General features: G+C 41.6%; 8 protein-coding genes across 11 annotated transcripts in view; 4 read left to right on the top strand and 4 right to left on the bottom strand.

The window, feature by feature from the left end:
- LOC106655500 (zinc finger protein 761-like) overlaps window positions 1–1332 on the top strand; it is a 7050-nt gene extending 5718 nt beyond the window's left edge. Inside the window, exons 5-6 of the mRNA XM_023459011.1 lie at window positions 1114–1222; window positions 1303–1332. Of these exons, the coding sequence (XP_023314779.1) occupies window positions 1114–1222; window positions 1303–1332 (139 nt within the window). The remainder of the gene's footprint in view (window positions 1–1113; window positions 1223–1302) is intronic.
- A 2807-nt stretch (window positions 1333–4139) lies between these two features.
- LOC106655515 (protein toll-like) lies at window positions 4140–11494 on the bottom strand. The gene is made up of 5 exons (XM_014375938.2): window positions 10276–11494; window positions 8408–9119; window positions 8017–8326; window positions 6386–7069; window positions 4140–5644 (listed from the first exon to the last, which is right to left on the bottom strand). Exons 1-5 carry the CDS (start codon window positions 10823–10825, stop codon window positions 4541–4543), a joined length of 3360 nt encoding a protein of 1119 aa, XP_014231424.1. The 5' UTR covers window positions 10826–11494; the 3' UTR covers window positions 4140–4540.
- A 5600-nt stretch (window positions 11495–17094) lies between these two features.
- LOC106655599 (zinc finger protein 585A-like) lies at window positions 17095–21488 on the top strand. 2 transcript variants are annotated; one of them, XM_023459006.1, is made up of 5 exons: window positions 17095–17470; window positions 17545–17620; window positions 17700–17888; window positions 18063–20622; window positions 20756–21488. In XM_023459006.1, the coding sequence occupies exons 1-4, from the start codon at window positions 17436–17438 to the stop codon at window positions 20580–20582; spliced, it is 2820 nt and encodes a 939-aa protein (XP_023314774.1). In that variant the 5' UTR covers window positions 17095–17435; the 3' UTR covers window positions 20583–20622; window positions 20756–21488. The 2 variants fall into 2 exon arrangements, with proteins under 2 accessions (XP_023314774.1, XP_014231560.2); XM_014376074.2 differs by having other exon boundaries at window positions 17700–20622.
- LOC106655601 (protein deltex-like) lies at window positions 21486–27451 on the bottom strand. 3 transcript variants are annotated; one of them, XM_014376075.2, is made up of 5 exons: window positions 26556–27451; window positions 24737–24944; window positions 24309–24641; window positions 22858–23762; window positions 21486–22721 (listed from the first exon to the last, which is right to left on the bottom strand). In XM_014376075.2, exons 1-5 carry the CDS (start codon window positions 26747–26749, stop codon window positions 22346–22348), a joined length of 2016 nt encoding a protein of 671 aa, XP_014231561.1. In that variant the 5' UTR covers window positions 26750–27451; the 3' UTR covers window positions 21486–22345. The 3 variants fall into 3 exon arrangements, with proteins under 3 accessions (XP_014231561.1, XP_014231562.1, XP_014231563.1); XM_014376076.2 differs by having other exon boundaries at window positions 24737–24929; XM_014376077.2 differs by having other exon boundaries at window positions 22495–22721; window positions 22883–23762; window positions 26556–27450.
- Window positions 27452–31218: 3767 nt separating this feature from the next.
- On the top strand, window positions 31219–34013 carry LOC106655524 (cytochrome b5-related protein-like). Its single transcript, XM_014375948.2, has 4 exons — window positions 31219–31784; window positions 31851–32118; window positions 32203–32710; window positions 32868–34013. The coding sequence occupies exons 1-4, from the start codon at window positions 31551–31553 to the stop codon at window positions 33163–33165; spliced, it is 1308 nt and encodes a 435-aa protein (XP_014231434.1). The 5' UTR covers window positions 31219–31550; the 3' UTR covers window positions 33166–34013.
- Window positions 34014–38422: 4409 nt separating this feature from the next.
- On the bottom strand, window positions 38423–41808 carry LOC111693666 (ankyrin-1-like). The gene is made up of 2 exons (XM_023459010.1): window positions 39108–41808; window positions 38423–38454 (listed from the first exon to the last, which is right to left on the bottom strand). Exons 1-2 carry the CDS (start codon window positions 41806–41808, stop codon window positions 38423–38425), a joined length of 2733 nt encoding a protein of 910 aa, XP_023314778.1.
- Window positions 41809–48137: 6329 nt separating this feature from the next.
- Window positions 48138–51077, bottom strand: LOC111693665 (ankyrin-3-like). The gene has a single exon (XM_023459009.1). It carries the CDS (start codon window positions 51075–51077, stop codon window positions 48138–48140), a length of 2940 nt encoding a protein of 979 aa, XP_023314777.1.
- Window positions 51078–67029: 15952 nt separating this feature from the next.
- Window positions 67030–69207, top strand: LOC106655497 (ankyrin-3-like). The gene is made up of 2 exons (XM_014375918.1): window positions 67030–67324; window positions 67439–69207. The coding sequence occupies exons 1-2, from the start codon at window positions 67030–67032 to the stop codon at window positions 69205–69207; spliced, it is 2064 nt and encodes a 687-aa protein (XP_014231404.1).
- Window positions 69208–70556: the final 1349 nt, after the last annotated feature.

Below are 70556 nucleotides of genomic sequence, written 5' to 3'. Positions count from 1 at the left end.
TTTATCTGTTCTTTCCACAGGGGGTATTAGTTTTTCAAAAAAAGTTAATTTTCATGGAGAAAATTGACTTTAAAGTTGACTCAATTTTTCGGCAAGTATACCACCTTCGATTTTATTCGTAGATATCTCAATCGATAGGAAATTTAATAACAAAGATTTAAAAAAAATTCAAGTTGAAGACTCAAACGGTTCAAAAGTTATGAACAATTAAGTAACAAAAAACAAGGTTTTACGGATGAATTCTAGCCTCGTGCGGCCGCTCTCTGCTTAACCGGTAGAAGAGGGGGTAACGGGAGTCGAAGAGAATAGATGCCCGCTGCCGTTAAACCACGTTTTTGCTACTTAATTTTTCATAACTTTTGAAACGTTTGAGTCTCCGACTTGAATTTTTTTAACTTTCGTATTAGATTACCTATCGATTGAAATATCTATGAATGATGCGAAGAGGGTATACTTGCCGAAAAATTGAGTTAACTTTAAAGTCAATTTTCTCCATGAAAATTAATATTTTTTGAAAAATTAATACCCCCATTGGAAAGAACAGACAAAAGTCTATAGGAATGCTTGTGCGCAATATTTTTTCAGACATAATTGCCCCAGCCACGGCGAGTTAGAAAAGTTGCGATACATTAAAAAATGCCCCGCTCGAGCGCACTGTCTGGTCGAGTGTAAAATACGTCATATTCTCATGTTCTTGTGGTAAAAAATGTAATTTATAATTATTGAGAAAAATTGGGAATATCTATACACAGCCGCTCTAATGCATAGTACACATTCCACCAAACTAACCATTGTTTCTCAATGTAAAGACCTTGAGGGCACGTTTTGTATATATTTTAACAACGATAAGTGATTGAAAATTTGAAATAAAAAAAATTGACTACAAAAACACGATTTTTGTGTGAATTTGCAATTTTTTATTATAAATTGTTAATTTACGCAATTTCAAATACCACCTTTGGAAAGAGCACTGTTATACCATAAGGTATTGTGATTTTTATAATTTTTCTCGTGTCGACTAAAAAAATTCGAGGCATTATAAGTGCGCAAAATCGAATGTCAAAAACGTGTCCTTTGAGCGTTAATGGATTAAACTGATTATAATAATTTCAGGGTGAAAGAGGAACCATCTGAAGTGTCGTTTGACGAATGTGGAGATGGAATAATGAACGAGCCCATTGATCATAAAAACGTCCAACTATTGCCGTTTCGAGATAATTTGGTGAGTATTATGAGCAACTGCTATCGTAATTTTTTTTAATGAAAATTTTAAATTAACTATAAATTTCAACAGGTCCTTAGGATTCCAAGATGCGACGATATGATGATTGAATTCGAATGTAAAGATGTGAAGCCCAATAAGAATTTATTACTAGGAAAGAAAATGAATTTGACCAAAATTAAAAAGGAATCGAAGAAAAAAATAAAAGAAGAAGTTGTTAACGACATGGCAGAAGAATCGAATTCGAATTTTGACGGTGAAGTCAATAACGAAATCGAAATCGAATTCGAATGTCACGACGAGAAGCCGAATAAGAATTTATTACTAGGAAAGAAAATGAATTTGACCAAAATTAAAAAGGAATCCAAGAAAAAAATAAAAGAAGAAGTTGTTAACGACGTGTCAGAAGAATCGAATTCGAATTTTGACGGTGAAGTCAATAACGATATGGAAATAGTTTTCGAATGCGTAGACGTCAAACCCAGGAGAGCGAAAAAAGAAAATTTTATTGACAGTGAAGAAGAAATGAATTTGAATTGTGAATCAGTCGAAAAAAATAAAAAAAGGAGAATCGCCAAAAAGTTTAACCATCAAAATAGACTCAGAGCACAGAGTGATACGGATCAAGGTGGTAGCATCCCCATGCGTGAAACTCGTGGAAAGAAATGTGCACGAAAACCTAAAGTAAAAGTTGACTCGTTGCATGATAAAACTAGTTTTGAATGTGATATATGCAAAAAGACATTTGCACAAAACGTGGGTCTCAAAAGGCACATGAGTCGAACACATAATGGAGCCATTCATGCATGCGATAGATGTGATAAGACATTTAAACGAACAGATGCCCTCAAAGACCACATTATTGCAATCCATAGTGGTATGAAATATAAATGCGGTAAATGTGGGAAGAGATTCATTTCGACAAGTGAACGCAAAGCTCACGTCGATGTAGCGCACAATGGTATCACTTTTCAATGCGATTTTTGCAAAAAGTCATTTGCACAAAAATTTAATCTCCAAATTCACATTGATGTAATCCACAATGGTAAGAAGCATCAATGCGGTATGTGTGGAAAGAGATTCTCTTCGACGGGTGAACGAGAAATTCACGTCAATGAGGCGCACGATGGTAAATATTTTGAATGCGATGTATGTAAAAAGACATTCATGCACAAAACCACCATCCGAATGCACATCGATTCAGTACATAAAGGTATTAAATATCCGTGTGACATGTGCGGAGAAAAATTGGCTACGAAGCAAGATCTCAGGATCCACATCGATTCGGTGCATAGTAAGATCACTTTTGAATGTGATATATGCAAAAAGACATTTGTCTGTAATAGTTCTCTCAAAACCCACATCAATGCAATACATTATGGTAAATTACATGGATGCGGTACATGCGGGAAAAAATTTAAAGCGTATAGTGCTCTCCAAATTCACATCAAAGCAGTGCATAGTAAAGCTACTTATGAATGTGATATATGCAAAAAAACATTCCCCTGTAAGAGTTATGTCAAAACCCACATTGTCGGGATGCATAGTGGTACCAAGTTTTCATGCGACACATGCGGGAAGAAATACTCCACGCGTGGTATGCTTAATAAGCACATCGATGCGACGCATAAAAAAATCTCTCATCCATGTGATATATGCGGAAAGTCATTCAAGCAAAAATATGGTCTCCAATTTCACATCAATACTGCACATAAAGGTATCAAACATAAATGCGGCAAATGCGGAAAGAAATACGCATCTAAAAGTAATCTCCGACTTCACATCGATGCGGCGCATAATGGTACCGGACCTAAATGTCAAATATGTGGAAAATTATTTTCACACCATTTAACTATGCAACGCCACATCGATTCGATTCATAAAGGTATCACTAAGTCATGCGAAATATGTGGAAAGGCATTTGCTCTTCAAACTAATCTCAAATCACACATAGATTCAGTGCATAAGGGTATTAAACATCCGTGTCATATATGCGGAAAGAAATTCTCTACGAAAGGTGAGATAAAATTCCACATCGAAGTAGTGCATTGTAAAACCAGTTTTGAATGTGATATATGCAAAAAGACATTCGCGTGTAAAAAATATGTCCAAAACCATATTGTTTTGACGCATTGTGATAAGAAATATAAATGCGGCTCGTGTGGGAAGAAATTCTTTACGGAGGGTAAACGCAAAAAACACATCGATTTGGTGCACGATGGTAAAAATTTTGAATGCGATATATGCAAAATGGTATACATGCACAAAACCAGTATCCGAAAGCACATCAAATTAATGCATAATGAAATTACTCATGTATGTAATATATGTGGAAAGAAACTCAAGACTAAGGATCATCTCAAAAAACACATCGATGTGGCACACGATGGTAAAAATTTTGAATGTAATATATGCAAAAAGACATTCACACGAATTGATTATTTCAGAGCCCACATGGAAAAGATGCATCGCTAGAGCATTGTATTATAGTCATTTACGGTCGATATAACTAATTTATAAAAATTCTTTATCATTGTAATATTATAAATGCCTTCTATGTCATGTCATGAAAAACGACCTAAATTTTAATAAAAGACAATAAACATTTTCGAAGAAAAATGCTTCACTGTATTATTTTTATTGTATGATAGATATAACTTAAAATTACCCAGAAGGCCTCGATCGAAGCCGAAGTAACGATATGATTATGCCTCGTTCGTATTTAATTGAAAACTCTTAAGTTTATGTTATTTGTTCAGTCGAATGATATTTTTTAAATACTACTTATATAACAATTGAAATAATCAACTCGAACTTCTGCATTCACAGTCGCTTACTTGAAGTCTCTCGGTATACATCGCGATATCCCTCGTTAACGCCCAAAATTGTATAAAAAAATAATAACGATCGAGCCTAATTCAGCTTGTAATTGTTTATTTTCCATACAAAAGGTTGAAGAGGATCGAAATCGTAAGCGGGTCGCGTCGCACCAACTAAAACCTTTATCGTCTCGACTATATAACGCAACGAACTGCTGACAAATCTTTTTTTTTCTTTATTCATTATTTTTTTTCAGCTTCTCTTATATATAAATATATACAAATTACAACTACGAATATACAATTGTTTCACTATACAAAATATCCATGCGTAAAAGTTACACACACACACACACGCGCGCGCACACACAAATACATTACAACACATCGTCGTCGTCTTCGTGGTCGTCATCATCGTACACGATACGAAACACATATGATAATAAATAAATAAATTTACATCGTGTAATACACCATATCGTCGTGGATTATTTTTTATCTACAAATTATTGTCCTTCCTGACCTCGTCCATCATGAGGATCCTCACCGCGTCGAGCTGCTTGTCGATCGCGCGACTGATGAAATTCGTCCCGCCGTTGCTCTTGTTCGTCGTCGTCGTCGTCGTCGTCGTCGTCGTGGTCGTGATCATCTCGTCCACGACGTCTTCGCCGGAACCACCGGCATTATTGGCTGCTCCACCATTGGTACCTCCACCAGCAGCACCAGCGCCTCGACTCGTTCGGCCGGCACGATGATGGGGCAGGGCGTAGCGCAGCTTCTGCCAGAACCACGGATCGCCCCACTTGACGTAGGTGTTGCTCTTCAGGTAGGCCCGTAGATCGTCGTCGAGCGCCTCGATCGGCCCGACGTCCTCCATGAGCACGATCACGAGACGCAGCCGCATCTTCTCGCTCAGTGCGAGCTTGTGGGCCGTCTGGAACTCCAGTCGGCCCCACTCGCTCTCGACGAAGCTGCGCGTCAGCACGATTATCGTGCGACAGGACTCCTGGACGCTGCGCTCGATCTGCTCGACGATCCACTCGCCGGCGCGCCAGTCGCGCACGTGTATGCAGAGCCGATAGGGCTCGGGGCCCGACTCGAGTTTGGCCACCAGCTCGTTCATCACGAAGTCCTCGTCGGCGTGCGAGTAACTGATGAAGGCGTCGTAGAGCTTGTCCTTGTCGATCTCCTCCTCGCTCACCAGGCCCAGGCAGAGATTCATGGAGTAGAGCCAGATCTGGATCTCGCGCTGGTAGCAGTAGTAGAGGGCCAGCGAGCAGCCGAGCACGAAGCCGAGGACGCCGACGCAGGAGCAGAGCCAGGCGAGCCACGTGGGTACACCGGCGCCGAGGAGGCTGGTGCAGAGCTGCTGGGCCGTGAGCGAGGCCAGGCTCGTGCCGTTCTCGTCGGCGCAACGGACATCGGCCAGATTCAGGACGTCGGAGGCGCGCTGCTGCACGAACAGCAGCAGCTCGTGGTTGGGGCAGTCGCAGGACCAGGGGTTGTCGTCGAGGCCGAGGCGCTCGAGCTGGGCCGACGAGCCGAGGACTCGAAGGGTGGCCGGGTCGATGGTCGTCAGATTGTTGCCTCGAAGATTCAGCGCCTGTATAGCAAAATTTCACCTCGGTCAAATTTTCTCCCTACGTAATGATACTACGGTACTCGACAAAATTATCGCAACACAAAATTTCACCGAAATTTTGTCAATTATCAAATGCTTCTACATTGGTTTATTTTCATCTTATCGGGTGAATATCGGGATTCAAGTCAATATCCAGTTACCAGTAGTGTTTAAGCGCAACTTTAAAAATTACTGAAAAAAATTCATTGTTTGAACGAGTTCATGAACTACGGTGAATTGTTTATCAAGATCTAACATACACTATCGCAAAGTGCTCTTTTCAATAAGTTATTAAAAAAAAAGAATAGATGAATATCTCGACTATAATTTTTGCGCTCTGTAGGTCATTTTGAAGGTACGATTTCTGTACGAAAAATACTCAAAAATATATTTGATTTTAGCTAAACAAGGTATTTTATGTACTCTAAATGGTACCTTCAAAATGACCTACACAGCGCAAAAATTATCGTAGAGATATTCATTCATTTTTTTTTTAATTACTCATTGAAAAGAGTACTTTGCGATGTTACTGTAATCCATGGACACGTTAAAATAATCAATTTTTTTCAATTGGTTTTTTCAATGGATTTCAATGAGACAAAATTTCCAAGAAATAAAAAAAAACAGCTCTAACAATGAATACAGAACAAGATAGAAGCATTTGAAAAATCGGTAAGTCGGCGATAGTTTTGTTGAGTAGCGTGTACAACGATCGTCATTTACCTTCAAGTTGGGCGCGGGCTTCGTCTGCTCGAACTCGCCGATGTCGTTGTCGGCGAGGTCCAGGGCGCAGAGTCGCTCGTAGCCGGCCTGCTCGAATCTCGGCGCTCGCCTCAGCGAGTTGTGGCTGAGATCGAGCTCGACGCAGTCGGCCTGGCCGTGATTGGCCAGTCTCGGCGGGGCCTCGGTCAGGTTGCGCTCCGAGCAGTCGAACAGCAGGGCCCGATCGGCCGGCCTCAGCCAGCAGTCGCACGGTCCCGTGGGTCCGCACGCCTCGTAATCGTCCGCGCCATCCTCCTCCTCCTTCTCCTCATCCTCCTCGTCCTCGTTCATCTTGTCGTACTCGACGTCGACGAGGCACTTGAAGCTCGATGCCTCGAAGCTGCTCAGCAGTCGGCCGGTTGCGTAGTCGGGCCCGTAGCAGCGTGCCTCGTCCAGATCGAAGCTCACGTAGGCCCGCGCCTGGGGCGTGGTGCTCTCGCCCGAGACGTGGCGCAGCAGCGGATACAGGCTGCAGTCGCACTGCACGGGATTGTGGCCGAGCTTGATGCTCAAACGTCGTTGCTGCTGCTGGAGCTGGTCGAGGTTCGCCGTGAGCAGCTCCAGCTGGTCGAGATTCACGACGGCTATGCGATTGTGGCGCAGATCGACGTCCAGCTGGGACGAGACGAATTGCAGATCGGTAGTCTGAGCGGAAAAAGATTAATCAATTGATGGAATAAAAATACGTATCTCGATGAAACTTCTTTCTTTTGATTTTTTTTTATGATTCAAAGAAAACTATTAATTTGATTATTATGAAATTTTAGTACGAAAATTTTACTACTACTTAGAATGAACTAAAATAAAAAATATCAACGTAATATTTTTGGAGTTGGGAGCGATTTTCGAAATAAAATCGATGCTCGTAAGACTTGAAATTTCAGAACGATCAATTGATTCCTTTGAATTTTTTTATTTCTTTTTACATTAGACACTGAGTCATAATAATTTAGGAAATAATCGTTTCAAGTAGCGCAAGGACAATTTTAGTCCAAGTGCTCACCGACACATAACATCATTTATCAATATCAATCTGTAAATTTTTCCGTATGTCATGATAATCGCTAAATATTTTTTCATCGAGAGAGGCTTTTGTCAATAATTAATGTCTAAATAATGACCTCAAAAAATTTATTAATATCAATCTAATTTTTATAATGAATGTTAAAAATAACATTTACAAAGATTATTTGACCTTGTCTGATAAAATTTATTTACCGATTTTTCTGTCTGACAAATAAATTGCATTTTTCACTATTTTTTTTGTCAGACTGAAAAATCTATAAATAAATAATCTTTGTAAATTTTATTCTTAACATTTACTGAAAAAATTAGATTGAAATTAATAAATGTTTTGTGGTCATTACTTTGGAAACATTTATTCGCAAAAAGTCGTGGTTGACATAAAACTTTTTAGCGAATATCTGTCAGACTGGGCTTTATAAATACATATAGAAATTTACAGATTGTTATTTATAAATGATCTTAAATTTTAGTGGGCACTCTATTAGACTATTTAGTATATGTAAAAAATTTTAGGGGAATATGTCAGATATATTGAGACGTATAAGGTCCTTTTAAAAATTACGTACCATCAGAGAGCTAAACTGATTGTCGGACAGGTCGAGCTTGCGCAGCTTGGCCATGTTCAGGGTCCAGTCGGCGTAGATCTCCGACACGTTGTTGTTGGCCAGATAGAGCTGCTCCAGCCGCGCGCACGGCCTCAGCGGCGACACCGAGCCGAAGTGATCCGTCAAACCGGTGGCGAGGCTCAGTCGATTGTTGGACAGCCGGGCGACTCGGAGCTCGACCAGATCGGCGAACGCGTCCAGGTGTATGTGCTCCAGCTGATTGCTCTCGAGGTTCAGCTCTTGGAGCGACTCGAGGCCGCGCAGGCTCAGTCTATGAGCATTTTTCATGAAATTATCATTGTACGATTTTCGGGGATGGTTGCTTTACGTTAAAAAAAAATAATAATCTCACTCGTTGATGGCGCTCAGTCGATTCATCGATAGGTTGAGCTTGGTCAGCTTTCTCGTCCTGGCGAACAGACCATCGGGTATCACCTTGAGATCGTTGAACACCGCGGAAAAGCTCCTCAGCTCCGACTGATCCTCCAACAAGCTCTCCGGCAGACTGGTCAGGAAGTTCTTGTCGAGATTCACGTCGCTGAGATTGCGACTCGCCCTGAACAGATCCGGGGGCAGCCGGTGTATCTTGCTGCGGCTCAGCACGACGCTCGTCAGGCCCGGCAGATCGGCCAGCAGTCGGCGCGGCAGCTCCGTGATATTCGCCCGGTTGTTCGGCATCTTCAGCACCTTGAGTCGCTGATTGGCCGAGAACAGACCGGGCGGCAGATAGGAGAAACGATTGCCGCCCATGCTGAGCACCTCGAGCTCCGTGAGCTCGGCGAACAGGTCCGCAGGCAGGGTGACCAGCTGATTCTGCTGGATGTCGAGGGTGTGCAGGCTGCGGCCGAGGCCGCGAAAGGCCGAGGCCTCGAGGTGCTCGAGCTCGTTGGACCAGAGATTGAGGAGCTCGATGCGTCGCAGACCGTCGAACAGGCCCGGCTTGACGCTGCGCAGCTCGTTCTTGCCGAGCTCGAGGGCGCGCAGCTGCGGCGACTTGAGGAAGAAGCCCGAGGGCGGATCGATCCGGGTGTTGCGTAGCTCCAGTACACGTAGATTCGGCACGCCTGCGAAAAAATCGAATCGATGTCGAGTTATATTGCTTTTGAATTCTTTGATTCTTGAATTAATTCAACACAAGAATTAATCATTTTTGGACATAGCTTTTATAATGACGAGTTATATCACTTAACAAGGAGACTACATGAGATGCGGGTCACGAAATGTCATGAAAATTTTTTTCTCATACAAAAATAATTTTCAAATTTATTGAAAAATCTTTGTGATTTTCTAACCCACAACAGGACATCTTAAACGAAAAATTGCAAAATGTACAAGTCTTAAAATTAGTCAAAGAATACATTTGAATTTTTTCAGAATTTTTGAAACCAACTATCACATATTTTCAAAGGTCTCTGAAATTCTTGAGAAAAAAGTGAAATCGCGTTAAATTTGGGCCTTTGAAAATAGGTGATAGCAGGTTTAGAGGATTCTGACAAAACTCAGACGCACTTTTTGACTAATTCTAAAACTTGTACATTGACCAATTTTCCGTTTAATATGTCCTATTACAAGTTAGAAAATCACAAAGATTTTCCAATAAACTAGAAAATGATTTTTAAAATGGGCCTTAAGGCCCATTGGATCAAACTAAGCATAGGTAGCTTTATTATTAAATACCAGGAGACCAGAAAAAAATTTTCAGGACATTTGGTGACCCGCATCTCATGTGGTCTCCTTGTATGAGGGGTTCGAAAAATTTTCGAGATGTCATTTCTTGCTCGGAGAAATTTATATATGTGACTTTTTTGACTTATGGCAAAATTTATTATGAATGTATCAAATTTTATTAGAAAATAAATATTATAAAAATACGATAATATAGTAGTAAATTTTGTCATACGTCAAAGATTTCACAATTTTACTATAAAGTATATTCATTTTTCCTATCAAAGTTTCTCAGTGTACGTAAAATTTCACACAATTATTTTAAAACTTTTATAAATACCCATGTTGTTGTTTTTGTTTTTAAATTACCCACATCTTTCTATTACAAGTTTTTTCGACTATTTTGACATCAGATTCCGAAAGTACGTGAAATCTCACGTAAGAAATGACATCCTAACAACTTTTTGAACCATTTTCTAGTCGAGCTATCAAAAAAAAAATGACAAATTCAGGTATCCAAATGCTCAACGGTATCAAAATCATCTCATATCGTACCTCTGAGCAGATCGAGCTTGATCTCGTGCTGGGACAGGTCGTTGTTGGACAGCGTGAGTCGCCTCAGGCCCGGGAACGCGGCCAGATCCTCGGGGCTCAGCTCGCCCTTGAGATTCTCGAGATTCAGCTGCTCGACGTCGCGCACCCCCAGTGCCTGCACGACGCGCTTGATCTCTCGGGCGCCCGGCATCGGACAGGCCGACCAGATGATCCTGGCCACGGGGCCGATGTCGAAGCGGACCTGGCGCAGCTGATCCGACCAGCGGGTCGTGTTGCCGGCGCGACACTGCAGCCGCAGATAGGCGCCGGGCCCGATCACCATGTCGAGCGAGGGCCTCGCGACGATTCTCTTGTTGTTGTCGTTGACTTTGTCGTCGTCGTCGTCCGGTGGGACGCAGTGGATCCTGTACTCGTTGATGTCGCTGGCGTAGCAGTGGCAGGGAGAGCCCGTGGGGCATTCCAGGGCCAGGGTGGGCCTCGTCGCGCACCAGAACACGAGCAGCAGCGACACGAGCAGGCCCACGGCCGACAGTCTACCGGCGAACGACATGACGTATAGCTCTCTCTGCTCGATGAGAACTTTACTTTAACTCTTGCTTCGAAATTCTTCGTCTACCCGATGTCGCGCGGATAACCCATATAAGTTATATATCTTTTATAATAAAAAAAAAGAGAGAGAGAGAGAGAGAAGAGAAAAAATTGTAACGACGATGCACCCTATCGAATAAACACAGCAGCAGCAGAAGCCGTATTAGACTGTGTACACACAACCGGTTAATTCGAACGCACGCACAGAGAGAGAGAGACACGGTAATTCGATATATCAATCGAACACACGCACGAGACACTTGTATACAACGGCAGCGACGAACAATTTTTCGGTGTATATCATATACACGCACTGAATTTTTGGACACTAATTGATAACTATATAACAATGATACACTCTCACTCGTTGCACAGCACAGAAAAACAACGACGAACAAAAAAAAAAAAGGACGCGCTGTATACAGTAGTAGCACGGAGCACAGAGTCAACGCGAGATTTATAAACATACAACACACAGACGGACGTGTAGAACTCACGTATTAGACACAGCGATCTCGCCTTTCGGAGCGAATCGTACGGGGCGGCATTTCATCAACGAGAGACTCTCGTTACTACTACTACTGCCGCTGCCGCTGCTGCTACCACTTCACGGCGAGGCCCGCGAAGAATTGAACGCGCAGGGACACGGGGGGCAGCCCCCAGCTCGTTGGCTGTATGACAGAGAGAAAGAGAGAGAGAGAGAGAGAGAGAGAGAGAGAAGCAGGAGATACACCGGTCGGAGCGCGCGACACACGACCCACGCGCGCGACGCAAATCGAGGAGAGAGCTTATGTTTCCTTTAAAAAATAGTTTCATTCGTGTTAGGATGTACGCGTGTGTTTTTTTTTTTTTAGATTTAAAATGAAAAAAAATAAGAGAAAGAGACCAGAAGAGAAGAAGGAAGTCCTTCTCGGGTACGCAGCGCGCGCGCGAGTGTTACCACTCGAGCGTGGCACACGTATACGGAACACTACCTAAAAAAGCAGTATAGTAGTAGTAGTGGTGGTGGTGTATGTATTATACAGGGTATATATAGGGAGACTCGAGCTGTGCGCGACATGGAAGCGGCGATCTCTGTTTCGGTACACCCTATACCTTGTATACGGCAATGGCTCGGTGGTCCCGCGGCTACAAAGCGCATCCCCCTCTCGGCTGCTGCTGCTTCTCTTTTTATTCTCCGCTGCTGCTGCTGCATGTGTGCGATCCCTTTTGACAAATACACGCACACGTGTACGAACGTATAGCAGTGTATACCGTGTATACGTGTATATTACGCACCGGTCGCATCGGATTAAATTCGCGCGGATCCTTTTTTCTTTACTCCATTTCCTTTGTCGACGTGATTCTCTCTCTCTCTCTCTCTCGGCGTTACGATATACGCGCACAGAGAGACGCACGGAGATGCCGAGCCGTATCGGTAATGCAGCTACTGCTCTGATATAGGTATTGTGCGAGGCTTGGCAAATTCCTCGATGATTAAGACGTATGTACGCGCGTAACGTATTCTAATTTATCTGCAGCGGCGCAAGCTCACGCGTGTATATTACGTACGCGGCAAAATATTTATATTTTCAGGCGCAGAGGACGATCTCCGCCGCCGCCGCCGCAGCGCTTGTTTATTATTTTGATCCGCTGTGTCAGGCAGCTGCGCGGAGGATATAGGTCCACGTTTCGAGATCTGCGTTTCGTTACACGAGTGTAGGCTCGCGAGTAATTGACGCTAGTGGCCGATAAGCGGCGCGTGGGCATTTAAGTTTGACACTCGTGTCCAATATCGACCGGTCGAGTGAATATGAAAGCGAGAAACGAATCGACGTACACACTGATAATCGGCAGTTTATTGCAGTTTATTGAACGAGATCAAAAATAAAATGTTCACTCGTTAATTATTACACGCTGGAATGATATAATACTTATTATTCGGTTCGGTAAACATACTGCTGTCAAAGAGATGGGTATTAGGTATACACGCCGGGGCTACGATCAGTCGCCATAAAGCACTAATTTAATCTTAATGAACGGACGGATCAAGAAACTGTCGCATCGACATTTAATTCGGAAATACGAGAATGTAGTATCGAACAGCTGAGAGGATATGTAAGGCGAGAAACGAATCGATACAGATCGTTTTTTTTTTCATCATTGATATTAAATTATAATGGTTCGGACTAAAGCGAATTATTTGTATACATCGATTGATGCGTGATACGATCGACAAGCGCGCGAGATTTTTCCAATTTTTTTCTTCTTCCCTCGTAGATTTATATACAAATCGGTATATCGCCGAGTGGACATCGTTTTTCTTGCGAAATTGGTAGGCGCGTTTAGTTTCGTTGTATAAAATACACGTGTATAGCATTATTATTCGTAGGACAAAACGCGTATACAGTACTCGACGCGTAGGCGCGAAGAGAAAGAAAAAGAAAATAGACACACGTGTGAGTGACAAAGGAGCTGCCCTCGCACACGTATACGCACACACACAAGACACTCCGCTTCGGGACTTTGTGGTCCTCGATACACATATACCGAGTCCCGCGTGTTTTTGCATGTATTCGCCGCCGAAAAAAAGAGTCCCAAGACGTATACACAAAACTCGTATTGTGCGTGTATTAAGTGCTTATGTGCCGAAGCGGCCGAATCTTCGCAGGTGTCGAGGGCTAATGTATGTAGAGCTTTTATATACGAGAATGGGCGAATTCCGCGGAATACGTATATATGCTGTCGACGAAAAAGGCGGCTACCACATACGAATGTATTTTTTTTTTTTTTTGAGCCTGGAACAATCGAGGTACGCGTTCGTTGAAATGTTCGCTTCGGCGCAAAAATTCAATTGGCTCGTGCGATCTTTGATGTATCCATAAGCATAACAACTATAATAATAATAATAATAATAATTTATTCGTATACCTACCACAAGCTCGCCTTGTATACATTAAGATATATTTTCTTACAAAAAAGAAAACAAAAGGCCTGGTATCGGATCGCGCCTTACCTTCACTTTTCTTTCCTGTCATACACCGTTCTTGTATATTTATTATTATGCAGCGGCTACGGCATTTCCGAAAAGCGAGAAAACAGCAGCAACAACAACAACGAGAGGTGCTTTCGTTGGCCGTGCGGCTTGCGGTGGAGGCGGACACATGGTCGTGCGCACCGTACCGTATCTCTCTTTTTTCTCTATGCACTCGTATACTACGTTACGCACCGCTGCGATGCCGCAAGCGCGACAAAAAAAAACTGATACAAAAGAAAGGAAAGAGTCGAGAGTAGACGACGAGAGAGAAATTTTTCTTAACCCGCAGCGCGTCGGGTGTACGTGTATGGTTTATCTTGGAAAGAGAGCAAGAGAGGCCAATTACATCGAGAGGCTCGAGACGCGCTCGAGTATCGAGTGACACGCGCGCCGACGAGGAGGCGCATGCACATTTTTTATATGTGTACGATGAAAAATTAAATAAATACGCTGACTCGACGGAATTATGACGTACACGAGGTACGGCGTATAGCGCGATATAGACTTTATCTCGCGCGCACCATTGAGATTTTTATATTGCTATGATACGGAGGACTCGGAGATTCGGAGGACTGTATATTATGAGCGATGAACTCACCACGTAAGCGAAAGTTTACGCTTCTTGGATTATTATCATTGCTACCCTTCGTCGGGCGATTCGATGCATGAATGAAAGTAACCAGTGTATGGTTGGTTAACTGCAATTGTACTTTTTATTTTTTCAGTGACGTTTTACATCTTCTTTTTCTTTTATTTTTCTAATTTTGGAATAGTTGAATATCAATCTACTATTGAACAATTATTTAATGAGCTATGATAGTAATGAAATCAAACATATTCTGACAACTATTCGTACGCAAAATGAAATTTTCTTTTTCAAACTTTAATTATACTAAAAGTCTGAAAAATAATTCAGTACGTGATTTTTAACACCTATTTTGTATAAAAAAACCTTACTTATGATTCTACTTGCCCGGCCGTCTCAATCGAAATCGATGCGAACCTTTACAACATGATGAAAAGAAGGCTTTGCGTACTTCCAATATATCCAAAAATATTGGAATAAAATTTTTTTTTAAATGTTAAAGAATCATTTATAGCAATAATAACTGATATTATTAAATTTTCAGTATAAATTGACATTTCTTATTGATTCATGACGAAGGCGAACGTCTTGATTTCGATTGAGACGGCCGGGCAAGTAGAATCATAAGTAAGGTTTTTTTATACATATATGCGTATGAATAGTTGTCAGAATATGTTTGATTTCATTACTATCATAGTTCATTAAATAATTGTACAATGGTAGATTGATATTCAAGTATTCCAAAATTAGAAAAATAAAAGATTCGTGAGTTAGATTTGAATTGGGATAAGACTGTCATACTTGCACTCATTTAATATTTTGAAAAAAGTATTACCACAATTTTAAATTACTGTATGGTAAACTTTTTAATTTGGTATAGTATTTGACAAATAAAAATTTCAGTTATGCTGAATAATTGTTAGAATATAGTTCATTTCATTCATATCATAGGCATGTAATTGAACAATGGTAGATTGAGTTTACTAATGAGCATAATAGCTTGAAAAATTTTACATCAATAGCATGAATAGTTTTAATTTTTCAACAAAAGGTACGATTTCTTGACGTCAAGAGATAAATGAGATTTAACTATTTCAAAGCTGACAACCAGAATTGGCAAGCTATTATCATGAAATTTAAGTATGTATTCCAACTACTATTTTACACTAGCTAGTAAAATTTCAGATCAATAGCATGAATAGTTTTCATTTTTCAACAAGAGGTACAATTTCTTGACGTCAAAGTAAAAAATGAGATTTTACTGTTTCAAAGTAAAGATCTTATTTTACTGAATTTTAAATATATATTAAAAACTTCATATTTTTCGGAGAAAGTCGTCGCCTGGTCTATATTCATACCTGGTGCACCGAGTTGGCCACCTGGGGTGATGAAGTAGCAAAAACAGTTCGACTTCCACGGATAAAATCGTCTACCGGGGTATATCGGATAATAATACTCTACGAGAAGAAAAACCTCATGTGTATTGTGATATCGCCTCCAAAAACGCGATATATTTTACGAAAATCGAAAACCAAGAACCCCGGAAAATAGGCAGCCCTATCTCTGTCGAAGTTGGCCGGGAAATAGTTTTTTTTTGAATCCCGGACCTGTCAAATTTGGAAACGAACCACATGGCCCCGGTGCAACTGTCGAAGATTCGATGTTCTCACGGGCTATTAAATAAAAATAAAAAATATAATAGAAAATTAAATCGAACGATCAGAGAAGATCGGAGTTCAAATAACAACATATGTGTCGATAGACGAGTTGCAGGCTGCTCGCGACACCAAGGCAGAGACAAAGACGCGAGTCTCACAGAAATGGAGTTTCCATATAGTTTTTAGCCGCCGAAGCCGTTACGAACGAAAAGTTACACATCGAAGATCTGTAACCGATTCTCTCTATCTAAAAAATTTTTCAATCAACCTCGTTCGCGACTCCGACCAGTGCGGGTCTCTCAGTGCTGAGTGTCCTCTGTTTCTGTGCCACAGCCTCCGTGCCTAGCTGCCTCTGTGCCACGACGCCTGCAGCATCTCAACAATGTAAGTTATAAACGAACAATATATCTATTTTTTTATTTAAATTATTTGCTCCTAACTTGAACTTAATACCTTACCGTAAAGTTACAAAAGTCCCGTCTCCCGACGTGACAGTATGTGTATGTATGTATGTATCGATGTATGAGTTTACGAAAATGTATTATTATTATTGCTCTCGATGATATACATCGACGGTGTAACAATGCATAAGCGTATGACGTGAACACAGTAAATGGTCTGAAACTCATTTTGATCTGACCACTTTTTGATAAGAACGTTTTTTGCGAAGTGGATTTTTCTTTCAATCGCTCGTATTTTGTTGAAAATAAACTTTTTCCGGTTCGTCTTAATTATCGTTGGATTGCATTTTTATCCAGGATTCCATAGCACTTTACAGAATTAAGATATCTGTTATCAAATTCAAATGAGAGTGAAGAAGAGTTTTCTCGGGCAGCGAAAAACGCCAGTGCGATGTATATGAGGAGCGTGTATACGCCGCAGCTCTTTCTGACATACTTGCCAGAGCGAGCGCGAGCGCGCTCCTCGATGGATATATTAGTCGGTATACGTTACGACGTCAATACGTGAAACAGTATAGAAAGCATCGCATCGTCTGAAGCAAGTGATTCTCGTGAAAAATAATTGATAAATTTAATAAGTTCTTATCAGCAATTGCGTGTTGTACGTGAATGTGTGAAATGATGATTTGAAAGTACCAATTATTAGAAAGTTACAATCCCTCTAAATAGGAGTAAAAAATAATAGTAAATTCATGCGTCACAGAATTTTTACTTTATTTTCAAATTGGTCAAAATTTAAACTCTCAAACGGTCACTTCTTGATATGTAAATATTATTAAATTAAGTTCAAGTTAGATCGCTTTTGACTAGCCTAGAAAGTTTAGTCCTTAACAAATTTCGTTGAGAAAAAGATGGAGCCCAGTGAAATATTCAACTCTTCCGTCAAGTAATTTTTATTTCACGTGTGACAAAATATTGTAATTTTAAAAAATATAACTAAATCTTACACAATTATTTCAGGGAGAATAAGGAACCTTCTGAATTGTCTCCAACTGATCATAAAAACGTCCTACACTTGCGATTCCGAGATAATTTGGTGAGAATTAATAATTATAAACTAATGTGATCCTAATTGTTTTTGATGAAAATGTTTACTCAACTATAACTTTCAACAGGTCCTTCGGATTCCAAGATGCGACGATATGGCAATTGAATTCCAATGTAAAGACGTGAAGTCCGATAAGAACTTATTACTTCGAGGGAAAATGGATTTAAACAAAATTAAAAAAGAGCCTGCGAAGAATCTGAAAGAGGAAAACATCGACGACATGGCAGAAGAATCGAATTCGAATTTCGACGGTGAAGTCAATAACGAAATCGAAATCAAATTCGAATGTCACGACGAGAAGCCCAATAAGAACTTATTACTACGACAGAAAATGAATCAAAACAAAATTAAAGAAGAACCCCCGGAAAAAATTAAAGAAGAAGTTGTCGACGACATGGCCGAGGAATCGAATTCGAATTTTGACGGTGAAGTCAATAACGACATAGAAATTGAATTCGAATGTCAAGATGAGAAGCCCAATAAGAACTTATTACTACGACAGAAAATGAATCAAAACAAAATTAAAGAAGAACCCCCGGAAAAAATTAAAGAAGAAGTTGTCGACGACATGGCCGAGGAATCGAATTTGAATTTTGACGGTGAAGTCAATAACGACATAGAAATTGAATTCGAATGTCAAGATGAGAAGCCCAATAATAATTTATTACTACGACAGAAAATGAATCAAAACAAAATTAAAGAAGAACCCCTGGAAAAAATTAAAGAAGAAGTTGCCGACGATATGGCCGAGGAATCGAATTTGAATTTTGACGGTGAAGTCCAAATAGTTTTCGAGTGTGAAGATGTCAAGCCCAGGGTGAATTTACCAGTAGCGCTGAGACCGAAGAAAGAAAATTTTATTGACAGTGGAGAAGAGATGAATTTGAATTGTGAACTAGTCAAACAAAATAAAAAAAAAAGAATTATGAAAAAGTCTACCCTTCAAAAGAGACTTAAATCACAGAGGGGTACACTTCAAATCGGTAGCACCTCGGCGCATAAATCACGTGAAAAAAAATGTGCTCAAAAGAGCAAACTCAAAATAGATGCATTACACAAAAAAATCCCTTTTGAATGTGATATATGTAAAAAGAGATTTACACAAAAAAGCACTGTCAAAAGGCACATTGAATTGATACATATGGGTAAGAAGAAATATAAATGTGGAAAGTGTGGGCAAAAATTCAGAACTAAGAATTCTCTCCAAATTCACATCAATACGGTGCATAATAAAATCACTTATGAATGTGATGTATGCAAAAAGACATTCCTTGTGAAGAGCCATATCCAAGGCCACATTGTTAGAATGCATAGTGGAATCAAATTCACATGCGTTACATGCGGAAAGGAATACTGCACGAAGGGTGAGCTAAAAAATCACACAGATTCGAAGCATAATGGTAAGAGACACGAATGCGGTACATGCGGAAAGTCATTTTCACTTCAGAGAGGACTCCGAATTCACATACGTTTGCTGCACGATAAGCATACGCATACTTATGAATGCGATCGATGCCAAAAGAAATTTCCCAGCGAACGTTATCTCGAAACCCACATTATCTCGAAGCACAGTGGCATCAAATTCACATGCGATACATGCGGAAAGGAATGCTCCAGCAAGATATTGATAAAATCGCACATCAACGCCGTGCATAACAAAATCCTTCACCCATGTAATATATGCGGAAAAAAATTCATGCACAAAACCACCATCAGAATGCACATCGATTCGGTCCATAAGGGTATCAAGCATAAATGCGACACGTGCGGAAAGATATATACGAATACGCCTAATCTCCGCGCTCACATAGCTCAGGCGCATAAAAATAAAAAGACCTCCCATGCGTGTGGTACTTGTGGAAAGACATTCACGCATAGAGCCCGTCTCAAGCTCCACATCAGTTCGAGACACGAGGGTGTCAAGCATAAATGCGGTACATGCGGGAGTACATTCATAACCAAATCCAGTCTCCAGAAGCACATCGATGCTCTGCACAATGGTATCGGACCTAAGTGTAAATTATGCGGAAAGGTATTTTCACGGAACATCGCTCTGCAAACCCACATCGATTCGGTGCACAATAAAATCACTCATAAGTGCGAAACTTGTGGAAAAGTATACTCTCGTGTAAATTCTCTCAAAAGACACATAGAAGAGTCGCATAATAATTTTGCCTTGCCTTGTGAAATATGCGGAAAAATATTCAAACGAAAGGAGAATCTCCAAGACCATATCGATTCGACGCATGACGGTACGGGGCCTAAATGTGAAATATGCGGAAAGAAATATCCATCAAAGAAGCAACTCAGAGACCATATCAATTCGGTGCATAATAAAATCACTTATCCATGTGATATCTGTAAAAAGAAATTGAAAAGCAAAAGTTATCTCAAAATACATAACGATATGGTACATAAGCGCATTAAACATCCGTGTGATTTATGCGAAAAGAAATACTCTAAGAAGGAAGAACTCAAACACCACGTCGAAGCGGAGCATTATGGCACCACACATGCATGTGACAAATGCAATAAGACATTTAAACGAAAGGATAAACTCAGAGTCCACATTGAATCGATACACAATAATGGTAAAAAACACGAATGCCGCGAGTGCGGTAAGAAATTCACTACAAAGTCCGAACGCACAGTCCACGTCGATGCGGTGCATAGAAAAATAACTTTTGAATGCGATACCTGCAAAAAGAAATTTTCCACTAAAACTTATCTCCGAGATCACATCGATTCGGAGCATAATAAAATTACTCACGCTTGTGATATATGCGGAAAGTCATTTCCACGAATTCCCAGTCTCAAGAGGCACATTGAGACGACGCATACTAACATCACTCATGCATGCACAATATGCAAAAGTACATTTAAACGAAAGGATGGGCTCAAAAGGCATATTAATACAAAGATGCATAAAGATGCCACGCTGTGCAAATAAATGTCAAAAATTTGATTCAGGACTCTTCACCGAATAATAGGTACTTGAATTTGATCTATGATGTTCATGAATATTTTGCTCATTAAAATAATTGATATCGGCTTTTGGAGAAATATTTTAAAACGACAAGTTGCTAAGAATTATGTTAAAAGGTGGAATGACATTTTTTTCAGATACTTTCAAGTGATCCGAATTCGCAACAAGGACCAATATTGACATTAGTTCCCACAATTCTTCAGATAAAAATTGTCGCATATATGTCAAAACAAGGATAGGATCAGGCTTCGATGTGTTTGTGTAGAAGATTACGCGCTGGGGCCAATGTAAAATGCTGATGTACATGAATGAGAAAGTGTACTGCACGGGCTTACGATCTCGGGGTTATATCAAATCAAAAATGTAAATAAATTAGAAGACATACCGATTGTTGTTCATAGATAACAGTTCGACTATGCAATAATTAATTATGTGACAGCAACTGGAGTAAACCTCATTTATGCATTGAACTTAATATAAGAAAAGCAACGAGTACAAGATAGCAAATCATTTCAATATAAAATAATAATTTATTATAAAATCAAACATGAATTTTACAACATTCGGAAAATTCACTAATTTAATAATGAATCTGGAATTTTTGTATTCGTCTTCAATGACTTAATCGCTAATTGGAAGAGGGCAGGAGTTCGAGTACTAACGTTACTCTTTAATACAGTATACAAAGTACTCTGTTGTACTTTTTTTTCATGACTATGCGAATGTGCATATGTAATTAATCTAAAAACATACATAAATTCTATAGTTTGACAAAGTCATCGGAAAATGACTCAACGATCCTTTATGTATAACGATATTTTTGCTACAAGCCCAAATAAACGATTCCTTCGAGTTTTTTTTATAAAAAAATATTTGGAGTTTGCTTGATCTTTTTCTTTCGTTATAAAAATTACAGTTTTGGAATACTTTTCGATGATGCATTTTGATGCGTTTAAATAATTCTCGACACATAAGACTAATCGTAGAAATTAATAATCTATGCTATGTCAAAACGATTATTTTGACATTTAGTTTATCGATATGGGCGTATTCTTGGCAAATTAATTTACTCGAATAATGGATAATAACTTAATACAGTTAATATTGTACCAAAAACCATTAGTACCCCCGTAATAAAGATTTTAAAAATAATTATTTGATATTTTTTCGATTGCTCGGAGAGCAACCGTTTGTGATTGCACGCTATCGTTCTTTTCTTCACGATTACATCCTTATTTATATATTATTAATTGTAATAACCATATGTAGGCTTGGAAGACACATTGTTCCAAAGGTTTGATCTTAAACTATACAATTATTTCGCTAAGATAAAAAAAAAATTTTTTTTACTCCGTATTTATTACCGTGACTAGGCATGTTTCATATTTTTTTTTTCCTCGTATGAATGCAATATAAACTTTTTGAAGATAATTAGCACGATTCAAACCTCCGGCAAGAGCGAGTGGAAGACAACATCGGTCAACTTATTTTCTTATATTACATATAAGAAATAAATATGTGGTTTTTCTTAATGCCCGCATATTACTTTGAATAAAGTTTCATTTTCCCTTCTAATCTAATACATAATTGCATACGTATAAATATTCTCGCTACACGATGTTACACATTAAAAAAAAAAAAATAATAATATATATTTAATACATAAATATTTCAGTCGTTCGTACGCTCAACAACAACCCTACTACATATAATAATAATAATAATTTTCAGGCCAGCTCCTGATAGAGCCGATCCGAGGCCGCCGACGAGTAGAGCAGCTGCAGACTGTCCGTGACGCCGTGGGCGGCCAGCTCGCCGAGGGTACGCTCGAGGTACTTGGCGTCCGGGTAGCCGTGGCCGCTCTGCGCAGGCCCGAGCTCGGTCTTGTGATGTATGCCGTTCCAGGTGACGACGTCCTCGCGGCCAGTGGTGACCGAGCGGCCCACCGTGAACACCAGTCTGCGCTCGAAGGCTACCTGTAGCAGGCGTAGTACCCTGCGGCCGAGCTCGCTGTCGGGCAGGTAGCAGGTTCGCGGAAATCCGACCGCGTAGTACGTCTGTCCCGGGTGCGGGTGCTCGGCTCCCTGTATTCCTGATGGTATGCTGCAAATAAAAACAATTTTTTTTTCGGTTAGTCGTGATCGTGTCGACCGCAGCTCGCCCACAAACACACACACAGACACACAACTACTGTTGCTGCTGTTTTTTATCTTTTGTTTTCGGCGATCATTGTGCTTACTCGTAAGTAATTTGAATGGTCTTACAGTTGGGGTACCCGGGCAGGCTTCGATTCAACGTCGTCCAGTTCATGAGTCCGTGAGGCTGATTGCCCCGCTTCTCGCCGTAGATCATCCGACAGACCGGGCACTGTATGTACATGCAGGGCGGACGCTGCGAGCTCAGCATGGCGTTGAGGCAGGCCAGATGCAGCCTGTGACGGCAGCGCGTCAGCTCGACCGTAAGCGGCTCGGCTTGGCCCAGACAGATCGGGCAGGAGTCGCCGCCGTCGCTCTCCACGACCTTGACGTAGTGCGATATGACGTCCGAGGCGGCGTCCACGCCGACGACGGCGTTGTTGCAGGAGGACTCTTGCTGCGCGATCGCGATGTCGCAGGGAGGCTCGTCCGATAGCCGTTGTTGGTGAGAGGGACGCACGAAGACGCTGTCCTCGCTGCCGCCGCCGTTGACGCTGCCCAGCGACGTGTCGAGCAGATTGAGGCCGGATTGGGCGGCCTCGTGGCTCAGATAGGTCGAGACCGTGTCGACGCTGGGCCTGCGGCCGCTCTTGGTGCTGCTCGAGTCGACGTCGAGCATCGACGACGACGACGACGACTGTAACTGATGCTGGTGGTGATGGTGGTGATGGTGGTCCCAGCTGCCCGACGACGCACCACGACGCAACGTTTGCTGGTTCGACGCGTTGTTGTTGTGCTGACGCTGCTGCTGCAGTACCGGCCTCTTCTCGTGCGACGCGCCGTGGCTGCTCTGTTGCAGTTGCTGCTGCTGTTGTCTCTGCGATTGACGTTCCTGATGCTGCAGCTGCTGCTCGGGCTCGACGTTCTGCTTGTTGTGATGGCCGAATATGTTGAAGTTGCTCAGTATCACCCGGGCCAAGTTGGACGAGCCGTGTTCTCCGTTTTTGTTCTGCGAGAGAAATACGATAAAATAAAATACGAAACAATCGATCGAAAAATCACAAAATTACACTGAAAAAAATCTTAGAGGCAAGTTTAACAAAAATTGACTGCTGGATCAGAAGAAGATATTTTGCTGCCACAGCAAAATTATTGGGCATATTTCAATGCTAAATTTTTTGCTGTAGCTACCCCGACTAAAAGAAAATTCGTTCGAGAAAAAGTAAAAGTAGTAACTAAAACCATCATATTAAATTGTAAAATTTAATAAAATGTAAAAAAATGTAATATTACTAGCTATTTCGGACAGCCAATGCATTAAAAAAGGCAGCATAAAATCACATTTTTTGACACTCTTTTACATTTTTTTAAATATGTTAGTTGTAAGTGTAGAAAAACGCATCACATGTCTGAAATCATTAGTCATCTTACATTTTTTTACACTTTTTTACTTTTTATTACAGTTTACAACATTACAATGCACTTTATTTTCAAAAAATTTCCGCTGGGATAGACTTGAGACTAGATTCAATGCTTTTCGTCTGTGTACACCGACCTTTTTGCCGTTTTTCTTTGGATTGCCGCTCGACGACTGCTTCTTGTTGCTGCTCGACGTCTTCGTGCTCGAGCTCGACGAGGAAGTTTTGCTCATGGTGTTATTGTTGTTGCTGTTGTTGTTGTTATTATTGTTGCAGACGATGGCGGGCCACCTCGACACGATGCTGTGCAGCTCGTCCCAGCTGACCTTGACCAGGGGATAGGGCGCCTGCAGGACGCGCCTGATGGGCCTGACGTAGCCCGTGCAGCAGCGCACCTGCGTCAGCGTGCAGAAATTGATGATGTACGGGAAGCCGAGATACGTCTTCGACACGTCGATCTCTTGCTCGCCCTGCAAAAAAAAAAAAAAAAAAAAAAAAAATAATAGATAAAGAACGAATGAAGATTACACGGAGTGCGAGAACGAAGATGAAAGAGGATGTTTACCCTGGCCCAGGACTCCTCGATGAGGCACTGCACCTCCATGTCGTAGGTGTGCCAGTCGTCGGTGTCGCCGGCCCACTCCCACTTGGCGCCGCGGCCCGCCGGCGAGATCGGCGGATAGAACATGCGCCTGACCACGTGGGTCTCGTCGCCGTCCTCCGTGCACTGCGTGCTCGTCTTCAGATTGATGTAGTACCTGTCGCAATATTGACTGTCTTTCTCATTCGTCGTGTACTCATTTCAACTTGTTTTTTTTTTCTTATTTTATCTCGTAGGGTACTTGGACCAGTGAATGACCACTTTTGGGATATGCAATAATTATACTTTTTCAACGAAAGAATTGAATAACGTCCGTACAAATATATTTTTAATTGTTTTTCGAAGCATACTTTCATCGATTGGTCCAACTACCCTACTTAAATTTTGGTCAATGAGTAAAATACGTGAAAAATTCCGCGCGAAATTCTCGCGCGCACCCCAACTCGATTCTCACGCTCTTTTGCGGGGAAGTCCCACCGATGCCTCTAGCGCGCGCTCACGCTTCCGAATCGCGCAGCAATGCGTGCACATAGTGCGTATTAGTTGCATCTTAAATTTCACCTCCCGGTCATACATATGCTGTACTCTACCGAGGTGTAAGAAAAAAAATATCGCACGCTCGTCGTTGGAGGTATCGAGTGGCCGGTATATATAACGTATAACGTGTATTATAAACGGGACGGAATTTCAAATTTTTGAAATACTCGAAGGTGCGCGCTCGCAATACGAGGAAACGAAAACTAAAGCAAAAAAAAAGTAAGTTAATAACGGTCGCGCAAAACGCGTCGCAACTGATTCTCGCGTCACTATGTACGTATACCGAGTGCACCGCGATGAAAGTAGATCGCGCGTTGCGCTTAGCGCGCGCGCATTAAAAATGATTATTAAAACGGGATCTCCGCAGCATTATACGAGCTTGCATACAACGATGTTGTCAGTCGTCTTCGGAGCGAGCAGCAGATTAGGCGAGACGCGAGAAACAAAAGGTCACGGACCTTTTTTCCGTGAAATATATTACTAATTTTGCGGTGTATATACAGAAGAGTCATTTACATCTCCCTCGCTCGAGCAATCGCCTCGCTTACATACGGAACGTTACGAGGCATCTCCTCCGAAAGTCTCTTTCGCTATATATAATGCTCACATATAATTCCTCTTACACATTATACACGCTGCACGCGAGGATACTACAATCCTTGGCCGGCTCTCGCTGTACGTATATACTAGTGAATTCTCACGACGCGAGAGAAAGAGAAAGAGAGAGATGAAAGTAATTCTCACACACGCAGGTACACACATATATACAGGTAGGTAGGTAGAGAGAGACGCTGTATCCACCTGTTGAGAATCTCTCTCTTTCTCTTTTACTCGTCATCGGCGACGCGCACACGCACATATATTTCGCTTCGTTGGCCTGTGTGTGTGTGTCTGTATACGATACATATGTATACATATACAATATTATATTGTATACACTTGCCAGAGGGGCACACACACACACACCGATGTATCGACTCTTATGAATTATATACAGATACACGAGTGTGCGCCATCCTCTCCGATATACGTATTATACGAAATTTTTATAAAAACCCACGATACAATTAGCGCAATCTCCATCACAGGAAGGAATATGTACAAAAAAAAAATAAAATTCCGAGACCTTCGAGCGAGGAGGAAGAGATAAGACAGTGGAAATATTTAGCATACGCGACGATGTATATACGAAGTATCGTGCGAATGTACGTAAATGGTATATTGGTATATGCCGAGCTAAAACTACCTGTCGAGGCTGGGATCGGCGTCGTTGAGAAAGACCCTGGTGAGCTTCTTGCAGTAGGCGCGCTCGAGGTGCTGCGACACGGCCGGACTGTAGGGCCGCCATCGGCCCTGCCTGTTCTCCCATTCCCAGACGACGACCGCGTGTGCCGACGACGACGCAGCCGTTGACGACGACGATCGGCCGTCCTGGTACATAATATCGCTTCGCTTTATGTCACTGTAACTATCACTGCACACAGTTGAACACGGTTGTAACTACAAGACGGATACGCTGAACTCGCGACGATCGCCAGCTGCACTCGTCGTTGCATCGGTACGATATTCAAAATAATGCAACGACATGCTCGGAGATATACACGTATGTATGGGAGTAGAGCGAGCGAGAGAGAGCTGTGTACGAGAGATGCTGTGCCTGCCTCAGGATGGAGTTTTCAACGCGAGAGCAGCGCGCGATACATACACACAACTGTACACACACAGATAGACACTATGCGCAGCGCAGCACGGCACACAAGTCCCCGCGGATCCGTGGGAACGTTCTATACTCTCCCACGCGGAGCTGTGGCACGAGAAACAGAGTGAGAGAGAGAGAGAGAGAGAGAGAGCTCGGCGCGCACTGGCCCTCGGGGGGACCTCAATTAAATTCTCTCTCTTCTCCGTCTCGCTCTCGCTTAGCTTGTATGTATATATATGCAGACGTACATATATATACAGAGCCACCGACCAGTCTCTCTCTCTACTCTCCTGAGTCGGTATAACAGTGGTACGTATACGTACAGCCAGGATAAATCTGTATATACGTTGGAGAGAGAGAGAAAAGAGCCGCTATCGCTGGAGCACACACTGGGCTCGATCCCCACTACGCGCGCCAACCCCTTCTTTTTATTTATTTCCTTTTTTTTTCTTTCTTTCTTCTTCTTCTTTTTAGTTGTACTATGTGGAGAGAGAGAGAGAGAGAGACTGTGCGGCCTCTCTCTTTCTCAATTCTGCACTGCCTGCCTGGTCGTGTATCTATATAGCACTGTATCATAAGCTCTAACGTGGATGCTGTAGCTGCTCGCGGTTGCGCGGACGGCCACGCAGACGACAGCTTATATGTCGTTGTTGTTGACGATGCAGCCGCTGGTCGAGTGCGTTTGACATATTTCAAAACATTCGAAATGTCAATGGGATAACACAGATGCAGAGAGAGAGAGAGAGAGAGAGCAGATTGACGTATTATCGCTTGCAGTTCAACTTTTTGTATACAATTAATACACAAACCTATTATTTCGGTTGCTCCAAAATTTTAGAACTGCACATCGATCGACCGCGATAGCTAAATGTTAATTAACTAACGTGAATAAATGTTGTTTTTGTTTTTAAGCCGTCACCTTTTACAATTTTACGCCGATAAACTGCAGCTGCATGACCAACTATATAAGGCAACGCTGCACTTGCGACTCGAGCCGCTGCTCGCTACTAAATGCTATGGCCATTGCACACATATACCGATCCGCACACGTGTGCTGCTTTATAATGTGCAACATACGTACACTGTATATAGAACGTTCATAAGAGCCCATGTCGCTGCAGTACATTACATGCACAACGTATGCGTGTGTGTATATGGGCGATCCACCACCGCTGCCGCCGCCGCCGCCGCTACTGCGGCAATTCGATCGGAGCGTATATTATACTGCGGGCGGGAGAAAGAAAGAGACACGTTATATCATGTGTGTATGTGTTTTTTTTGTATATAACACCGTATACACGACGCGGGCCCATCATCGTCATCATCGTCGTCATGATCGCGAGGCCATATATAGGGTGCGCAACTGCACCGTCGTCGCTCATAAACACACATATATATACGAGCAGTGACAGTAGTTATGTATAGTGGAGCATGTGCACCGACACTGCCTCGCCCTATATATCGTGCGGTTCGAGAGATCCGACTGAGACGCGGGGACATCGACGTATGTATGTATATTATATTTTTGTGTATGTTTGTCGCGAGCACATATGCGACGCGTGCACGTGCGCTGCTACTCCTACTGCGGATTTACCATATATATCTCTTGACGAAAAAAAAAAAGTACACGGACAAGTGTCACGTATGTAATATCGAGGGAAGGGGACTCCGATAGTATATATATAAGCCTATACAAAACGCCTCGTAAAACACACTCGGCGCGCAGCAGATGCGCGACGTTTATAATGTGTATACGAGTGCACGTGACTCGATCCGATGATTGCTCTTTAATTTTACGGACGTTCTATCGATTGGCTTATTTATTGGCGAATAATCGATAGGCGCCTCGCAAGACCGTTCGACGAATCATTTTTATTCTAATTTTTTGCAATTCGACAAGCTTCTCTTGCTCGATTCTTGACACTATATATCCAAACGAGCGATAAAGACCGATCGCTAACCTACCACGCAGCGACCCTTCGTATCATCGTGACGACGCTCGCGGAGTTTACGAGATACAATTTTCATATCGACTGCCAATTTTCGACGAGCTGCGAGGCGATCGTATTTTTCACGATTTTGTTGAAGAAGGCGATAAGCGGGCGATAAATTTACGGAAAAAAAACTCGCTCGCATCGGTAATGTCTCGTTTACGTTCAAAATCGGGATCTATCTTGTTTAGCCCCGACGTCGCTCGTACCTCTATGGGTCCAGTTTCACCCTCTCAATGTAAGCGTAACGTTTGACGATTGTAAGCATTGAAATAACAGGAAACTTAGGCTCCAGTTTCTGTACGAATGCCGCAAAGAGTATCTGCGAGTGGATCCCGTATATTCGTTCGATTTCATTTTTCGGCTCGATATATTATAGCAGTTAACCACTTAGTCGTTTGTCCTATTGGAGCTAGAGATTCATTTCAGCATTGTTAGGTACGTCAATGTCTCAAGTAAATTTATATACAGTTACTTTGACTTTGCCACTTGCAGATTTACTGAAATAAAGAGACTCGCCATCCAGCGGTAGAGGCTCAAACTGGAATCATTATATCGTATTCAAAGTGGTTAAAAAATAGTCTAAATTTTTTAAACAATTAACTTGTCATTTTCTGGTCATTTGTGCTCAAGAATTATAACATCATTGTAATGTAAAAATCGCCTGAAATTAGCGAAATAATATATAGTATTGTTTTATTATGCTGCCACAATGGTACGTAAAAGGCACTTCTGGACTTTAGTGCGGGCTAAATACCACGTATTCATATGTTATATCGTAATTTTTATGTCAGTATTTTTTGCTTATCATTGCTTAAAATTTTGTACATTCAACATGGGCCTATTTTTTTGAGCGCAGTGTGCGCAAAATAAACCACTCGTAGACCACCCAAACTGGAACAATTATCATATTTTATACCTACAAATACATACTATTACGTGTCGTGTAAATAAGAATTTTTCGATGCTTAATATTCGCGGACAAGTGCACGACCCAAGCAATCGCATAGGACCAACCTCACGAAGCGACAAAAATACTATTGATTAGTTGCCCGACAATTGGCTCTCATTCTCTCCTGTAATCCAACCTACGCTTCACGGCTCATCGAACTCACAAGTGTAGACCCCTACAAACGAATTATAGGACCGTTTCTCTCCTCTTTACTTTCGTAATGACGTAAATTCGAAACATCAAAGCCGGCGCACAGCAGTACACATATTGTAAAGCCGAGTCAACAAATCCTTCCAAAAAAATAATATTTATCTAATAATACAAGTGCTCTGTACCGAGAATGAAAATTTTTTCAATGACTGCGCGCTATTTTCAGACACGACCGATCCGCGTCGTCGTCGTCGTCGTCTAAGCGACGAAGCACAAAAATCATTACGTAAATTATATGTACATCTGTGCCGGCGAGAACGAGTACAAAAAAAAGTGTAACTTCGAGCGCAAGATTGCACGATATTTTTGCATCGCGCTTTGAAAAATAAAAAAAAACAATCCTCGGATCGACGCCGCTGCATTTTATAATTATTTTGAACAAACTCGGCAGGCTTCCAAGTAAATCTGCATACATCAATGCCGAGAGAAAGACGCGACAAGAAGAAGAAGAAGCAGAAAAAGTCGTAAGGTCAAAAATGTAAAACGATCTTGGCCGATGCCTGGCGAGCGCGCGAATATATGTTTATTGATGGAGAGATTATTTTTTACCCTTTTTATTTTATAAAGTATAGATCGAGCGCGAATCGACTCCGCGTAGTCTTTCTCCGAACATCGCGAGTTCGACGCGCAACGAATGACAAAAATGAGAAGCAGCCAAACGAACGAACGAAACGAATATAATTCATCGAATTGACAATTAAGTAATCCTCGCGCGCGCGCGGTACATATATGCCAAGATTAAGAATCGTCGACGATCATCGTGACTCTTCGAGTGCGACTGATTACATACACATGTAAACACACAAACGTACAAACGCTTCTCTCTCTCTCTCTCTCTCTCTCTGCTCCGCGTGTGTTCGTATTATATATCTAGACGCTCGGAGCGAGTTTTATATATTCCTCGCTTTCGTGCATTATCTCCCGTTGCAGCAGCAGTACGGCAAAACAGCAACAGCAAAACATCGCGTAAACGATGCACCGAGAGAGCAAAAGAGAGGGACGTATATATATAAAATATACTCGCGCGAGGCGCAAAACGTTGACTGCGCTCGGCGACTCGTGCGGCAGTATATAGTTGAACTTTTGCCGGCGCACGAGCGCGAACACGCGCGCGATCGCGCGATTTTTTTATCACAATTGTTATAATTTGCAATGTGAACGATAATATTCACGGATTCTACGAATTAGTGTCGGCTGAAAATTTTAAGTTGAAAGAAATTAAACAATCCGTGTGTCTGTGGCTGTGATTAGCTCTTATAAATACGTATATATAATCCAAATATCGCTCGAAAAGTCATTTCATCGTTCGAACTTCTAGTCAGTCGCGCGTAACGAAATCTATAGTTAGACAATCAAAAGAAAAAAAGAAAAAAAAAAAAGAAAGTCGACATGGCGAAGAAGCTCGAGAGCAGCATACCGGGCATGCGCTACCCGAGCGGACGCGATCACTTTCTGAAGACGGCCTGGGGCTTTCTGGAGGGCAGGCGCAAGGACGACGGCGCCGAGGGACTGTGGCGCGTCCACGACGGCCTCTACGATCTCGAGTCGTTCGCGGCGAGCCATCCGGGCGGCGCCGAGTGGATAGCCATGACCAAGGGCACGGACATCACCGAGGCCTTCGAGGTATTTTTTTATTTTCACAATAAAATTTATCCTCCTCTCAACGATTATATCTCTCTACCGTCACAGTGTCACCACATTACCGATCGAGCCGAGCGTCTGCTGCCCAAGTTCTACGTACGGCCGGCGACGAGCCAACGATCGCTGCCCTACACCTTCGCGCCGGACGGCTTCTATCGCCGATTCAAGGGCAGGGTGCGCGAGGCGCTGAAGAACGTCGACTATCATCGACCGGCCACCTCGTCGAAACTGATCGCCGACTCGCTGGCGGCGATGGCCCTCGCTACGGCAGTGGCCGCGGCCGCCTACAAGTCCTGGAGCGTGCTGGTTCTCAGCTGTAATTTTATCTTCATTATTTATTTTATATATTTTTCGAGCCTCGTACATTAATGTGATTGCTTTTGTTTTTCTCGCGGCGCAGCCATATTCCTCACGTGGACCGTGATAATAGCGCACAACTTCTTCCACCAGCGCGACAACTTTCGCATGTACTACTTCGACCTGAGCCTCATGTCCTCGAAGGAGTGGCGAGTCTCGCACTCGCTCAGCCATCATCTCTATCCCAACACCCTCTGGGACATGGAGATCTACGCGTTCGAGCCCTTCCTCGAGTTTCTCCCTCGTCCCGACAAATCCTGGCCCCGTCGTGCCCTCAGCCTCCTCATCTCGCCTACGGTCATGACCGTGGCCTACTTCGGTCAGGCCGTCAAGAGGTACTACTCGATCCTGTGGGAGTGGCGTAGTCCGGAGTTGCGCGACCTCGTGCCGTTCCTGTTGCCCGCGGCCATGAGCTACGTCGCCTCGAGCCCGGCCCAGGGACTTCAGCTGTGGCTGGCGCTGATCGCCGCGAGCAGCTTCATCTTTCACTTCGTCGGCTTGACGGCGGCTCATCATCATCCGGAAATCTTCCACGACGGCGACGTGTGCAGGTATGATCATGTAATTTACGACGACGATTAAAAATTATCGCACATAGTATGCCTTTTTTTGCGCGCGCGACGCTGATGCATTATGCATAAACGCGATAAAAAACGAACTGGTTATAATCTCGTTTTTTTTTTTCTACTTCGCCGCTGCGCTGCGCAGAAAAGACCTCGACTGGGGCCTGATGGAGCTGGACGCGGTGCGAGGCCGCCGCCTGGTCGACGAGTCGCTCTTCCTCATACTGACGAATTTCGGCTCGCACGGCCTGCACCACCTGCTGCCCACCGTGGATCACGCCTACCTCGAGCTCTGCGTGCCCGCGTTCAGGGAGACGTGCCGCGAGTTCGGCGTCAAGCTCAACGCGAGCATGACGAGTTGGCAGCTCATCCGGGGACAGTACGAGCAGCTGGCCAGGGCCGAGCCGAGGGCCGAAAATTTCCACAAGACTGCTGCGGCTTGATGCTAGTTGCTCTCTTGTGATGCTCGGGGCGTAATTGTGTCGTTGCCCTGGTAGAGATGCGAAATCTTCTTTTTTTTTGTTTTCGTGGGCGAAGTCGATCGTAAACAGGGCCATTAGAACTGGATATGATTTACTGATGAGAGATGTAACGTTTGTTTTTATAAATTTTTCATATCAAGAAGAAAAACAATATAAGCTTCGCTAGAGAATTGAAACTGTGCCTTGAATTATGTACAACTGTTTTGTCTTCGCCACTTGCAGATTTCCAGAAACAAAGGTGCTCGCCATCTACCGGTGAAGACTTGAACTGATATCATTGTATATCAAAGCGTTGAAAGCTGATCTACATTTCTGGAATCGGTTACATTATTATTATTAAAATATTCAAAATGCGCATAATTGTTCTAATGTAATTTTAACAGAAAAGTTGAACTTTAAAACATTTAAAATGGTCATTATTACGGTCATTGGTCTATTACATTAACGTTAAGCATTTCTACTTGGGTCGCCCCACGTTGTTATTGTTGTTGTAATTGTTGTTTTTTTATTTCTTTTGTACATATGTTTATCATACAGTTATTGTGAAATAAATTTTGTTTGATGTGTCAAAAAACTATCAAAAATAGTTCTAAAGAAAACATGAATACATTCGTTGTTATTGTTGCACGCGATCGAGTTTATTTTTATTCGCTCCGATTCGAGGCATCGAATGCAAATGTAATCCTACGTTTCTGAGCTAGTAAATTTTTTGTTAACGTTCGATCTATCATCTAATGAGCCACACACCCGCACACAAGAAAATGATAATTTACCAGAGTTTTGTGACTCGAAGATAATAAAAAAAAAAACAAAAAAAACAGCGCACACATATTCAAACGTTGCGGATTATACATCACGCTTCGCGCGACGAAAACTTATAATTATTAAGAAAACACTGTTTCCGACCGACAAGGCGCGAGACGCTAATTTCGAGAAAATCATCGGAATGATATTTCAGTTTATAAAAACGATTTTGATCGAGCATTTCTCCAAAATGAACTTTGGTGGAAAAAGCGACGTCGGTCAGATTCGTACCAAGATTAAACGGACTCTCAATGGCATTCGACAATAGAAGTCACTATACGGCCCATAGAAGGGGTATGTGTAAAGCCCGTCTTGTCCTTGGCGTCGACCCGCGTTTGTCGATCGATTCGTTCATTCATCTTGAAGAAGAATTCCGCTATGCCGTCGCTTTTGACGATATATTTGGGTCTTCACCGTGTCTCAGTAGATGTTTAGTTATCGAAAAATCTTCACAGCAGTTTACAAGAATAGTCGCAAAACGTAAACACTAAATAGGGTAAGATAGTATTGACCGAAGCAAGTGATTTTCGTGAATCCTGTAAATTTCTCGTTACGCTTTTAAATATTTTAGGAGCTATATGGCCGTATGAACAATGCGACTGAGTAATTAAAAACTGTGGTGATGCTTTTTCCAAAATATAAATAGGAGCAAGTATGACAGTCTGATTCTTATAATTTGAGCCTAACTCTGTAATTTTTTCTTTTTCAAATTGTTGAAATCAATCCACCGTTGACACACTGAATTTTTTCGAGTTCCGTGTCAGGGCAATGAATTTATCTGGCGTAATCGATGATTGAGCGAACAAAGCACTTATATACATTATCAACAATGTGTCAGGCTGTCTGCCCCACCACGTGCCTCTGAGAAAGCGAAAAACGTTCATAGCGTTTGAGCATTTCAAATAGAGATAATTCGTGTGCGCTTTGAAGGAAAGTTCGTAGTCGAGAACAAGGCCCAAGAATTTGACTTCCGCGCTCGACCGGACCAACGCATCGCCGATTCTCATTGCCCTGAGCTGCCCAGGAATAATCTTTTTTTTTCGTTGAATACCATGAAATGCGATTTCTTCGAAATTCTTTCGAAAAATTCACCCACATATTGTATAAAATGACTATTTCAAGAAATTAAATAAATAACTGAACTCAACGATATTTCTTCATGATTCGCTATGTTAAGGTGCACAAATGCCCACCACAATCCGTTCGACAAACTATCATTCTATTTTAGGCTCGTCCAAACGAACGATCATCAATAAAGACCAAACGTTGGAGCTTGCTGCATTACTGAATACAAAACTTTCGCAATCGTAACACAATATCGAATTATTCTTCCGTCTTTAGCATACTAATACCGATCACGTCATGTGTGTCATAAAACAACTCTTTAAGTAAAAATAATCTTTTCAAAATTTTTTTGATTATTTACATAAAGGAAGTGATCGAGCATATTTCAAAATTGAAAAAATTTAAAATAAAAGAGAAGTTCCAGAAATTCACGATGAACTAACACAGTATATATATTCTATACATATTCTTCGTTATAATGTTGGTTATGTTGTTATTACTATACTTATATCGTTTCCACACCACCTAGTGAACAGTTTTAGTTCTTGCACATTTTACATTATTGTTATTTTTCTTTATAGAACATTATTACAAATTTTTTCAAGGTTAACGAAGTTCAAGAGGTAGATATATCGGCGCGTTTTTTTCAGTGGTTTCCCCATAAATCATTTTAATAACAGTATTTTTCTGAAATATATTTACTAAAATTTATAACCATTTAAAATAGCAGTATAGTATAGTTCTGTAATGTTCCCCAGTTGAAAATAATTGCGTGGATATCCACGTGGATTATCCAGGATGATTCCACGTGGATCATACAGGGATTCCTTGAGGATGGGACATTGATTCCACGTGGATCGAACATGAATCATATAAAGAGTCCACGTACGTAAACCACGGGGATTTGCACGGAAATCCTCGTTGATTTTCGATCGATCCACGGGGATTTTCGCGCAAATCCTCGTTGATTTTCGATCGATCCACGAGGATTGAAAAAAATCAGCGTGGATCAGTCGAAAATCCGTGGTGATTCGCCGCAAATCCTCACGGATGTTTCGAGCGCGTGTTCACGAACAAGTTCCACATCCACGAGGATTGAAAAAAAATCAGCATGGATCAGTCGAAAATCCGTGGTGATTCGCCGCAAATCCTCGCGGATGTTTCGAGCGCATGCTCGAGAACAAGTTCCACATCCACGAGGATTGAAAAAAAATCAGCGTGGATCAGTCGAATATCCGTGGTGATTGCATTTTTTTCAGCCCATGATCGATCCACGAGGAATCCCTGTATGATCCACGTGGAATCCCTGTACGATCCACGTGGAATCCCTGTATGGTCCACGAGGATTACTAATCCTCGTGGATTTCCACGTGGATATCCATGCAATTTTTTTCAACTGGGTCAGTAATCGTATATGATTATAAGTTGTTGTATTAAGGGGGGAAAGGTACCTAAAATCTCAAAAAAAAATTTTTTTTCATTGACTTTTTTAATAGGATTTCTCCTCAACTTTCCAGTGCCGTGATCGGAATTTAAAAATTTTAACTGTACCGTGATGTACAGCCTATTTAGTACCGATACTTTTACGATTATTTAAAGATATATCGCTGCCATTCTCTCATGAATCTCGAGACTTTCATAAGTCGGTAGCGCCGTCTATTGATACTCATTTTATTCTTTGGTTAGAGTACATCTAGCAGAAATTTGTTTGTTTACATGGCTATAGGTATACAGTAACGCCACCACTCGCAACACGTGGGTTTCGGCATATCTTCTGTCTCTCTCTGTTTCGTGCGCGAGCCCTGATCAAATGTAAATAACAGCCTGCTGACTGCTTCTTGATTTTCCAATGGCTAAAAATTACATTTTTTTGAAAGTGAAAAAAGTACATGTACAGTGAAGTTATATCTTTGCAACTTGACATAGTGATTTATATTAAAGCTATGAAGATGTTTCAATAGCTTTTTATGAAAATGTGACATTTTTAGCAGTTTAAATTCAAGAAATACAGCAGTACATATTTACATTGACATATATACATCAGTGCATATGTATATCACTGTACTTTTGTATGTGTATGTAACGGTATCAGGTATATTATTGTATGTTGCATGTGATAACCAAGATTAGTGATAAGTGATCAATTTTGAGTGATTTTATTTCCAACTATAGATTCAATGATTGATGTTTTATGAATGTGAGTGAATAGGTAGAGGGCTGAGTTCAAGTTCTAATGTGAGATTGTGTATATAGTGTGAAAAGTTGATTTGGACATAATCAACTTAGTTACCAGTTTCCACATAAAAGCCATATAAGCGTATGCTAACATTTTAGTACAACTTATAAAATGTAGTGATGAAAATGTCGCATTTGGTGTTGTGTGTCTGTCTGGGATTATTGAAAATTGTCCTTGTGGGTCTAATATATTGAAAATTCAAGTTGAATAACTGCTTTTTATTGGCCAAAAAGTTTAAAGCAGCCTCAGTGACATGGAGAGTATCATTATGACATATATTGGTGTAGTTTTGTTTTTTTTAACTCTTGGGCAGTTACGTTTCATCTCAAAATCGCTTTGTTGTCATAACTTTTCATGTGAACCGTTTGAGCAAATCAGTTGAAATTTTCAAGGATTATTCTACATAAGAATGGCTACAAACGCAAGCACTTTCAAAGGTATTGGGACAAATGAGCACTTTTTTCAGGCTATATTGTAGCATAATCTGTCATTTTATCATATATATTAATGAAAAAATTTGTATATGTGGCTGGTAAATTGTGTATAACTAATTAAAAAATCTGAAAGTGCTTGCGTTTGTAATCACACATCTAATGATCAAAATGAGACCCCAAAGACCATGATTGAACCATCAGTTCTAGCTGGAACCTACGACACTGGGGTCTGTCAGGACTGTGGGCTTGCTTCATTGAGGAGGGTTCTATGGTGACTGGGACCTCAATTTTCATTTTCCAGAGTTAAAAAGTTTGGAAAAAGAGTGAAAAAAACAGAGTTTTCTCTGTATATTAAAAAAAAAAAATTTTTTCTTTATTTTTAATAAATTTTTTATAAATGTAGGTTTAAGGTACCTTTCCCCCTTAAACATCATATAACATGATGAATATCTTTATAAAAAAAAATTGACAGACCTATTCTACTTATAACAACCAATAACCTATAACAGACCAATATGGTATGTGTCGTTGACAGCAAATTTTAACTGTAATATAAATTTCTTTGTACAATTGTTAATAATGAACTGAAAGTTGTAATGTAACTACACTCGGCAACACAATTATTACAACGAAAATTTCATCGAAATACTGTCGAATTTCAAATCCTTCTATCTTAGGTTTATCGACGAACTGCTTCTACCGGCACCACACCTGCAAAATCGATTAATATAACTATCGGTCATTAAAACCGTTACAAGCTAACCCACAACACGTTCTTTGTTTTCCTTCTAAGCAAATCAATAAAGTGACCAGTGATCATGAAAGTGAAAATTAGCTATAAAACAATCATATACTTATTTTTCATTTTATAGAAAATAAGAAAAAAATTAAATAATTTTTTTGAATTAGTGTTAATGATTGTTGACACAACAACGATCCCGAACTATTCCTGCTTGGCTTCTGTTGGATCGAATGACGATCAGGTATAATTTTGAAAAAATTATAAAAAAAGGGCTCGAAGTTGTCAATTTTATGTTGAAAATGTAGATTGGCCTTTAACTGTGATTTATATCACATGAATGACAAACAGGAGTGCATGACTCCCTTTCACAACTATGGTGATAATCGTCTACCTGTATCGTTCGTAATAATATCAACATTTTAGGAAAAGTACATTTCACGAATATAATTTTTATTAGAAAAAAATTTTAAGAGTCGGATTTTTTAGGGAAAAAGATTATGAAAAATGGATCAATATTAAAATCGATATTATTTTTAAAAATTTATTCATTTGAATATAAGTATAGAAAATTAACAACGTCTGATTATAAAAAATATTATAAATGTTTATGCATCTGCCAAGCAAATATGATATAAATCTTCGTTCATCATCTTGCTAAGGATCTGTTCACAGCAGATAATTGGCAGTCGGCAGCGTATGAGATTCATAAAAGGATCCAGTGCCCAACGCCGGAAAAATCCTCTAGCCATCATCTCGCACAGACGCAACTGACAAGCCTCTTTAACTTCTTCGGGAAGTATCCTAAGATGATTAAATCTCGCAAATTTAAAGTAGTCCTCATATGTGAGTAGTTTTTCTTCCTCTTCGAGTGTTAACTTGCTCCACTCGTAGAGCGATAGACTCGGGTCGTTATACCTTATCATAATCTCTTTCGCTTTGCTCACGAACTCCTCGTCCTCGTACCAACATTTATCCAGATTCGACGGCTTCTCGAACAAATTTCGTTCAGCGAAGAATTTCATGATCGTCAGGGCGTCGCTTCGGCTAAACTCGTATCCTCTTTGCTCAAGATTTTCAGCGATGGACAGAAGACTAGACGCCATTATCAATTTAAAATTAGCATAAATACTGCTGAAGACTCGCGTATCCAACTTCTCGGCGAAATCACTCGCGATGGGGAAAACGAAGCTCGACAGATCGGCCCCGTGATCCAAGAGTATATCGACCACGCGAGGAACCAGATTTTCCACGGCCCATCGAAGAGGTGTCCGGCCCAATTTGTCCACGATATCAAGCTGCGCCAGCCGAGGAAACATCACCAACAACTCGTCTCGACTCGAGGCTATCTTGCAAATCATGTGCAGTGGTGTCCTCCCTCCCTCGTCAACCAGATTCGAATCGGCGCCTCTTTCCAGAAGCAATGCAATCAACTGTGGATTACCGGTAAATCGTTCGAGGGGGTAGAAAACCAAGTGCAATGGTGTATTACCTAACTTGTCCACGGCGTCGACTTGAACCTTCAACTGTCGTTCGTCGCAAATATCGAAGAATAGTTTCGCCAAGTCTTCGTCGTCACTGTGGCGGCAAATGTAAAGCAGAGGAGTCGAACCATAATTGGTGACTAAATTTGCATTTGCGCCTCTTCTCAGAAGCTTTTCGACTACCTTTTTGTTGACCCAATCCGCGGCAACGTGCAACGGTGTATAGCCCTCCTTGTCCTGAACATCGACTCGACCCGTTTGCTGTCGTTCGTCCCAAATCTCGAAAAACATCTCCACCAATTCATCGTCTTCATCGTTGACATACTCGCTAATAAGGTGTAGAGGAGTATCTCCGACGTTGTTTGCTAAACATTGATCAGCGCCTCTTCTCAATAGCAATTCGACCAGTTTATTGTTGTTGCGTTCCAAAGCCAAAAGTAGCGGTGTGTTGCCAAACTGGTCCCGGGCATCAAGAGCCGTCGTATGCTGTTGTTCGTCCCAAATCTCGAAGAACATCTCCACCAATTCATCGTCTTCGTCGTCGACATACTCGCTAATGAGGTGTAGAGGAGTGGATCCATCATTGTTGGCTATATTTAGATTCACGCCTCTTTTCACTAGCAATTCGACCTGATGTCTGTTGCGGTTTATTAATGCCTCGTGCAACGGCGTATTACCTTCCTTGTCCCGAGCATCGACCTGCACTGTCTGCCCTAGATCGTCGCAGGTCGTGAAGAATAGCTCGGCTAGGCCTTGACCGTAATCTCTCTTGTGTATGATGTGCAGGGGGGTCCATCCTTTCGCATTGGCTATATTGGGGTTGGCGCCTCTTCTCAATAGCAATTCGACCATCTTCTTGTCACTGCATTCGAGAGCCTCGTGCAATGGTGTATTGCCCAAATTGTTCTGATCATCGATCCGCAACATTTGATTATTTTCGTCGCAGAATTCGAATAACATCTTCGCCAAACCTTTGTCGTCGACTTTCTCGCAAATATAGTGCAGAGGAGTTGAACCCTCGTGATCGATGAAATTCGGATTGGCGCTTCGTTTCAGCAGCAATGCGACGAGCTTCTTATTTCTGTATTTCACAGCCAAGTGCAGCGGCGTCCTACCCGACTTGTCCCTGAAATCGACCGGCACCATATGCCGTAAGTCGTCGCAGATCTTGAAAAAAAACTTGGCCAAGTCAACGTGATCATCATCGGTATGTATGGAAAAATTGTGCAGAGGAGTCTGTCCCGCCTTGTTAGCTAAATTTGATTTGGCTCCTCTCCTCAATAGCAACTCGATTACCTTCGATGTGTCGTCGTAATTAACTGCCGCAGCAAAGTGTAGCGGCGAATCACCTGTATTTTGCACGAGGAGATTGGGATCCTGGCCAAGGTCGAGGAATTTCTTCACCACGTCGTCCAAGCCAAACTCGCAAGCCAGATGAAAATGAGTAATTCCGTGTTCACAGCTGAAATTCACGTCAAATCTGTCATATATTTCGAAAAGGTCACGAATCACGTTCAACCCGGATGCAGCTGCGATGTGCATTGCTGTGACGCGACGAGATATTGGCTTGCCTGCCTCGTCGAGTTTCGGCTCGTCCTTGAAGCCAGTTCGAGCTACAAACTTGATAAATCGTTGCAGTTGAAAAGGATCTTTCGTATTTTTGGTGGCCTCCATGAGAAGCCAGTCAATTTCTTCGGCACGAAAAACTTCTAGAAGATTCGGAAGCTGTACCTTCCAGTCGCTCGTCAAGTGAAAAAGTCGAAAGAGAAGATCACGTCGCTCCTTTACTAAATTCCAATCGACCGCGGCTCGCATCTCTTTTAATTTTTTTAATTGGGACATTGTTCGGCACACTCACACACGCGACACTTGTATTGTAAAATAGTTTTCAATTTTTTTCACGAAAAAACCACAGGCCACAATCGGAGCGATATACCTTTGATGTTCAGTCCGTGGAGTTGTAACGTGTACTGACTATAATTTGTACTCGACACTAGAGAGAAAAAAACACATGGTCGAAGGTGAAATAGGCTATGTACAGCGGCGATTGAAAAATGAAAGTCCAGAGTTTGAGGAGCCTCTCGAATGCGTGTAACGCATGCGTCGTATAGTGAAAGTAACACATTGCCGGGCTTAGGAGTCGTCCAAACTTCTACAATACAGCAGTGCGATCGGAGTGGATATTCGATTGTTATAGCTTCGAAAACATTAAAAATAAATTAAAACAATTTCGTAACTTCTCTTTCAATTTAAAACCGATTGCAATTGATTGGCAAAAAGCTGCACGTAAAAATTTTGTTAATGAAATGGTTTCGTAATGGAATCATCAATGTAGTTTTTTCCATCTATGTAAACTAAATTTTTTACGACATCTGGTCACAAATCTCATTTTCAAGCCTGTCGCATACCCACGTGAAAATAATGTATGAATTTTTCATGAAAACTATATTAACCCGTGTTCAAGCTCTAAACATGAAAAAGTAAAAATATATTTTTTATAATATATTTATTAAAAATGTATAAAAAGATATTGCGAAATGATTTAAGAACAATTTCTTTATTTTTTTGTCGATCACAATAAGTACCCAACTCGATTATTCAAAAAATTAACCCTCAAGTATCAGAAAATATTATAAATTCATACAATAATTATATATTAAATAATGTAAATTCATTACACAAATTTTTGATTTATGATTTTGGTGTCATGGATGTTCACACTTTAAAGTAAAGTATGCGTGCATTTCTAGTTTCCAAGTGACTCGACCATCGAGTAGCGAGGATACGATGACGGTTAGTTATAGCAGCTTCACGGCGGTTTAAGTGACGGTTTTTCCGATGCTGTGTGCGGTTCACTCGTTCGCCGTTTCAGTGTATAACAAATAATAACGACTACGCTACACAGTAAACTCACATCTTATATATTTTCCCTCATCGTCACCAGCCAGATTAAAATCATTTTATTTATTAATATTAAAGTGGCGTCTCACGACGTTACACTAGAACGAATATCTTTTTCTATAACTGTCAAAGCCCATTAAAAGAATCCATCTGTTAATTATTTCATTCGAACTGAACTTTATAATTATGCAGAATTATCATTTGTCGTACTAATTCAATAGTATTCAATTGATCCTTAATTGATCCAAGTTCGTTTCTCAAATTTTTCATCTCAGCAGATGTAGGGTTAAATTCCATCTGCAACTTATCGCTAATTTTGTTAGTTTTGTACGGTGTTTCTAAGGAATCAATTTCTTTGAGTAAATCTTTATTCGCGATAAGATCTGCTTCATCCTTTTTTTTATTTGATGTTTCACTCTAAAAATATTAATAAATAAAGTGAAAAATATTCCTGTTACTTATAGAAAGCCATATAAAAAATAATTCACTTTCAGAGAGAATAGTTGGGTCATTTTTTAACTAAAATCTGACTTTTTCGCCTTTTTAGCTGCTTTTTCCTTTTTTTTTCAAGGCTTCTGCCTCCTCATATTTTTTCTTCAATTCAGTTGTCACACGTCAGCGTTATGCATGCTGCTCGGTTTTGTATAATACGGAGACGTGCTTGGTAAGATTCCGCGAGCCCGAGTAACCGTTGATAGTGATGCGCAAAACTCGCGGAAAAAGCAACTCTACAAGAGAGAGAAAGAGATGGAGATACAAAAACAGTACCTGCTATACCAGCGATAAAGGAAAGGTGACACCGAACAAGAGAAAGTAAATACGCTCATCGGCCTATTAAAACCAAGCCTACGAAAAACGATTAAGGCCTACCACAGTACCGATTATCTTACGCTTTTTACCACCGCCCTGGACGTCGAACGCGACGAGGAAGAGGAGCGAGCAGCGGCCACCCCGAAGCTGTCGACGTCGAGCAGCAGACCGCTGCAGAAGTGTTGGCACTGTAACGGCCGCCACATAAACCGCGACTGTCCGAATCGCCCAGAGAGCCCCAGGAGAGACCAGGAAAACTGAAGGAAGGCGGAAGACGTCACGAAGCCTTCCACCGACCTCAAGTAAACAATTTTAACTTCCGAGGAGGCAGACTACCAACGATCCGAGTCGCCTGCAAACGAGAGGAGGTAAGAGCAGAGGTAACCTCTGGCGCGATACACAATTTCGTAAGTCCAGAGCTTGTACCAGAGCAAGAAAGGCTACCGACCGAGTATACGTACGCCGAATTGGCGATAATCGAGGCACGAGCAGACATCATCGGAAAAGCGAGACTCGAGATCCGCATCAATGGCCAGGAGTTCGAAATAGAAGTGTTTATAACACCACGAAACCGACACCAACTGGTTCTAGGGATTCCTTTCATAGAGCAAAAGGAAGCCATCCTGGACTTCTGCCGCCGAGTACTACACGTCGGACGCGATCGATGCACTACAGCCGCGCTTATAGATCGCCAACCGGATTTCCAGTCTCACACGACGTTGCCGAGCCACGGATTTCCGGAAGAGTACGACGAAGAAATGAAGGAACTACTGACGGAGTTCCGTCACGCGCTAGCCCCTGACGGACCAGGAGAAGGCACAAACAGTGCACAGCACGTAATACGGCTATCTACAGAAAAACCTTTCCGCAAGTCACCCTATCGGTATAGCGAGGAGACACGGAAAGAGATCGAACGCCAGGTCCAAGAGATGCTGGCCAGTGGGATCATCGAGCCGAGTGCTCGCCGTACAACTCGCCTATCGGCGTGGCAAAGAAAACAGGAAGAAAGCTTCGTTTCTGCATCGATTATCGTCTATTAAACGAGATATCCATCGACCAAGCCCAACAAATACCCTTGATCTCCGACTCTCTGAAGGATCTGGGAGACGCGACGATCATTTTCTCGACGTTAGACCTGAAGAGCGGAGACTGGCAGATCCCGATGGAAAAAACTCGAAGCCGGTACACCGTCATTACCACACCAACGGGAGGAACATACCAGCTCCGCTTCATGCCTTTTGGCCTTCAAGGTGTTGCTGGGACGTTCCAGAATCTGATGTCGCAGGAAGTACTAGCGGGATACCTGAACAAGTACTGCCTGGTTTACCTCAAGGACATAGTGGTATAACAGGACAATTACGTGGCTACACCGTTTCAAAAACACGAAGGATAAGCTGACACGATGGGCGCTCTTGTTGCAAAAGTTCAACTTCAAAATAGAGCACTGCCCGGGGAAGAAACAACGAGTTACCCGACTTATTGTCAAGAAACCCGCAGGAGGAAACACCAGCGGACCTGAGCGACGTGGACCGGATCCACATCCCCAAGTACCGACGCCCCGCGTCAGACGAAATAGTTCCCCAGCTGGGCCTGTTCACAGTAAACGAAGACCCAGTGGAGCGGATTCGTGTAGCACAGCGAGACGATGCCGAGCTCCAAGCTGTTTTCGAATCGAGTCAGGTACGTCGCAGGGAGGGCCTTGTCTGGAAGATGAAACCAGGCACCAATGTGTGGCGAATCATCGTGCCGGCCGGCGTACGCGAGGAGTTGTTGCGCGCATACCACAAAGCAGACACAGCAGGACACCCGGGGGCGAACGAAACGCTGCGCCAACTCCAGATAAAGTACACCTGGACGGGCATCATGAAAGACACGCGAGACTACGTGCGAAATTGCACCACGTGCAAAGAAATAAAGAAAAACCGAACTCTGCCATATACTCAATCGGCGCATAAGCCAAGTAAGCCGTGGGACACGGTGGCTCTGGACCTGGTAGGACCATACCCGGCCACGAACGACGGAAGTCGTCGTCTCCTCGTCGTCACCGACATGTTTTCTCGATAGGTGGAAGTTTTTCCGATCGCCGCTACCGATGCAACAACCATTGCTGCTCGCGTCGAGAAGGACGTATTCACGAGGTGGGGATTTCCGAGAGCAGTGCTTACGGACAACGGGATCCAGTTCACCAGCAAGGCCTGGGCCATCGCCTGCAAAACGTGGCCAGGAGATCAAGACAGCGCTCCGGACGCAACTGAGAGGACGGCCACACAACGAATGGGACGAGCATTTGCCGAAAATCCTCTTCCAGTTGCAAAATAGGCAAAACGAAGCGACAGGCAGGACGCCAGCCGAGATACTGCTGGGCAGAGAGCTCATTCACGGCCGAAAGAAGCCGAGCTGGACGCAGTCCGTCAGCATCAAGCAAGGTACCAGGCCACGTACATCAGGGACGGCGAACAAACGGAACCGCACTTCAAGATCGGCGAAGTGGTCGACATTCGAGCGAGCCCGTTCTCAAAGGCCTCAAAAAATTACTGTGTGAGGTTCGCCGACAAGAACTTCCTTACTATCATGAATAGGTGGACAGTTGATGCCAAGCAAATGACGCGTCGTTTACTACAGAATCTTGTAGGCGAAGAAAATCTTAAAAACATGTATTCTCTTAGAAGTCGCAGGAAAATCTGGTATTCCAAACGACATCGTGTCAGCCGTTGAATGTATGTTAATAGTATATAGTTTCTTTCAGTATTTATTTATTTTTTATGTACATACGCGTAATAAATTGTTTAATTTTTTGGAGTACGTAAATGAAAAATGCTCATCAGGGCTGGATCCGGCTAAATTCACAGCAGTAATAAATTTGATGATTGGTACTTTGAGACACTCTCGAACTTGACATTTAATACACTTTATTGATTTTGAAAATTTATTTTATAATTTATTGTTTGCGATTTACATTGGCGATTATTATGTTATGTCACTGAAGAAATCAATTGACTTACAATATTACTTATTTTATTGAGATCGAAAGTTTTCTTAACATTTATTGTTTCAAATTGTGTTATATAAAAAAAATTGTTTTTCAAATAAATATTTATAATCAATAAATGAACAAATAAATAAATGTTGAATGTAATTTTTATTTAATAGTGAAGTAAATCGCGCATACATTGCATACACATGGCACATATGGGGCGAAATTTCAGCGTTTTTGAGCGAAATTGCTCAATTTCTAACTCACTCTTAGAGTACCTAAACGAACCAGGAAAAAATAACCAAATAGTGACTTTCGATAGGAAATTTGCTCAGCTTTCCGATGGTGAGTAACAATTGTCTAAAATTTTCCATTTTCACCCCAGAAAATGCAAGTAAACTTTCAAACTCAAATATCTCAAAATACGTCATATTTTTTGTGTTTTTTAGTGTTTTAATCAAAAGCTGAAGTCTTTTTACATTAAAAACAGTTGTTTCTAGAGTGTAAAACACATAATTTCTATGAGAAAATCGGACTACACCACGTGAAAGCTGAGAAAAAAACACATAAGAACTATATTTTTATTTATTTTTCTAGTTGAATTACATTGTTATTTGCGCGAGTTGTGATTATAGCGAGCCGCGAGTCGCGCGTATCGGCGGCCGGACGGCCGAGCGCCAACTATGTTTGCTCGTATTTCTCATAGAAATTATGTGTTTTACACTCTAGAAACTACTGTTTTTCATGTAAAAAAACCTCAGCTTTTCATTAAAACAATAAAAAACGCAAAATAATTTGACGCATTTTGAGATATTTGAGTTTGAAAGTTTACTTGCATTTTCTGGGGTGAAAATGGAAAATTTTGGACAATTGGTCCTCAACATCGGAAAGCTGAGCAAATTTCCTATCGAAAGTCACTAGTTTGTTATTTTTTTCTGGTTCGTTTAGGTACTCTTAGAGCGAGTTAGAAATTGAGCAATTTCGCTAAAAAACGCTGTTGAGCGAGGCGCTAGAATTGAGAAATTTCGCCCCATATATGACACGGCGCATGTTAATGAGTATACATATGGCCAATGCGTGTCCAATATCTGAAAAATTTCATTTGAATCACAATGGCCAACGTATTGGCAAGTGTAGTATCGTAACAATATTGCACATAAATTGTCAATAAATTGCCCATACCAATGAACAATACTTTTGCAATATTCCACTAATATGACGTTTTTTTACGCGAGATCCCCTTAACAAATATGTTGATGATCGTTTACCTGCGTATAGTTCGTAATGATATGAACATTTTAGGAAAATTACATTTTAGTGATAAGACTTTTATTTAAATAAATTTCAAAAGTTGGATTTTTTTGAAAAAAGGATTATGAAAAGTGGATCAATATTAAAATCGAGATTATTGTTCAAAATTCATTTATATAAATAATATTATAGAAAATTTGACAACGTTTGATTAAAAAAAATACTATAAATATGCTTATGCGTCTGCCAAGCAAATATGGTATAAATCTTCGTTCATCATCTTGCTAAGGATCTGTTCACAGCAGGTTATCGGTAGTCGATAGCGTATGAGATTCATGTAAGGATCCAGTGCCCAGCGCCGAAAATATCCTCTGGACATCATCTCGCACAGACGCAACTGACAAGCCTCTTTAACTTCTTCGGAAAGTATCGAAAGATGATCAAATCTCGCAAATTTGAAGTAGTCCTCATATGTGAGTAGTTTTTCTTCCTCTTCGAGTGTTAACTTGCTCCACTCGTAGAGCGATAGACTCGGGTCGTTATCCTTTATCATAATTTCTTTCGCTTGGCTCACGAACTCCTCGTCCTCGTACCAACATTTATCCAGATTCGACGGCTTCTCGAACAAATATCGTTCAGCGAAGAATTTCATGATCGTCAGGGCGTCGCTTCGGCTAAACTCGTATCCTCTTTGCTCAAGATTTTCAGCGATGGACAGAAGACTAGACGCCATTATCAATTTAAAATTATCATAAATACTGCTGAAGACTCGCGTATCCAACCTCTCGGCGAAGTCACTCGCGGTGGGGAAAACGAAGCTCGACAGATCGGCCCCGTGATCCAAGAGTATATCGACCACGCGAGGAACCAGATTTTCCACGGCCCATCGAAGAGGTGTCCGGCCCAATTTGTCCACGACTTCGAGCTGCGCCAGCCGAGGAAACATCACCAACAACTCGTCTCGACTCGAGGCTCTCTTGCAAATCATATGCAGTGATGTCTTTCCTTCCTCGTTAACCAGATTCGGATCAGCGCTTCTTTCCAGAAGCAATTTAATCAACTGTGGATTGCCGGTAAATGGTTCAAGGTGGTAGAAAACCAAGTGCAATGGTGTATCACCAAAAATGTCCACGGCGTCGACTTGAACCTTCAGCTGTAGTCCGTCGCAAATATCGAAGAATAGTTTCGCCAAGTCTTCGCTGTCTCTATGGCAGCAAATGTTATGCAGAGGAGTCGTACCATAATTGGTGACTAAATTTGCATTTGCGCCTCTTCTCAGCAGCAGCTCGACCACCTTCTTGTTACCCCGATCCGCGGCATAGTGCAACGGTGTATTACCCTTTTCGTCCTGAACATCGACTCGAGCCGTCTGCTGTCGTTCGTCCCAGATCTCGAAGAACATCTCCACTAATTCGTCGTCTTCGTCGTCGCGGTCATACATGCTAATGAAGTGTAGAGGAGTCTCTCCGAAGTTATTTGCTGAACATTGATCAGCGCCTCTTTCCAATAGCAATTCGACCAGCATATTTTTGTGGTATTCCAAAGCCACAAGTAGCGGTGTGTTACCAGACTTGTCCCGGGCGTCGATTTGAGCCGTCTGCTGTCGTTTGTCCCAGTTCTCGAAGAACATCTCCGCCAATTCATCGTCTTCGACATACTCGCTAATGAGGTGTAGAGATGTCGTTCCATAATTGTTGGCTATATTTAGATCCACGTCTCTTCTTAGTAGCCATTCGACCAGCTGTCCGTTGCGGTGTATTAATGCCTCGTGCAATGGTGTATTGCCCAACTTGTTCTGAACATTGAGCGGCAAAATTTGATTGTTTTCGTCGCAGAATTCGAATAACATCTTCAACAATTCATCTTCTTCGTCGTAGACATACTCGCTAATGAGGTGTAGAGGAGTGTATCCATCATTGTTGGCTATATTTAGATTCACGCCTCTTTTCACTAACAATTCGACCAGATGTCTGATGCGGTTTATTAATGCCTCGTGCAACGGCGTATTACCTTCCTTGTCCCGAGCATCGACCTGCACCGTCTGCCCTAGATCGTCGCAGGTCTTGAAGAATAGCTCGGCTAGGCCTTGACCGTAATCTCTCTTGTGAATGATGTGCAGAGGGGTCCATCCTTTCGCATTGGCTATATTGGGGTTGGCGCCTCTTCTCAATAGCAATTCGACCATCTTCTTGTCACCGCATTTGAGAGCCTCGTGCAATGGTGTATTGCCCAAATTGTTCTGAACATCGATCCGCAAAATTTTATTATTTTCGTCGCAGAATTCGAATAACATCTTCGCCAAACCTTTGTCATCGACTTTCTCGCAAATATAGTGCAGAGGAGTTGAACCCTCGTGATCGATGAAATTCGGATTGGCGCTTCGTTTCAGCAGCAATGCGACGAGCTTCTTATTTCTGTATTTCACAGCCAAGTGCAGCGGCGTCCTACCCGACTTGTCCCTGAAATCGACCGGCACCATATGCCGTAGGTCGTCACAGATCTTGAAAAAAAACTTGGCCAAGTCAACGTGATGATCATCGGTATGTATGGAAAAATTGTGCAGAGGAGTCTGTCCCGCCTTGTTAGCTAAATTTGATTTGGCTCCTCTCCTCAATAGCAACTCGATGACCTTCGATGTGTCGTCGTAATTAACTGCCGCAGCAAAGTGTAGCGGCGAATCACCTGTATGATGCACGAGGAGATTGGGATCCTGGCCAAGGTCGAGGAATTTCTTCACCACGTCGTCCAAGCCAAACTCGCAAGCCAGATGAAAATGAGTAATACCGTATTCACAGCTGAAATTCACGTCAAATCTGTCATATATTTCGAAAAGGTCACGAATCACGTTCAACCCGGATGCAGCTGCGATGTGCATTGCCGTGACGCGACGAGATATTGGCTTGCCTGCCTCGTCTAGTTTCGGCTCGTCCTTGAAGCCTGTTCGAGCTACAAACTTAATAAATCGTTGCAGTTTAAGAGGATCTCTCGTATTTTTGATAGCCTCCATGAGAAGCCAGTCAATTTCTTCGGCACGAAAATCTTCTAGAAGATTCGGAAGCTGTATCTTCCAGTCGCTCGTCAAGTGAAAAAGTCGAAAGAGAAGATCACGTCGCTCCTTTACTAAATTCCAATCGACCGCGGCTCGCATCTCTTTTAATTTTTTTAATTGGGACATTGTTCGGCACACTCACACACGCGACACTTGTATTGTTAAATAGTTTTCAATTTTTTTCACGAAAAAACCACAGGCCACAATCGGAGCGATATACCTTCGATGTTCAGTCCGTGGAGTTGTAACGTGTACTGACTACTGACTAGAATTTGTACTCGACACTAGAGAAAAAAAACACATGGGCGAAGGTGAAATAGGTTATGTGTAGCGACGATTAAAAAATGAAAGTCCAGAGTGGGAGGAGCCTCTCGTATGCGTATAACGTATGCGTTGTATAGTGAAAGTAACACATTGCCGGGCATAGGAGTCGTCCAAACTTCTGCAACACAGCAGTGCGATCGGAGTGGGTATTTGATTGTTATAGCTTCGATAACTTCAAAAATAGATTAAAACAATTTCGTAGCGTTTTTTTTTTCAATTAAAAACCGATGCCAATTGATTGGCAAAAAGCTTCCTCGAGAAAAATTCTGTTAATGAGAGTTTGGTTTTAGATGGGAAAATTTTGTATTCGGCCGTTTTTATTTGCTTATATGAAACTCCAAAAAAATCTAGAAATATCTAGAATTTCGTGTAACATATTATTTCAAATTCATAGCATAGAAAAACATCGTGCCGGAATCTTCATTTAAATTCGGAAGTTTCTGAATGTCTTGAACGAGACTACGCAAAGTAAACTTTGCGTTACCAAATCTCTTGGAGTTGTTTGATTTGCAAGGATAAAAGGGTTGAATAGATTACACAATTTGTTCTCTTGAACAATAAACTTTCATTGGGCACAAACTGTGCTTTACTCTACACTCTACACTTCATCAAAAACAAAATTAAACGACAAATGTCGAACTCTTAGAGTTAACAAAAATGAACGAAAAATAATTAAGAAGTTCGCACGATGAGCTTTGCACAAAGATTGACAGTCGAGTGATTACGGCAGAGACACGCGTGTGCTCGCGCGGTGGGGAGAGAGACTCGTACGTATCGTGTCGCGCCGTCGACTTGTCCATATAACTACCCACTCACACACTCGCACATACGGCTGTACACATACGGCTCGCACAGACTCTGGCAGATACGGCCATCTATGTATCGCCGACAGTAGTCAAGCGAGCATAATTGTACCCATTACCCCGCGTGTCCCATTGATACATCATTATCGAATAGCAGCGCTCACAGATGGCAGTCGATCATATAACGACATTGTAGCGTGGCCGTGGCTATGGATAAATTTTTAACGCCAATAAAAACTATCAAATCAATGTAGCGTGGCCGCCAACAGCGCCTTTCATGACAGCAGCGTTATGGCAATGTATATCAAATATGATGCCAATAAGAACTTACTAAACTAAACTGTAGCATGGCTACTCCAATGTATAATATGAACGCCTATAAATATACTTTCAATAATTTCAATGTAGTGTGGCTTGTATTCACGATCACTTATTGTTTAAGGCAAACCTATGAATTTCAAAGGTAACAGTGTGAGGTCGACTTCGTCGGCAGATAATTTATTAAAGATTATAAAATAAAGTATGAGTTGATTAAAACATCTTTATAACTTTTCACGAATGCAACTAATATAGTTGTGAAAATAAATCGATTATAAATAATTTATTAATTGAACGAAATTATCGATCTTTGAATTTCTGATAAATATTAGTTTATAGCGATAAAATATATTCAATTTTTTTTTTGCAGACATGGTGCTTTTTCGATCAATTGTTATACTCTAACTTTTTTAGAAATATGCTTCACATTAACTTATATCTTAAAATATAAAGCACATTTCAAATTTCTTAGAAATGATGATTGAATGGTTTCAAACAATTTCGACAATACAATGCCCACACTAATTTCACTGCTGAGCTGTGGAAGTTCGGGCGACGTTTGTGTCTATACTCTATGGCAATGTGCTACTTTCACTACGACGCACACGTTACACGCACACGAGAGATTCCCCCTACACTGGACTTACAGTTTTTAATCGTCGCTACACGTATAGCCTATCTAGCTTGCGCCCACATACTTTTTTCTCTCTAGTCTACTACAATGTGTCGATAGTAGTTGATCGTAGTCGTCGTATCGCGTTGATTGTAACCCGTGGTTTTTTCGTGAAAAATAATTGACATATTTTACAATACAAGTGTCGCGTGTGTAAGAGTGCCGAACAATGTCCAGATTCGAACAATTAAAAACGATGCGAGCAGCGGTCGATTGGAAGATCGTAGAGGAGCGACGCGATCTTCTCCTCCGACTTTATCAATTGACGAGCGACTGGGAGGTGCAGCTCCCGAATCTTCTAGACGTTTTTCGGGCCGAAGAAATTGACTGGCTTCTCATGGAGGCTGCGAACAACTTAGCACACGATTCACCGAGCCAATTTATTAAATTCGTGGCCAGCACCGGCTACACGGACAAGCTCGAACCAAATGAGGAGGGTGAGCCAGCTGGACGGTGTAGGCGTCGCGCCACTGCGGTGCATCAAGCGGTCAGATATTGGCACGTGGACGCCTTGCCTGATCTGTTCAAGATTTACGACAGGTACGACGCGAACTGTACCGACGAGTCTGGATTGACGCATTTCCATGTGGCCTGCCAGTTTGGCTGCAATGGCGTCGTCGAGAAGTTCCTCGAACTCGGTCAAGATCCCAATATCGTCTGGCAAAAATGCGGAGATACGCCGTTGCACTTGGCTATTCGGCACAATCGTATGGAAGTTGTCAAGCTGTTGTTGAACAGCGGCGTCAATCCAAATCTTGCCAACAAGTACGATGCGACTCCTCTACACGAGATTTGCACAGCAACCCATTATCGCGAACGGTACGACCCCTCGACGAAAGTGTACCGCCTGCCGGGTAGCGAAATGACCCTCCAGGATCAAAATTGTAGCTGCAAATACGTGATCGAGTCGCTGCTGAGACTTGGCGCCAATCCGACTCTGCCCAATAATAACGGCCTGTTACCTCTGCACATGGTTATGGTTAGCAAGTTGAATTGCCGCCACGATGTCGACGTGGTGAAGATGCTGCTCGAGTTTAGCAAGGACGAATGTCCATTGAAGCAGCTCGATGCCCAAGACAAGGGGGGCAACACACCGTTGCTCTTGGCTGTGAAATCTAACAAGAATACGCTGGTCGAATGGCTATTGAGACGAGGCGCCGATCAAAATTTAGCCAACAACGCCGGAGAGACTCCTCTGCACCGCATTTGCAGCCACAGTAAAGACGAAGATTTGCCGTATTTGTTCTTCGATGTCAACGACGACATCGATCAGCGGGTGCTGGTCAATGCTCAAGAAAATTCGGGCAACACACCGCTACTTATGGCTCTGCATAACAAGAACACTAAGCTGGTCAAGTTGCTGTTAAAAAAAGGCGCCGATCAAAATTTAGCCAACAACGCAGGACAGACTCCTCTTCACTTCATTGGCGAGTTTGACGACGGCGACGACGACGATGAATTGGTGAAGATGTTCTTCGAGATCTGGGACGAACGACGGCAAACGACGACTCGAGTCGATGTTCGGGACGAGGAGGGTAATACACCGTTGCACGATGCCGCGAATCGGGGTAACAAGAAGGTGGTTGAGCTGCTGCTGAGAAGGGGTGCGGATCCGAACTTGGCCAACAGGGAGGGAGAGACTCCTCTGCACGTCATTTGCCAGAGAGTAGACGACGACGATTTGGCGGCGAAATTCTTCGAGATTTGCAGTGAGATCGGTCGGAAGGTGCAGGTCGATGTTCGGGACGAGAAGGGCCTAACGCCTCTTGAATGGGCCGTGGCGAGCCTATTGCCGGACTTGGTCGACTTGCTCTTGGATCGTGGCGCCGATCTGTCTAGCTTCGTTTTTCCCGCTTTCGATTACATGGGAGGAGTGAGATGGAGCGACGACGATCAATTTACCTTCAAACTGACGCGAGTGTCAGCCGCTATGGCCTGCGTCGAGCGTCTGGAGAGGAGAGGCTACGAGCTGAAACTCGCCGACGCCCTGACGATCATGCGACTGTTCGCCAAGTACAGGTGGTTCCCGAGCACGGGCGACTTCTTTCAATCCACGTACGAGCACGACGAGTTGGCTCGGGAGGCGGAAGCATACTCGCGAGATTTTGGTCTGTCGTGTCTCCACGATCTGACCCGGCGACGACCCGAGGAGACGGCCAAAGTACTCGCGTACTCGGACTACCGCGAGTTGGCGCGGCTGTCGGAAACCTGGCGCTGGTCGGGGATTCGGAACTCGGATTTTCTGGAGGTGGCCGTGAAGGCTCGCGGCATGCATCTGTGCGAGTTAATGTCGAGGAGATTTTTCCGGCGTTGGGCGGACGATTGTTTCTTGAAGCTGATACACTATCGGCTGCCGCTTCTCTGCTGCGACATGATCATCGAGCATTTAACGAACGAGGACTTGTGTAATATTTGCATGGCGGTTGAAGGACAGAGTTCATGGTGGAATGAACATTTTTAAGTGATTTTTTGGGTCTGGTCTTGTTAAATGTGACTAATTTTGTAATAATTCAAAAAAATAATTTGAAAAAAATGAATAGCTATTTTAATAACGCTTATTGCTATATTTGGAGATGAGTAGATTAAAAAAATAACTAAATAAAAAATCTGCTACACTTAAGTGGAAAAGAATTTAATTACAAAACTTTTGAGACCTAAAGGAATCCAATTGAATAATTGTTGTTCTCAAAATCATGCGGTCAAGGACTTAGAAAATACAATTCAATATCTATGAATCCTGGATGAATTTTAATAATAAAAGAAACTACAGACATATTTTTTGTTGTAAAAGGACTTGTAAAAACATATTTTAACATCAGAAACAAAAAATTTTAATATTAAACCTTAATTTTCATGTTTTTGCATTTATAGTCATAAACACAGGTGCGTCCCCTTAAGAAAAAGAATAAAATTTATTTCAATATACTTTATTGAATTTTCTTTATAATTTATTGCACTTAAAACATTTGAAACATAAATACGTTATGTTTTGAAAAATTTAATGATACATATTATGTATTAACTTTAATAATCATAGTTTTAATAACAATTAAAATCTACTGTTACAGCCAAAGACCTTACACTGTAAGGTAGAACATTGGGTACATTGCTTGAATAAAGATGCACATCTTGTTTTACATTTTGATTCATATCATTAAAACTAAAAGTATTAGAATTAAGTATTTGACTTGAAAATCACATGAAAAATTTTATAGAAATATTTTATCCTCAGGCGCAGGTATATTATATGCGTTTAGTGTTTTTGGCAACGAAACCGACTTAGATAACGATGCAATACTATTAAATTGAGGATTAACGTAACAAACGTTAAAATTATTCAAATTATTATTCATACTTTTTTTCGGGCGATTTATATTTGGTTTTGTTTTACTATGATCTACATTAATTTTATTTGATTTTACAGCTAATAAATATTCTTTTTACTCTTTACTAGTAATCACAGCTGTTTTTCCTATTCAGCTCTCTTTTTTTATTTGGAATATTTTCTTTGGAATTATCCTCGACTATTTTATGCTTTTCACCCACACCATTAATTTCTTGAAAATTACTTATATCTCTTAAAGTATTGTTTTTTTCTTGGCATTGAATTTGATTGATTGGACTATTGGTATTTTTATTGACCATTATTGAAGTCTGAAAAAAAATAACAACAAAAATGAAATTGATGAATTAGTAAGAATTAATTAATAAACTAAAAAATCTTACATAAAATTGGACGAGTGGTCCAATACAATTGAAAACACTTTGAGGAATGAGGACTGACTATTCGTTATCAGAAATGGGTGGTGAAGTAGCTGCTTTTTTCATAGGACACATCTCATCCTTATTTGTGCAAACAGATGATGAAGTAGCCGCTTCTATATTAGGACACATCTCATCCTCGTTTGTGCAAATGGGTTGTGAAGTAGCTCCTTCCAACATAATCCTCATTTTGATCCTCAGCTTCAACGGTTGACTGTGATGTTTCAATTTAAATAAAGGACAAATTTCGTCCTCGTGTTCAGCACTGTCAATAGCTTTTTGGTGATAATCTTGCTTAAATAAAAAACTTGACTCTTTTCATTATCTGTCATAATACTATGTAAGTCCTGCAAATGCTGATTAATTTCAGCTCTTGATTCATCTGAACATAAAAACATGAATTTTAAATGATAATAAATAATGATAATGGTGCATGATTAGATATATAAATGATTTAAATAAATTACCTGAATGCGATGAAGTTTCCACATAATTTTCTATCCTAGATGATGCAAAATCACGCTTTGAAAAAATTTCAGAGTTGAGAGGACAAATTCCTGTTTTTTGAAAGTCATTGACAGCCGTCTCAATTTTAGCGGCTTTCATGAAGGCCTTTCCCAGTAAGGAAAATATGTCCCCCAAGCTCACTCGATTTCCATTTCTTTGAAAATTTGTCACTTTTTCTGTATAGTAGTGACTTAATGGCATCATAAAAGTTACATCTAGAGGTTGTAGACGATGAGAGCAATGAGGTGGCAGACATATGATCACAACTCCATTCTCGTTTGCAAGGTCTAGAACCTCTAGATTTTTGGTGTGCGAAGAGTGCCCGTCAAGAACTAAGAGAACTGGATTCTCATTAGTCGCTTTGGAAAATGTTATAAATTTCTTGAACCATTGAGTGAAGATGTGGGTCTGCATCCAACCACTTTTGTCGAACACAGCCCAAGCACCTGGAGGAGCACCCTTTTATAATGCCATATTTTCCCTGGCCCTGAAAAATGAGCATTGTTGGCATAAACGAGCCAGCAGCAGAAACACAAATTTCTGCTGCGACAGTTTTCCCTCTCTCTACTGCTGTCGCACCTCCAACTTGCTTTCTTCCTTTTCGAGCTACTACTTCGGAGCATGATTTTGGCCCTACACTGACTCCAGTCTTATCGCAATTATAAATTCTATCCGCTGTGAAGTGATATTTGTCCATCTCTTCTTTTAAGAGTGAAGAAAATTACTTGACAGACTCCTTCATTGAATCCATTAACTCGGGCCAAAGAAGTGTGCTCTGTTTTTCTCAGTGCAAATTTATTGCGGATGAAAAAAGATTTTAGCCAATCTAGACCTGCCATACCTGTCATAAAATTTAATTTTGATTGTATCAGTTGATTATTTCAATGTATCAAGCATAGATAAAAGGTGTAATATAGAATGAAGTATTACATAAGACTCACCTTTTTCCCTGTTAAAGTGGTGTGGAATTTTCAATTTTGTCGCGAAGTCAAAAGCAAGTCTTCGGACGTCACCAGCACGGGGTCCCATCATTTTTATTTCCATCACCTCTATGTACTCGCACAGAGCCTGCTCCTGGACCTCACTAAACATTGACTTACGTCCAGTTTTTACTACATAAATTAGAACTATCATAAGTAAAATGTACAAAGATGAATTCTATTATTAATAAACTAAGCGTAAGTTACTTACTTATGTATGATTGGCCATTTTGGTTATGTATTTTTATTTTTTTTCTCAGCTTCAAGATTAGACTCTCAAGAATGCACTGTACATGAATTAGCACCAGAAGTGAAACTTCAGAGTCATTTTCTTCGGTTTAATTTTCATTTTGGAATTTTCTTAAACTTTTCTCGATTTTGAATTTTTGTTTTTTTTTTTTTCAATTACATTGTGACTCGTTTGAACTTTTTTTTATTCTTTTGATTTCTTTTGACTTTTTCGGATTGACTTACTTTTTTCAATTGATTGTATTTAAAATTAAAATATCTGTTGACAGCTATAATCACGGCGCCTACAGGACAGAAGGTAAACAGGAAACTTTATGTTTTTAGTTGAGCCAAAACTTATGGATTCTGTCGGTGCTCTCATTATTAAAATGTTTTTTTTCAAAATGCACTATTGATGAGATGATAGCTAGATAGAAGAGTGGATGGGAAGAGAATTATGATCTTGTGATTATCAAAGGAAAAATTGAACCTCATTTATTTTAAAGGCAATATTGTACATAGAATGATTTCAAACATGATTATTGTCATCGGCACGAGCTTCAGCCGTCGCTTCGATTCGTGTTCGATCCGACGCCGCCAGACAAATGTTAAATAAATCCTTGTTCTTCAACTTCTCCATGATCATTTTACAGCAGTCGATCGGCAGTCGGTAATGTATCAATTGCATAAAAGGATCCAGGGCCCAGTCACGAAAAAATTTCCTCGATATTTTCTCGCACAGGCGCAAAGAACAAGCTTTCCTAGACTCTTTGGGAAGCTTGCGCAATTTGTACGATCTGGCGAACTTGTAGTCGTCCATATACGTGGGATTTTTCGCCATCTCTTCGAATATTGAATCGACCGAATCATCGACATCCGTACTCGCGGAAAAGTCCGTACTTTCGTACAATCCGTATTTGTCGAAAAATCCCATGAGCTTCAGGGCGTCGTCTCGGCCTATTTCGTAGCCTCGTGTCTCGAGCAGTTCGACGATGGCCAGCAGGCCAGTCGCCGTAGTCAGTTTGGATAGATAAGAACCCCTGTCAAGATCATTGACGTAAAGATCATAGTCAGTAAAATCAACGATGTTGTCAAGGATGATGTCCCCGTAGTCTTCGGAGTTACTCGGGGTTGGGAAAACGAAGCCGGATACGTCGGCGCCACAATCCAGGAGACTCTCGACGGCCATCGGCAAACAATTCACCACGGCCCATTCCAACGCCGTTCGGCGCCAATCGTCCCGGGCGTCGATCTGCACCTTCCGCTGCCTTTCTGCGTTTATACGTAAAAAGATCCTAATCATGTCGCCGCTGACGTCTCTCGTGGCAATGAGATGCAGAGGTGCCTGTCCTTCCGCACTGGCCAAAGTCGGATCGGCGCCTCGTCTCAACAGCGTTTCGACCATCCTCGCATCTCCGTACGAAATAGCCAAGTGCAACGGTGTGTTACCCTCGTTGTCCCGAGCATCGAGCAGAACCGGCTCACGTTTTTCATCACAAACGTCGAAGAATCGGCCTAACAAGTGCCTACTCTGGAATCTCTGGCAAATAATGTGCAGAGGAGTTAGGCCTTCCGCATTCGCCAAACACGGATCGGCGCCTCGTCTCAGCAGCGATTCGACCATCCTCGCATCTCCGTACGAAATAGCCAAGTGCAACGGTGTGTTGCCCTCGTTGTCCTGGTCGTCGAGTAAAACTACCTGACGTATTTCATCGCAGACATCGAAGAATTCCCGTAATAAGTCAAATCCCCAGTAGCTCTGACAAATGACGTGCAGAGGAGTCTGTCCTCTCGCATTGGCTGAATTCGGATCGGCGCCTCTTCTCAGCAGCTTTAGGATAGTCCACTCATCGTGGCCGTCTCGCAGAGCCAAGTGCAATGGTGTGTCACCCCGTTTATCTTGTGCGTTGATCTGAACCGTCAGCTGGAATTCGTCGAAGCACTCAAGTAGCATCGAGATCACGGAGTGAGTAGCATGGTTGCGACTTTGACAGATGCCGTGCAAAATAGTCCGTCCGTCCTTGTTGGCCTGACTCGGATCGGCGCCGTATTTCAGCAGCGTTAGAATAGTCGCTTCCATAGGATAATCCGAGTTTGTAGCTGCAACGAAGTACAGCATCGAATCGCCTGTTTCCGGTACGGGGCAAATGGTATCCTGGCCGAGTTCGAGGAATTTCTCCGCCACGTCGTGGAGGCCATACTTGCAGGCCATGTGGAAATGCGAGTAGCCCAACTCGTCGGTATAATTTACGTGAAATTTGTCGTAAATCTCGAATAATCTTATCAACACTACGCCTTTCGAAGTCCTCGAGTTGCATTCGTCTATCTGGTGTACTGCTGTGGTGCGACGCAGCACTGGCTTACCGTCTTCGTCCAAGTCGGGCTCGTCTTTGTAGCCGCCACGTGCGACGAACTCGACGATTTCCCCACTCCGACTAGACCACTTGATGCTCGCCATGAGAATCCAATCTATCTCTTGCTTTGTAAAAAAGTCGTGCAGATTTGGAAGTTGTTCTTTCCAATCTCTTATTAATAATTTAAATTCATGGAGAAATGGGTATCGATGGCTTTCAATCTTCAAAATGAAATTTTCACGCAACTTCTTCAATTGTTCTAATTTTGGATGCTCTACCACGTGTTTGTCGACTGCCTCACCTTCACCTGTGGGCCTCTCGCTATTTGACGAAGACATTGTGTATTTCGAACGCCAACACAGAACACACAAACACTAATTATTTAAAAAGTATATATACTTTTTTTCTTTGAAAAATCACTCGATATAGCAGATGAGACTTTGATGCTCGCACTGCTACGTTGTAATGTGTACTGACTGTGTACGTGATCTATGAAGAAAGTAATAAACACGATCCAAGCTGTATGAGCTATGCGCAGAGACGACTTGAAACTCGCTGGACTTTCACTCGTACGCGCTTGCGCATGAGAGCAAGAGAGACAGAGATTTGTGACGGTACAGAAACATTTAAAATCAAGAACAGTTAAAATTTCAGAAAGAAAATTTAAGCAAGTAAAAGGATTATAAAATTTCACTCGGTTATTGATAAGATTGAAACTGAGAATTTGGTTCAAAAAAATATTACTTACTATTTTAGAAAATAATTCAAGCTAAACAAATACATTTTTTGTGATATAAGACGAAATTTACAGCCATCCCCTTGAAGTTCTACTGTAATAGTTTTCTTTGAATCATAAAAACAATCAAAAGAAAGGAGTTTCATTGAGATATGTATTTTTATTCCATTAATTACTCATTGAAAAGAGTACTTTGCGATGCTGTATATTAGATCTTGATAAACAATTCACTGTAGTTTTTTTTTTAATAAAAACACAACAATATCGTCGACCCAGCTCAGGTAGGTATCGCTTCCAATTCTGCAGGATAAAGGATACTTATTCGCGCACAGAGTCAAAAATGTAGCTAATTCGAGCGCGGCACCAAAACAATACCTTATACAAACGCAGTGTCAAGAAAGTTTTTACTCGCTGAATTTAGGTTGGCAACGCAGCCGCAAATGATAAAATTTATTTAGTTGAAACAAAATTTTATCACTTACGGCTGTTTTAAGCTTAAACATTTAAGAATTTTAAAGGTACTTACATTACATTTTTCATATAAATTATTCTAAATTCGCTTCTTCTGTTTGCTATATATTCGGCAACTTTTGGGCAAGCAAGGTACGGAAAATTCAATGTGCAATAATCAGTCATAAAAAGATCGGCTGCGAATAATTCCAACTGCGGCCTTATCAAAATATTTGCAATGTGTCTCTTTAACGATGAGATTCTGAGACGAAAAAGAATGGAGGTCTCAGCTATGTTTTTAACGAGAATTTTTTTATTTTCTTGTAAAAGCGAAAATCTGTGAAAAAAAATTTTTATAATCGAGCCAGAAATGCTCTCAAATTGGGAAAATAATATTAATATTCTGTTTAAAAACAGCTGAAAATCTATCGAATTAAGCAATTTTTTGTGTGATAAGTCGGTTCATTTGGTGTAATGATTTTTTAATTATTTTATGATAAATGATATGATTTTTTTTCCAACATAAAGTTTTTTCGGCCTGCGATATACTTTATACAGTCGACTGTCCACAGTCGCTACCGACAGTACACACACACGTAAACCAAGCTAAGCATATACAGCCCACCGATTCACTTTATCTGCATCTACGACACCCTCGCATTTTCCTCTCTCTTTTTTTCCCCTACGTCCCACAGCCACATACGCTGCCCTGCGCGGCGAAGATCCTCTCGCTGCTGCTGCTGGCCACGATCAGCCTCCAAGCGTCGTCGGCGGCCTACGTGCGCTACAGCTACGCGTCCGGCCAGAATCCGATCTTCGATCGGCACTCGTACGAGAACGCCAGTCGAGTGTTCGCCGTCTGCGACGAGACCATGAGCCAACGCAGCTGTTGGGGCCCGGCGGCTCGGACCAGATGCCTGGTGAGCCGAGTCGACGGCGACGATCATCGGGGCCACTAGCAGCGCGACTGCAGCATCGCCTTGAGCACGAGTCGACGCGGAGCCGTCGTCGAGCCCGGCTCGATGCAAGTGTTGCGCTTCGGCGCCGACAAAGCCATACTAAGCTGGACCGATACGAGCTCCAACGCGACTCGTTGGCGACCGATGGTCTTGCGGTCGTCAGCAGCGATCGGCCGGGCGACGAGTGCCACTTGGCGCCCTCCTCCTCCGATCGCAACGTGCTCAGGTGCATGGTCGTGTTCGACGATCGCGCCCAAGTCCTGTTCGGGCCCGATCCCGGCTTTGTGCAGGCGGCGCGCGACGACTCGATGATCATCGCACCGCTGGAGCACGGTACAACGACGCAAGACCATCTGCTCATCGACACGTTTCGGAGGCAGCGCTCGACCGTCGCTCGAGTTTCCATCCTGCGTCTGGACGGTAGCGTCGTGCCGCTGCGGAATTACACGATTCTGGACGCCAACTCGACGGACGTCGATCCGTACAAGAGGATCGCCTACTCGACGGCCAACGGCTGACCTGCCACCAGTGGAATCGACGCGGCGAGCTGAACTTCGAGACGACGTTCCTGGTGAGGCGGCACCGACACCTGCGCGAGTTCACCGTGATGAATCTGCCCCCCGGCTACGGCGGTATGCTGCTGCTCACGGCCGACTGCCACGACGTCGCCTGCCGCGACTCCGACAATCGCAACTACGTGTCGAGGATCGAGAGCGACGGCAGCACCGGAGGAGTCTCGGGCTCGTCGCTGGTGTTCGACAAGCACGAGTGCGACCGCAGGATCAATCGGGCCGACGCGCAGATCTACGAGGGTCCCGATCAGGGCCGCTACTGCTACAGCCAGGTCTGCTACGAGTACTTCTTCTGCAACGTTTACAAGGACCCGGGCCAGAGGAGGAGCAGAGAGTTCGGGATCGACGCGCGGTGCTTCAGCGACGTGGACTGGCACGCCGCCGGCAGAAAACCCGACGAGTCGCATAATTACGGCCAAGACGAGGGACAAGAGTTGTGGTCGAACCAATTTTTCACTCAATGGTACGGCCAATGATACGGGTTTTGTTTATACACGGCGTGTAAGACGTCGCCATTTGGTATAATATAATTTAAATGTATATAATAAACACAATCACATGTTTATCCATTTGACCTCGACGTAGAATAAATAATTAATTTTTCATACAATTGAAACGATCTGCCTCGTTCTTACGACGCTCGGCAGATCGACGGTCAGTCACGAGGACTCGATATTTCTCGCTGATTTTCCCTTCGATGTCTCGCCACCAAATCGACTCGATATTACGAAAAAATTTGAAAGATGATAAGGTGCGTCGCTTATTCATGCAGCAGTGGCAGCGGCAGCACTGCTACCATATATACCTACTTCGCAGAGAGACGAGCAAAACTCAATTAAAACTCGCCTCTCTGTTTTGATTTAAATGCGGTTAACGTACTTTATCGTCGCGGCACCGCAGCGGTCTGTAATCGACGATAATGGTTTTTTCAAATTTCAAGATAGCGAGCACAAACTTCGACGATCAATTATCGTACATTAGTAGCAAGATGTTCGGGTCGGTAATTTATCGACGAATACCCTCGACGGATAAAAGTTGGCTTGCAGATAATTATTTTATACTGTTGGTTAGTTACCATTGAATGAGTTGTTTAGGCACATGAAAGGAGTGAATTTAAAGTGCTAGATGAATGATACGTTTTTGTAACGATACTTTTAACACCATTTTTGAAGAAATGTTGAAGTTCGGCGATTGTTCCAGATTTTCCCTTTGCTCGTTTATGGATTTAATGATTTCGCCGAAAAAAGTCGATAATATTTCTTTAAAAATTATTCAAACCAAATACGCGAATCATCCAATTACTTTAAAATGAAATATTAAAAATGCTCCGCTTGTTTTTTGAACAACATTTTCTCGAGGTTTTACTGGCTTATGCTGCAAACATAGAAATTGAAAAAAAAGTTTCTTAAGAATAGGTACACGATATCAAATCTCGGTATGACTTTTCATAAATGCAACTAAAATATGATCAAAATAAATAAAATTAAAATCCAAGCAAATTTATAGAGTCACTCGACCAGTGATTGAAAGGTTTAGAACATTCCGCTTTCAAGAAGCTCGGATGCATGTTTTTAGTCAATTTTAGGTAATCGAACCAATAGTTTGTCAAAATTCATACCTTCCTGTACCTATTAGAATTTTTACAGAATTTTCAATTAAGTTTTTCATTTATAAAAGTTCATGAAAACAGAAAAAAACGTGCTATATCAGTGAATGAAAGCCGCGAAACCAGTAAATGAATGTACAAATATAAGCATACGTTGATTTGGCAATCAATATAGACTGTAATATATCACCTTTTTTATTGAATAAGAAACAAAAACATAAATTTATCATCCAAACCAACCCCTTTATTGCCATATTGCCATGATTATAATAAGGACACCTGTGTTAAGGTAGTATCTCACCTTTTGGGTCACTCTACAATAAAATAACATCTTTTTGTCAAAACTTGACTTATGAATAAGCACTATTTTGCAATTTGCAACTCTTGGTTAAAATCCTCGATTTACTACTTAATCAGCAAAAAAATCTCAATTTTCTAACCTTTTATTTTAATTTTTCAGATTTTCAGTAATTAATATATAGCTAATAAAGTAACATTCTGAAAAGTTTTACATAAAGCTGAAGTATTTTTAATCTATTACGAAAAGTTTCGTTTATATCTCTCTATAGATTTGATAAATACTCGATAAAACATAAATTTTTCCTATGTTACCCATGTTAAATGAGTAATTCATGTTATAAGACAAGTTTTGCTGATTTTTCAGGGATCTTTTTTAAAAATCAGTTCCATTTGAGTGGCGAAGAACCATTTTAGAAAAATTTTAAGACCTCATAGATAAAGATTGGTTCAAAACTCCAATCAAAATATGCTTATATTTGTACTTTCATTTAATGGGCAAGTGCGAACTATTCGCAACACCAGTAAATGAAAGTTGAATAAGAGTGACATTTTCTAATTAAAACTTGATTTTTCACTGAAAATGCAATTGTTTAACATATAAATGACAGTTTTGAAGGTAACTAGTCCGGTATAAAAGGTTTTGAGCTGCTCATTTTTTTTACAGTGATTCTTCCAAAGTTTAACGATCTTCAGCGATTATGTATAAAATGACCGTATTTTACGACTCAGCGTACGATACATTCGTAAATTAATTCCTATCGTTAAACTATATTGATTTTGGACTTGATAACCATTCGAATAGCTACCAATAATACCCAATAATAGCATAAAAATTCGTCGTTCATGAATAATATCGTTATCAATTAATAATTTTTGTTTAAAAAAGTGCTTTCATTCACTGGGTGGGTGACTCTAAATTTAATTTTTTTTTTATTTTTTCATTTGAATGTCATAAAATGCTTGTACAATTTAATAACTCGTTTGATGCTCTTTTGGCTCTCAGAGGTTATCAACATTATTTTTATTGTTTTAAAATTTTGAACCTCCTTTATCATGTATCTGCAGGAGACCCCAAAAAAATTTAAGGAAAGATTCGTCGCCCACGACTAAAGTGATGATAGGGAGTTGGTACGGTCGTTGCGCAGCGCACCAAATGGTCAGTTGCAACAGTCGCAGCTGCAGCCAATCCAAGTTGTAGGTGAAAGTAGCCGTTGTAACGCATCTGTAGTTTCGTATATATGCCGCGTCATTCGGTAAAGATTAGAAAGTGAATGTCCATCGAGGTAAAGACCGTTAGTATAAGTTACGACGCCGCTACGTGAACAGCTTCACGAAGATCGCATCGACCGAAAAAACACGTGGGACACTCGTGACTAAAGTAAAAAATATTTACGACATTGTGTACCGTGTGTGTGAGTGCGCGAAATGTTTCGTTCAGTCAACTCCTTCGTACGTGCGATTCGTCTCATAAAATTGAAGAGATCACGAGGGAAGCTCAATTGGGAGATGGAAGAAGAGCGACACGAATTTATTAGTCGACTCGTAGGTTCGATCAGCAACTGGAAGGGTAAACCCCAAGATCTCCTGGACATTTTTCGACCCGAAGAAATCGAGTGTCTTCTGTCGGATTGCATAAAAAATATTTCCGAATACGGAAGTTGTTATCGAGCATTCGTCGAGTTTGTGTTTCGCAGCGGCTACAAGGATGTGTCCCAACTCGACGACGACGGCAAGCCAATGTTGCGTCGAACTACACCGATACATCATGCGGCTAAACGAATTCAATTGGCTGCCGTAGTCCGTGAGCTTTTCCAAATATACAAGTGCGATGTGAATTACATCGACGAAACTGGATTGACTCATTTCCACGTAGCCATTCAGTTCGGCTGCGACGACGTCGTCGAGAAATTCTTAGAGCTCGGCCAGGATCCCAATATCCTCGTGCCGCAAACGGGCGACTCGCCTCTACACTTGGCGGTGATGTTTGACAGAAGGAAGATCGCTGAAATGCTGCTGAGAAGTGGAGCCAATCCAACTTTGGTCAATGCTGAAGGACTGACTCTCCTGGACATCATTAGCAAGGGTCACCGCGACGATGTTGACTTGGCGATGATGGTGTTCGAGCTCGGCAACGAAAAATATCCACTGTGGCTGATCCATGGCCCGCTGAAATCAGCAGTGTCCAACGGCCTCGTTAATCTCGCTAAATTACTACTGACGAGATGCGCCGATCAAGAATTAAATTCAAGTTTACCTAGAATTTTCTACTATCGATGGGAAAAGGAAGTGACTCGTATTCGCGTTTCCAAGAACTTACACGACGATGATTCGTTGGAGATTGTGTCGAAAATAATCGACGAACACCTGGTGGAACTATTGCACTTGGCTCTATGCAACGGCGAGAAAAATACGGTCGAAACTCTGCTAAGACGCGGCGCGAATCCGAATTCGACTTGTGATTATGGATTGACGGCTCTGCACATCGCTTGCATGCAAGGAGACGACGATAACGCGGTCGAGGCTTTCTTCGATATCTGTGATGCGATTGGACAGACGGTATGCCTCGATACTCGCGATATAAGGGGTGATACGGCGCTACACCGGGCCGTCCGATCCAGATTTACGAAGACGAGCGAGCTTCTGCTGAGAAGAGGTGCTGATCCCAATTTAGCCGACAAGAAAGGATTGACACTTTTGCATTCCATTTGCAGCCAACACCAATTGATGGAATTATGGATAATGTTGTTGTTTGAGATCGACGACCAAACGCAACAACGTAGGGTGCAAGTCGACGCTCAGGACGACTTGGGTAACACATCACTGCACTTGGCGCTGCTCCACGGCCACAAGGGAATGGCGGAGGTACTGCTGAGAAACGGAGCCAATCCGAATTTGGCGAATGCGGAAGGATCGACTGCTCTACACGTCGTTTGCAAGGATCACTTATACTATGACTTTCAAGTATTTGCGGAATTATTCTTCAAAATCTGCGACGACAATCGTCAGTTTGTGCAAATTGATGCTCAGGACAAATTGGGCCGGACACCACTACAATGGGCCGTGGCGTCTAACAAGCCGCTTATGGTCAATCTACTCTTGGATCGTGGCGCCGAGATGTCTCGCTTCGTTTTCCCCACCGAGAGTTTCTACGGTGAGAGATTCAACCCAAAATTTAATTATGTTTCTGGTATTAAATTGATTATGGCATCCGGTGCTCTACTCACGATCGAAATTCTCGAGAGCGCGGGTTACGAGCTGGAATCGAGCGACGCCCTGACGGTCATGAAATTTTTTGACAAGCACAGATTGTTCGAGCAGAATCTTGAAAAACGTTGGCACGACGACGCGACAGCGAGCTGTACGAAAAAGGAAATGGTATTTCACAATTTGTCGCTCTACGACCTCAACCGAATGCGACCTGAAGAGGCGGAAACATTACTAATCTTTGGTTTGGGGTCCACGAAAAAATGGCGGGAGCTTCCCGAAAGGTGCAGTCAGGCCTGTCACATGCATCTCTGCGAAAAACTGTCAAGAAGATTTTTCCGCAACTGGTCCCTAGTAGCTTTTATGGAGCTAACTCGCTGCCGACTGCCATTCGAGTGTTGTGAATCGATCATCGATAAATCAGTGTCGAACAAAGACTTGTGTAATATTTGCTTGGCTGCTGCAATGAAAAGTTCGTGATGGCGATAGACATGTTCGTGGTATTTTTCAATGCCTCATGATTTTTAACGTTGTATTTTTTTAATATCGATCGAATAAATAAATTGAAACAATGAGTTTCGCAAATCATGTGTATTTATTGCCTTGCGGCATTTTATCGAAATTAAAATTATTCAAGTACGCTAAAAATACAAATATCTATATATTATGCGTTGAATGAATCTCGCGCTAAAATTTTGGCCTCCCCAACAAATCTGGAAAATCGATGACCAAAAAAAAAAAAAATAATCTTATTATTTATATATCTTGTATTTACCTTGTATTTACAAGGTATATAAATAATAAATTCCTTGTATTTACAAGGTATATGAGTGATTCTGACTAACTTTTAAAATAACGCCTCAAAAAATTTTTGATGAAAAATTTAGCGGCACAGTGTCCGGAATGAATTTTTCTTGAATATTATCAACAAAGAATCCCAAAAATAACTTTGGGCTTTATTTTCCTCCATAGTCCATTTGGGAAACCCGATTTAAATGTGGGTCAAAATAAAACTTTTTCAAATTTTCGAATGACACCGATCTAGATGCGCTTTTGATATGTTATAGTACATGGTGAAAAAATTCTAAAGCCAAAATTTTACTCCCCATCCCCCCCTCCTACCCCCTCCACCCCTATAAACGTCCATTCTTTATTTATATTCATTCTGAAGCCCTGAAGTAATTAAAAAATCTGAAAAAATTCATAATAGTACATATCAACAAAACTAATCACCTTGAATTTCTTCAGATTTTTTGAGGGCTTCAGCCCTTCAGATAAAATAATTAAAAATTTGGAAAATTTATATACGGCGATACGAGCCAATATCAAACTCGAAAAATTTTTTCTCTGTTTTATGCATTGAAAAACATGACCTTAAATTTCTTTGGATTTTTTCAAGTTTCCTTATGCACCTTTTGAAGCGAAAAAACCCCTTTTTCTTTCATGTGTTTTCATGTGACATTACTTATATCATCCCGCACATAATTATCTACGTAGGTGAATTGCGTAGTCATTATAAATGAATTAAATGTAAAATTTTTTTTTTACGGCTTTGCCCTTGATGATATAGCAAAGACCTTAAATTTTGACTCGCAAGGACTTATTAAAAAAATAAAAAATTGTTTACGTTTTCGTAAGACGCTGACTGCTTTGTACCTGTGTAGCATAACACTGTTCTATGCCAGTATATTGCAGAAATAACGACATAAGCGCGCGTCTATGGGTCGCTGTAATTAGTGACTGAGCCGAAAAATTATATTAAAAAATGGGTTGTAAAACAATTTTTTTAATAAAAAAAGAAAGTGTATGAAAAAAAATTATTTGTTGAA

The sequence above is a fragment of the Trichogramma pretiosum genome, unplaced genomic scaffold, assembly GCF_000599845.2.
Source record: "Trichogramma pretiosum strain Unisexual culture from Peru unplaced genomic scaffold, Tpre_2.0 scaffold73, whole genome shotgun sequence".
Classification (NCBI taxonomy): domain Eukaryota; kingdom Metazoa; phylum Arthropoda; class Insecta; order Hymenoptera; family Trichogrammatidae; genus Trichogramma; species Trichogramma pretiosum.
This window is presented reverse-complemented; position numbering and strand designations above follow the sequence as displayed.

What these genes read in the sequence shown, in the direction of transcription:
- LOC106655515 (XM_014375938.2), bottom strand. Translation starts at nt 10,825, where the DNA reads ATGTCGTTCGCCGGTAGACTGTCGGCCGTGGGCCTGCTCGTGTCGCTG. An exon ending in CGACTGAGCGCCATCAACGA is followed by an intron (nt 8,327 to 8,407) that starts GTGAGATTATTA and finishes AAATGCTCATAG; the next exon opens with ACTGAGCCTGCGCGGCCTCG. An exon ending in AGCCCGCGCCCAACTTGAAG is followed by an intron (nt 5,645 to 6,385) that starts GTAAATGACGAT and finishes TTTGCTATACAG; the next exon opens with GCGCTGAATCTTCGAGGCAA.
- LOC106655599 (XM_014376074.2), top strand. Translation starts at nt 17,436, where the DNA reads ATGGAGCCCAGTGAAATATTCAACTCTTCCGTCAA. An exon ending in ATATTCAACTCTTCCGTCAA is followed by an intron (nt 17,471 to 17,544) that starts GTAATTTTTATT and finishes CAATTATTTCAG; the next exon opens with GGAGAATAAGGAACCTTCTG. An exon ending in TGCGATTCCGAGATAATTTG is followed by an intron (nt 17,621 to 17,699) that starts GTGAGAATTAAT and finishes AACTTTCAACAG; the next exon opens with GTCCTTCGGATTCCAAGATG.
- LOC106655601 (XM_014376075.2), bottom strand. Translation starts at nt 26,749, where the DNA reads ATGTACCAGGACGGCCGATCGTCGTCGTCAACGGCTGCGTCGTCGTCG. An exon ending in TCGAGGAGTCCTGGGCCAGG is followed by an intron (nt 24,642 to 24,736) that starts GTAAACATCCTC and finishes TTTTTTTTGCAG; the next exon opens with GGCGAGCAAGAGATCGACGT. An exon ending in CAAAGAAAAACGGCAAAAAG is followed by an intron (nt 23,763 to 24,308) that starts GTCGGTGTACAC and finishes TTTCTCTCGCAG; the next exon opens with AACAAAAACGGAGAACACGG.
- LOC106655524 (XM_014375948.2), top strand. Translation starts at nt 31,551, where the DNA reads ATGGCGAAGAAGCTCGAGAGCAGCATACCGGGCATGCGCTACCCGAGC. An exon ending in ACATCACCGAGGCCTTCGAG is followed by an intron (nt 31,785 to 31,850) that starts GTATTTTTTTAT and finishes CTACCGTCACAG; the next exon opens with TGTCACCACATTACCGATCG. An exon ending in GAGCGTGCTGGTTCTCAGCT is followed by an intron (nt 32,119 to 32,202) that starts GTAATTTTATCT and finishes CTCGCGGCGCAG; the next exon opens with CCATATTCCTCACGTGGACC.
- LOC111693666 (XM_023459010.1), bottom strand. Translation starts at nt 41,808, where the DNA reads ATGTCCCAATTAAAAAAATTAAAAGAGATGCGAGCCGCGGTCGATTGG. An exon ending in CGAAGATTTATATCATATTT is followed by an intron (nt 38,455 to 39,107) that starts GCTTGGCAGATG and finishes TCGATTTTGCAG; the next exon opens with GTGTGGTGCCGGTAGAAGCA.
- LOC111693665 (XM_023459009.1), bottom strand. Translation starts at nt 51,077, where the DNA reads ATGTCCCAATTAAAAAAATTAAAAGAGATGCGAGCCGCGGTCGATTGG.
- LOC106655497 (XM_014375918.1), top strand. Translation starts at nt 67,030, where the DNA reads ATGGAAGAAGAGCGACACGAATTTATTAGTCGACTCGTAGGTTCGATC. An exon ending in TCAATTGGCTGCCGTAGTCC is followed by an intron (nt 67,325 to 67,438) that starts GTGAGCTTTTCC and finishes AGAAATTCTTAG; the next exon opens with AGCTCGGCCAGGATCCCAAT.